Source organism: Phyllobates terribilis, unplaced genomic scaffold, assembly GCF_046119375.1.
Source record: "Phyllobates terribilis strain yellow unplaced genomic scaffold, ASM4611937v1 Scaffold_10__3_contigs__length_209671492, whole genome shotgun sequence".
NCBI lineage: Eukaryota > Metazoa > Chordata > Amphibia > Anura > Dendrobatidae > Phyllobates > Phyllobates terribilis.
Window position 1 is genome coordinate 44305684 of NW_027362770.1, and position 72089 is coordinate 44377772.

Genomic DNA, 72089 nt, shown 5'->3' on the forward strand with positions numbered 1-72089 from the left:
GAGGTCAGTATAGATGGACTAATAGAGAAAGTCCCACACACTGCTAGAAGGCCAAATATTTTTTCAGAGCTAGATGCAGAAAAAAATTATATTCAGTTTGCAACCTGATGGAGGTCAGTCTAGATGGACTAATAGAACAAGTCCCACACACAGCTAGAAGCCCAAATATTTTTTCAGAGGTAGATGCAGATAAAAATTATTTTTAATTTGCAACCTGATGGAGTTCAGTATAGATGGACTAATAGAGAAAGTCCCACACACTGCTAGAAGGCCAAATATTTTTTCAGATCTAGATGCAGATAAAAATTATTTTTAATTTGCAACCTGATGGAGGTCAGTATAGATGGACTAATAGAGAAAGTCCCACACACTGCTAGAAGGCCAAATATTTTTTCAGAGCTAGATGCAGAAAAAAATTATATTCAGTTTGCAACCTGATGGAGGTCAGTATAGATGGACTAATAGAACAAGTCCCACACACTGCTAGAAGCCCAAATATTTTTTCAGAGCTAGATGCAGAAAAAAATTATATTCAATTTGCAACCTGATGGAGGTCAGTATAGATGGACTAATAGAATGATGCTATGCCCAAAAGATTTTACTTCACTAGGTGCAGTAAAGAAATTGGTATTCTATACACAGGTGGTATATCTTGCAACACATATAGGCTACTCCACTGACTAACACACTCTGCAATAGGCCATAAAAGATTAGCTTTGCTAGATTCAGCCAAATGCTGTGAAAAAAACTTGCACAGCACTGGCACAGACCTGCCTGGCAAAAACTGATAGGAACTGATGTAACCTAGTCCTGAAAAGGACTGCAATTACAATTAGTCTTTACTCCCACAATCTATCTATTTAAGAGCACAGACCTGCCTGATAAAAGTCGTAGGAAATGCTGTAACCTAGTCCTTAAAAGGACTGCAATCACAACTATTCCCTACTCCCAAGCTATCTGTAGATTTGTGCGAAAATTGGCTTGAAATTAACAAGGTATAGCGCACACAGCAACAGCGGTGCCGTCTAACACGCAGCTGCAGCAGTGAGAAAATGGTGGCGACGGGGAAAATGGCTTGGTCTTATAGGGCAAGGACATGTGACATACACTGCCAATGACACATGCCCTTGCTTATGTGAAAAACAGCAGTTCGCTCCGTGTGTGCGCTGCTGATAGGCTGACAGACTGCACCTCCCCACTGCAAATGCGGGAAAGAGAAAAAAAAATGGAGATCTTCATTATTCCTGCAGAGATCCATCCCCTGCCCCTCCCCCCACCCCGCTGTACACTCAAACTGCGTATTACCATTAATTTTCATCATTACTGAGAAAAAATCCAGTTATAATTTTGGTGCACGAACAGTTATCGAACATAACCTCGAACAGCCGAATTTTTCTCAAATCGTTCGTGTTCGCCGAACGGCTCGAACACCGCCCAAAACAGCTCGAATTTGAGATTGGCGAACAGTTCGAGTAGAACAAAGCTCATCTCTACTCTTAACAGTTGTTGAAGAGATGTGTCTGCTGCTAGAACTCTGTGTGGCATTGACCTGGTCTCTAATCTGAGCTGCTGTTAACCTGCGATTTCTGAGGCTGGTGACTCGGATAAACTTATCCTCAGAAGCAGAGGTGGCTCTTGGTCTTCCTTTCCTGGGGCGGGCCTCATGTGAGACAGTTTCTTTGTAGCTCTTGATGGTTTTTGCAACTGCACTTGGGGACACTTTCAAAGTTTGCCCAATTTTTCGCACTGACTGACCTTCATTTCTTAAAGTAATGATGGCCACTTGTTTTTCTTTACTTAGCTGCTTTTTTCTTGTCATAATACAAATTCTAACAGCCTATTCAGTAGGACTATCAGCTGTGTATCCACCAGACTTCTGCACAACACAGCTGATGGTCCCAACCCCATTTATAAGGCAAGAAATCCCACTTATTTAACCTGACAGGGCACACCTGTGAAGTGAAAACCATTTCCGGTGACTACCTCTTGAAGCTCATCAAGAGAATGCCAAGAGTGTGCAAAGCAGTCATCAAAGCAAAAGGTGGCTACTTTGAAGAACCTAGAATATAAGACATATTTTCAGTTGTTCCACACTTTTTTGTTAAGTATATAATTCCACATGTGTTAATTCATAGTTTTGATGCCTTCAGTGTGAATGTACAATTTTCACAGTCATGAAAATACAGAAAAATCTTTAAATGAGAAGGTGTGCCCAAACTTTTGGTCTGTACTGTATATATATATATATATATATAAATATATATATGTATATACATATATATATATATATACATATATATATATATACATACACTGTGCTAGGGTGAGTGGTTGCAGCGGATGAGCGGGGCACAGGAGGCAGCAGCCACCTGCTGCAGCCTACACTGTCCCCGCTGATAAAGAAAATGAAAATTCACTGCTCCTCACGCCCATAGGCGTGCGTAGTACTGAATATTCATGCTCCTTAGTAGCCGGCACACAGTGTATCAGCAGCGCGGCTCCTGCTGCTGCCGGGCGATCGCGTGTGCTCGCTATTAAAGGTCATGAATATTCACCCCCTCTCCACGCCCATGGGCATTGGGAGGTGTGAATATTCATGCCCTTTAACAACGGGCACACACAATTGCCCGGCAGCAGCAGGAGCCGCGATGCAGCCACCCTGTGTGCCAGCTACTAAGGAGCAAGAAGTCACTGCTCCCCGTGCACACAATCCCGGCGTTGGGAGCTGATCTCTCCTTGTGAGCCTCGCATGGCAGTGACATCATGCGCGGCTCACATGTAGAGATCAGTGCAGGCAGACAGGATGCTGCCCTGGAGGAGAGAGAAGAAAGGTGAGTAGGAGTGTTTATTTTTTTATGTGCAGCCTGATGGGGATTAGGGGTGCCATGCATACCAGGATAAGGATGAGGGGTGCCATGCATACCAGGATAAGGATGAGGGGTGCCATGCATATAAGGATGAGAACAGGGGCATACATAGGATTTATGGGGTCCCATAGCAGAAGTTCAAATTGCCCCCCCTCCCAAAAAAAAAAAATATTAATAATTGTCAGGGTCACAGAAGAGCAGATCACACAACCTTCAAACTTTTACCTAGTAATTTTCCTCCTGCTGATATCCTGGGCCCCTCTTTCATTGTCCCATAAAGTATGATACCAACAAGTGTCCCCCAAACACAGTATGATACCCCCATGGTGAATTCCTCCACATGCGCAGTATAATGACCATACTGTACCTCACCTCAACTCCCAGGGCAAAGTTTGCTGACTCCAACACAGTATGATCCCCCAATTGTGAGCCCTAGAGCTAGAGAGGATGGTAGGTAATAAGGGAGGGTGTTATACATAATAAAAGATGAAACTATATAACTAAGGAAGGCGCTGTACATAATAAGCGAGTACACTATATACTAAGGGCGTATGCTATACATAATAAGTGAGTACACTATGTACTAATGGACTGTGCTATACATAATACGGCTACATTCCTGCATCTGTGTGCAGTGTCAATGTGCTGCCCTGTTTTTCAGACACATTGAGCAAGTCCTATTGTAATCCTCAAAATCGCATCAGAACAGGACATTCTCTGACCCTCACAGATCTCATTCTCAGATCTGTGATTTTCATGGATGTGTGAATCTATATATATAATCGTCTTATCCCGTCTGTGTGTCCGTGTGTCTGTGTGTCTGTGAAATCCCGCGTCGCTCATTGGTCCGGCAGCGGCCAATCAGCGCCGGGGGATTTCTAAAAAAAGATGGCGGCCGTTAGCGGCTCATCTGCGGGACGGAGCTGAGCGGCGATGCAGCCGAGAGATGACCGGCGCGAGGCTCTCATCTCCCGGCCGGCAACAGCAGAAGGAACCCGACCGCCGGACCCATCTGCGGGACGGAGATGCAGCCGGGAGATGAGCGGCGCGAGGCGCTGATCTCCCGGCCGGTAGCAGCGGAAGGACCGCCGGCGCCGCTGACCTCCATGCGGAAGGGAGGACCGGGGAGCGGCGCTGCGGGTCGGGATACTTCTGCTGCGAGCGCCCGCTATGTCCCGGGTTCTCGCAACGGAAGTATCCGCACAGGCAGCGCGGCTCCCCGGTCCTCAACAAGACTATTCGATGATTGGTTGCGGTCTTCGGACCCGACCAATCTCTGATCTGAGCGCAAAACTTAAACACTATTGTGCTGATTTGTTGCCGACGCTGCCCGCGACCAATCACCGATTTGGGCGCCAAATTTAAATATCGGCCGCGACCAATCACCACAGCGGTGTTTAAATGTGGAGCCAAGATTGGTGATTGGTCGCGGCCGATATTTAAATTTGGCGCCCAAATCGGTGATTGGTCTCGGCCGATATTTAAATTTGGCACCCAAATCGGTGATTGGTCGCGGTCAGCGTCCACGACCAATCAGCACAATAGTGTTTAACTTTGGCGCCAAGATCAGTCATTGGTCGCGGGCCAAGACAGCGACCAATCACCGATTTGTGCGGCAATTTTAAATAGCGCCCGTGACCAATTGGATGTCAGCGCCGCTGCCTGTCCGGATACTTCCGCTGCAAGAACCAGGGACATGAGCGGGCGCTCGCAGCAGAAATATCCCGACCCGCAGCGCCGCTCCCCGGTCCTCCCTTCACACCCTAGCCACTGATGTCCCCACAGTATCCGCATGGTGTTACAAAGGTCCGGAAATTTGTGTTAAAAATCGCTGACTGGTCGCTGGCGCTGCCTGCGACCAATCACCTATTTGGGCGCCAAATTTAAATATCGGCCGCGACCAATCAGCACAGCGGTGTTTAAATGTGGAGCCAAGATCGATGATTGGTCGCGGCCGATATTTAAATTTGGCGCCCAAATCGGTGATTGGTCACGGGCAGCGTCCGCGACCAATCAGCACAGAAGTGTTTAACTTTGGCCGCAAGATCAGTGATTGGTCGCGGGCCAAGTCAGCGACCAATCAACGATTTGTGCGGCACATTTAAATAGCGGCCGCGACCAATTGGACCCGCAGCGCCGCTCCCCGGTCCTCCCTTCACGCCCTAGCCGCATGGATGTCAGCGGCGCTGCCTGTGCGGATACTTCCGCTCCGAGAACCCGGGACATGAGCGGGCGCTGGGAGCAGAAGTGTCCGGACCCGCAGCGCCGCTCCCCTGTCCTCCCTTCACACCCTAGCCGCTGATGTCCCCACAGTATCTGCATGGTGTTACAAAGGTCCGGACATTTGTGTTAAAAAACGCTGATTGGTCGCTGGCGCTGCCCGCGACCAATCACCGATTTCGGCGCCAAATTTAAATATCGGCCGCGACCAATCACCTATCTTGGCTCCACATTTAAACACCGCTGTACTGATTGGTCGCGGACGCTATTTAAATGTGCTGCCCAAATCGGTGATTGGTCGCGCACAGCGTCGGCGACCAATCAGCAGAGTGGTGTTTAACTTTAGGGCCAAGATCAATGATTGGTCTCGTGCGGAGAGCGCGACCAATCAGCGAATCGTATTGGTGAGCGGGGAGCGGAATCGTATTAGTGAGGACCGGGGAGCGCCGCTGCCTGTGCGGATACTTCCACTCCGAGAAGCCGGGAGATGAGCGACTGCTCGCAGCAGAAGTATCCGGATTCACAGCGCCGCTCCCCGGTCCTCCCTTCACACCCTAGCCGCTGATGTCCCCACAGTATCCGCATGGTGTTACTAAGGTCCGGACATTTGTGTTAAAAATCGCTGATTGGTCGCTGGTGCTGCCCGCGACCAATCACCGATTTGGACGCCAAATTCAAATATCGGCCGCGACCAATCAGCACAGCGGTGTTTAAATGTGGAGCCAAGATCGGTGATTGGTCGCGGCCGATATTTAAATTTGGCGCCCAAATCGGTGATTGGTCGCGGGCAGCGCCAGCGACCAATCAGCGATTTTTCACACAAATGTCCGGACCTTTGTAACACTATGCGGATACTGTGGAGACATCAGCGGCTAGGGTGTGAAGGGAGGACCGGGGAGCGGCGCTGCGGGTCGGGATACTTCTGCTGCGAGCAGTCGCTCATCTCCCGGCTTCTCGGAGTGGAAGTATCCGCACAGGCAGCGGCGCTCCCCGTTCCTCACTAATACGATTCCGCTCCCCTCTCCTCACCAATACGATTCGTTGATTGGTCGCGCTCTCCGCACGAGACCAATCAGTGATCTTGGCGCTAAAGTTAAACACCACTCTGCTGATTGGTCGCGGCCGCTGCTCGCGACCAATCACCGATTTGGGCGCCACATTTAAATAGCGGCCGCGACCAATCACAGATCTTAGCGCCACATTTAAACACTGCTGTGCTGATTGGTCACGGACGCTGACCGTGACCAATCACCGATTTGGGCGCCACATTTAAATAGCGGCTGCGACCAATCACCGATCTTGCCGCGACATTTAAACACTGCTGTGCTAATTGGTCGCGGACGCCAGCCGCGACCAATCAGCGAGATTGGCGCCAAATTTAAACAACGCTCTGCTCATTGGTCGCTGTCGCTGGCCGAGATCAATCAGCAGTATTGGCGCAAAATTTAAACCCCACTCTGCTGATTGGTCGCGGTCGCCGGCCGCGACCAATCAGCAGTATTGGCGCCAAATTTAAACCTCACTCTGCTGATTGGTCGCAGCCGCGACTAATCAGCGATTTTGGTGCCAAATTTAAACACGCTCTCCATTCCTCACTAACACGGTTCGCTGATTGGTCGCGGCTGCTGCCCGTGACCAATCGGCGATTTTGGCGCCAAATTTAAACACCGCTCTGCTGATTGGTTGCCGGCCGCGACTAATCAGCGATTTTGGTGCCAAATTTAAACACGCTCTCCATTCCTCACTAACACGGTTTACTGATTGGTCGCGGCCGCCGCCTGTGACCAATCGGCGATTTTGGCGCCAAATTTAAACACCGCTCTGCTGATTGGTCGCGGTCGCCGGCCTCGACCAATCAGCAGAGCGGGGTTTAAATTTGGCCCCAAAGTCGCTGATTAGTCGCGGCTGACGGCCGCGACCAATCAGCAGAGCGTTGTTTAAATTTTGCGCCAAAATCGCTGATTGGTCGCGGCCGGCGGCCTCGACCAATCAGCAGTATTGGCGCCAAATTTAAACACCGCTCTGCTGATTGGTCGTGACTAATCAGCGATTTTGGTGCCAAATAATATAAATTATTCAGTCTCTGTGACTCTCCCCAATTAACTGTACGGATATGTGCACACGGAAAATATACAAGCACCCCCATCATTGCTCTGTCCCAGCACCTACATCATTGCTCTCTCCCAACACCCCCGTCATTGCTATGTCCCAACACCTCCCGTCATTGCTCTCTACCAGCACCCCCAACATTGCTCTGTCCCAGAACCCCTGTCATTGCTCTCCCAGCTCCCTCGTCATTCCTCTCTTCCAGCACCTCTGTCATTCCTCTCTTCCAGCACCCCCGTCATTGCTCTCTCCCTGCATCCCATCATTGTTGTCTCCCAGCACCCCCACCATTGCTCTGTCCCAACACCCCCATCATTGCTCTCTCCCAGCACCCCTGTCATTGCTCTCTCCCATAACCCCCATCATTGTTCTCTCCCAGCAACCCACGTCATTACTCTCCCAGCACTTCCATCATTGCTCTCTCCCAGCAACCCGTTATTGCTCACCCCATCCCCGTCATTGGTCTACTAATCCCCATCATTGCTCTCCCTGCCCCATCAGCCCCATCACTGCTCTTCCCAGCCCCACCATAGCTCTCCTCAGCCCCATCAGCCCCACGATTGCTCTCCCCAGCCCCATCAGCCCCACGATTGCTTTCCCCAGCCCCATCAGCCCCACGATTGCTCTCCCCAGCCCCACCAGCCCCACAATTGCTCTCCCTGCGCCCTGTTGGCCGCATACCTATTCTAGAATACCCGATGCATTAGAATCGGGCCACCATCTAGTGGATCTATAAAACTCTACAAGTCCGTGGACCATCCGATAAAAAAATCTGACATTTCATACAAATGTGAGAATGTGGCCTAAGGGATTTTACAGATAACATTATCACTCCAAGTCACACAGTGCAGATACAGAATAATATTTACATCCAGGCACTTACCGCTGACGTCTCGTCTGATCAGAGTTGTTTTCTGCTGCTTCTTCTCCATCTGGTCAGACCTTCAGGTCGACTTCTCCCAGTCACGATTCGTCTTGACATGATGATCTCCAGCCTAGATAATAACAAGGTCACATATATTGTATATATACATGTGTCTCCCCCACACTGCGCCCCTGAATACAGTTCTGTAACCCCCCCATTAATATACTATTAGCCACTTAGTAATCAAAATATAAGTGATAAGCAGCACTGTGCCCCCATTAACTATAATCTCCACCTGCCAATAATATAAATTATTCAGTCTCTGTGACTCTCTCCAATTAACTGTAAGGATATGTGCACACGGAAAATATACAAGCACCCCCATCATTGCTCTGTCCCAGCACCTACATCATTGCTCTCTCCCAACACCCCCGTCATTGCTATGTCCCAGCACCTCCCGTCATTGCTCTCTACCAGCACCCCCAACATTGCTCTGTCCCAGAACCCCTGTCATTGCTCTCCCAGCTCCCTCGTCATTCCTCTCTTCCAGCACCTCTGTCATTCCTCTCTTCCAGCACCCCCGTCATTGCTCTCTTCCTGCATCCCATCATTGTTGTCTCCCAGCACCCCCACCATTGCTCTGTCCCAACACCCCCATCATTGCTCTCTCCCAGCACCCCCATCATTGCTCTCTCCCAGCACCCCTGTCATTGCTCTCTCCCATAACCCCCATCATTGCTCTCTCCCTGCACCCCTGTCATTGCTCTCTCCGAGCACCCCCATCATTGTTCTCTCCCAGAAACCCACGTCATTACTCTCCCAGCACCTCCATCATTGCTCTCTCCCAGCAACCCATTATTGCTCACCCCATCCCCGTCATTGGTCTACTAATCCCCATCATTGCTCTCCCTGCCCCATCAGCCCCATCACTGCTCTTCCCAGCCCCACCAAAGCTCTCCTCAGCCCCATCAGACCCATGATTGCTCTCCCCAGCCCCATCAGCCCCACGATTGCTTTCCCCAGCCCCATCAGCCCCATGATTGCTCTCCCCAGCCCCACCAGCCCCACAATTGCTCTCCCCAGCCCCACAGCCCCATTATTGCGCCGCTCTCCAGCCCCATCAGCCCCATTATTGCTCTCCCCAGTGTTTCAGTAAAAATTAAAAAAAAAAAAACACTTACCTCTCTGCCCGTTCCCCCACAGGCTGCAGCATCCTTGTTGTCTGCAATTTCCTCCCTCACACAGGCCCGCGCAGCATGATGACGTCATCAAGCAGCACGTGCCTGTGTGAGGGAGGAAGCGGCGGGCAGGAAGCAGAGGACGGATCTCTGCTGCTCCGCTGCCATTCTGTACTGTCAGCAGCGGAGCTGAAGGGATCGCTCCCTGCCTGCCACGAGCAGGGAGACTCTGCACCGGCGGGCCCCCCGGCGCAGCTGCACCAGCTGTGGTATGTCCGCCCCTGGACTGCTATGGGCCCCCCCAGCTCACGGGCCCCATAGCAGTCGCCTTACTGAGTACTACATTTTTAATCTTGACTTCTTTTAGTGTTTCTTAATACTCTAAAGATGCCATTTGAAATGACTTTAGTTTTGTGCCATGTCTGTGATCTGCTTTTTTTCAACAACATTAAACAACTGAATGAACATCCTCGGAGCCCGTTGATTCCATAATTTTTGCCAGGTGTTGTATTATTCCACCTACTACATAATGGCTTAGGATCTTGGAGATGGGAATACCCATTTAATGTACAGTTTAAATAATTGTATATTTTCATAGATCAGACATTTATGGACACAGCAATACCAAATATGGTTATTTTTTTTATTTACGGTAATCACCATTTAAATGCAAACCAATCTGCAGGCACCATGTTACAGAACAGGAGGAGCTGAGCAGAATGATATATAGTTTTGTGAGAAAAGATTCAGTATAACCTGTGGTTAATCATTTAAATCTCTGCACTTTCAGGTATTTTCGGTCCAGTGGGCGGGCCTATCTGTGACTGACAGCTTTATTTATATGTGTGCATACAGAGTTGTCAGTCACTGATAGAACCACCCACTCGACCAAAAATCACAATGTGCAGAGGTTTAAATGATGGAAACACAGGCTATCCTGAATCTTTTCTCACAAAACTATAAATGAATCTACTCCACTCCTCCTGTTTTATAACATGGTGCCTGCAGATTGGACATCAATTTCATGATGACAGGATCTCTTTAGGAATTTTTATCATGTATAACTTTGTAATGTGGGTTTCCTGAAATGGTCAAAATTGCCCATTGTGAATGTAACTTTGGTACTAGCTAGTTTTCTTAGCATAACAGTAGCTTTGCTTTTATAGAAGTGCAGGATATAAGGTTAAAGGGGTTGTCCCATCTGGAACATTTTGATAATTTATAGCATATCAAAAAGATATGCCATAAATGTCTGATGGATATGGGTTTTTAAAAGTAGGAACTTCATCTATAAATTTGCTATGTCGCCTGCTGTCAGAAATAAACTGGTGGCTGCACACACACACACACACACACACACACACACACACACACACACACACACACACACACACACACACACACACACACACACACACACACACACACACACACACTACTGTATCTATTTCTATGCAAACTGTGAAAATTGTCAAACATGTCATAAAAATCCCTGATTGGACAATCTCTTTATCTGTAGTAACTTGAGTGAAGTCACGAGGGTCTCACATGGGCATAATACTACTAAGATAACACAGGGTGAGGGTAAAAAAGTGTGGCAATACTTTATTGAACCACCAAACAGACAATAAACATATAGAACAGTCCCAGCAAATACCCAAGATGGTACAAAATTAGATAGTCTCACCCTTCTGCTGGCCCACCGGGAATAGAGCAGCTGCGACTTTGAGATATCCAGTGCCAACTACCTCAACCAGTGGCACCCCGCTTTGGGCAGACACCCACAGAGAGGACATAGCGGCAAGTTAGGAAGCTGACAGTCAATTGAGGTTAGTGGCCAGGAGACCTGAAGATCCCAATCTGGCTTCTTTGAACATATCCATGGAACCAGATGACTGGTGGGTCCCAACCTGGCTCTGTCCGAGCGTATCCATGAGTTCCAGGTGACCGGTAGGTCCCAACCTGGCTACCCCAAACATCTCCATGGGACCAGGTGACCTGATTGTCCCAACCTGGTTTCCCCAAATGTATTCATGGATTCTGTGATAGTCAATGGAGCAGATCTGTATTCCTCCAGCCAGGGCCGTGGTCCCTTAGGCTGACATTCTGTAGAATCCAAATCTGTGTCCCTCTGTATGGAGCCATGTGTCCTAGCTGCTGCTCTGGCAATTAACTCTGAATCTAAGAGGCTCTCTTGGCTGTGATTTTGTAAAGGTCCTTCTCATCATTCACAGGGCAGGGGGGAAGGTGGCAGGGGCCCATGTCTCATTGTTTGAAAATTTAATCAATTTGCATAGTTTGTCTTCCATTGCTCTGCAGATCAATAAACTAGCTGGCCTGGTTAAATATGAAATCAGCATATTAGCAAACATCATTGTTCCATGACCCTCAGTCCCTGTCCTCCAGAGATAACAGACAATAGGTTGTGATAAATATCAAGTGTCAACATTCAGGCTTATACAAATAGTAGTCTGTCCTTCTTGACCAACCAAAGAAAAACACATAAATTCAAAAGTCAACATAAAGATAATAGTGTATTTCTCTTGGCCTACTGAATTTAGATGTCTGGATAGTTAAGATTAAAAGCTGTGTCGTCACACTTTGCAATTAGAAGTACCGCATAGAGACAACACTGGTCCTGCTAGTTACAGCCAGTAGCATAGCCGAATGATACATTGCTAACTCTGCTAATTGCTAGAGACAGACATTTCCCTGACAGCTAGAGTAGATACCTTTATATATTTAATTAATTGTCTGTTTTTTCTTGTGTTCCTGCCAGGTCTCAAGCTTAAAACCTACTATATGAGAGGCATAATCTCTGAGAGGAGAGTATTTTCTCTGTCTAAAAATTACAATAGCATTCTTCTTTACAGTCATAATTTACAGACTAATGTAGATATATCCCTATATGCCTGAACATTATAGATAAAAAAAACTGAAAAATAGTTAAAAATGTATTCAGTAAAACTACTCAAATATAGTGACCCAATAACAATTATAGTAAATACATAAAAAAACATTTATTTGGTAAATATTTTTAAATAAAAATGTTGCAATAGCTTTTTACTGCATTTAACCCAAAATAAAAAAGTCGATATGAAAGCTTATTAATGTGTATAACAGAATAAGTTCCATAAAATATTTGGGTGATCTTGTAAAAAGCAGGGCGTCTTATAGCTGTGGCTCTGTTGAAGGTATGTTCACACATGCTGATTTTTTTTTGTTTTCTTTGGTAAAAATTATATTATATTATAAAAATGTACAAAACACCACATTAACAACAATTACCTCTAAGGGCCAATGAAAACATCTATCCAACTCTGGGGAATTTGTACTTTAAGGCCACGGCCCCACTATCAGTATTTGGTCAGTATTCGGTCAGTATTTTTTCTCAGGAGTGGAAGCCAAAACCAGGTGAGGAACAATCAGGGAAAAGGTATAATAGAAACAAGTGCACCAATTCTGCATTTATCACCCACTCCTGGTTTTGGCTCCCACTCCTGAGAAAAAATACTGACCGAATACTGACCAAATACTGATAGTGGGGCCATGGCCATGGACTAAGCCAAAGAGTCTTCCTTTTGCTCTGCCTATGTATAAATACTAGCACTGTATGCCTCTGCCCCGAAAAATTGATAATTCTTGAACCGTTTTCAATTTGAATAGTCTAAAAAGTCTGATACTGCAGTGTGTTGTTTAAAAGGCTGTTAGATACGACTGGTTACCATCCATTTTCTTCTAGCCAGATAGCTTAAGTCACTTGGACAAGGCTATTTTTGTTTTAAAAAGCTCAAATGGGGTTCAATGCAGAGCTATGAAACCTCAGAGAGTTGTACACGTCATTTTCAGGCAATTTGGGAGAATTCAGAGAAGCTGGAAAATTCACATTTCAAAAGATTCTGTCATCTATATTGGCAGCCAGAAGAGAAGGGTGCCGAGCCCAAATCTGGATTCGAGACAGTTGCATAACAATAACACTATTTCTGCCCATTATATGACTTATTACCTGAATTATTTACCATTTTCTCCTCCACATGCTCTCTCTCTAATTTGCAATTGTCTCTGAGCTGGTGGGAGAAGACTAGCTGATATGATGTCTTCTATACCCTAAAAACACAGAAAGTGGGTTTAATGCTCATTTTCCCTTTTGATAACATAAGGACTCTCTATGCTTCTCACCCTGCTCCTCTCTATTACCCCATTCCCTCCTTGTAGACTTCAGTATGTACTGGAACCTGGCACCTCCCTGTGCTCCCACTCTGTCTTGTTTGAACATGCCAGACTTGAGCTATTACTCAAATTAAACATGGAGGCAGAGGGGAGAAAAAGAAGTGGTTCCTAAATGGGGAAAGAATCAGAATTCTCTGTTAAGATGTATTATAATGTTTCTTATATTCCTGTGTGATATTGGAGTATGCAAAGTTTGTGAAAACTAAAGTTCTTATGTAAAATGTTCATTGTTTACTAAAGCGCTTTTTCATTTTTTTTTTTATAAGTAGTGTTGATCGAGCACTAAAATGCTCGGGTGCTCGAAGCTCGGGCCGAGCTCACCGTGATACTCGGGTACTCGACCCGAGCAACGAGCCAATGTTAGTCTATGGGAGACCCGAGCATTTTTGCGGCGGCACCCCCGGCAGTCAGTAGAAAGCCTAAAAAGTGCCCAAAACGATAGTGACAATGCTCAAATGACATGGAGACAGCACGGGGATCACCCCAGGAAGCATTTCTGACCCCCAGGTCACTGTTGTCAACAACGTGGTCAGAGGTATTAAGCCACTTTTACGGGCTCAAAACAAAACATAAAAAAACGAAACTGAAACTGTTTTCCTGTGAAATATGTTAAGTAAAATCCTTTCCAGGGGAAAGACTTGTGTATAAGGTAAAATAAATAACCAAAAACAAAAATACTCCTCCACACCTTGGGCTATGTTCACAAGTAGAATTTTTTATGCGTTTTTGCACTTTTGTATTGCTTTCAACCGTGACAAATGCATTCACCGGGAAATGTCACTTTAACATTTTACAACCTTATCTGGCCATGTGCTGTGTGACACATGCATACAGTGCTGAAAAGACATGGGAACAGCATGGGGAAGACCCCAGGAAGCATCTCTGACACCCAGGTCACTGCCTAAAAGTGTGCACATCAGAAGTGATTCTTGCCCCATCAGAAGATGCAGACTTGCAACTATCCCCGTGCAAGTACTTGTCCCAGGGCAGGGTTCAATTGTACCTCCCCCATTGTTGCAATGCAAGTGCAAGTATGCAGCCTGCCACCCACCCACCCCCAGGCTGCAATACCATACTGCTTGCTTGCTTGCACTTGAAATTGGGCCTTTTAGGCATGTGGAGGTGGAATCTGGCCACCACGTCATGGCTGCATCAGCGGCCTGGTATCCATACTCAGTCCTCAGCCGCCCGGCGGCCGGGTGTCCACAATTGGTCCCCAGCTGCCAGGGGGCGGACGGGTGTCCATACTCGGTCCCCAGCTGCCACGCGGCCGGGTGCCCACACATGGTCCCCAGCCGCCTGGGGGCGGCTGGGTGTCCATAAACGATCCCCAGGCACCCCTATTTGTCCTGGTGCACCTTATACACAAGCACCCATACCAAAACATTTCCTGTGCCCTCCCCAGTGCATTTAGTGGGAAGGACAGCCTAACCACAAACACGTGGACAAGAGAATATGGCCAGGGATGGTCCATCTCACTGACGCCTTCACACTGGGTTAATATTGTGGAAGCCAGGACACAGTTGGACACTGGGATGCAACACGTCCTCCAGACATAGAGGATTGCGGGTCCTGGGTCAATCAGGCTTCAACACAAAGTTAAGAAGGTAGACAGCAGCAGTGGTCGGCCTCCTACACAACGAGTAAATTTTTCATGATCATGAGGCCATCCATCTCCTTAGCTTTCTGTTCCTTGGAATGCAAACGCATGTATGTAGTAGCGGCTAGGCCTGAGGTGGTCAGCGTTTTGGTGCATATCCTACCTCCTCCGAGGATTGCTGGATGTTTTCCTGCTATTATCCCAGTTCTATGACTCACGTTAAAACAAAGCTTCAGGTGATGAATGATGGATGAGGTGGTGGCAAAGGAGAAAGAGCAGGAGGAACAGGGACCATTCACCTCAATATCAGGACAGTCAACTACACATGTCTTGTAGGATATGTTTCTGTACCAAAAGGAGAGGTTCAGCTACACAGTTATAGGGCATACAGTGAGTGCAATGCCTGCCAAAAATTTCGAGGCACTCCAATGCCCCTTGAAAGTGACATGGATGTCAGAGGGCCTTTACTAAACCATTTTTTCCATTTATAGCAACTGGGTCTCCTGTACACTGTTGGCCTAAGCAGTGAATAAAAGGCTTTCCAAAAATTATGAGGAACTGCAAAAAACCTTCTACCCATTATTGGGGAGTGGGTCTCCCTTAGTGTTCACCTATGCATTGAAAATCAAAAGCTAACTAAAATTAGGAGGAAATGCGATGCCCTGTGGAAGAGTCGTAGAGGTTAGAGGTAATTAAAAACAACATTTAAATGCCCCTTGGAAGAGCTGTGGAGTTCAGAGTGGTTTAACAAGACCGTTTTAATGCCCCTTGGAAGAGACGTGGAGGTCACAGTAGCTTAACAAGATGGTTTTAATGCCCCTTGGAAGAGACGTAGAGTTCAGAGTGGTTTAACAAGACGGTTTTAATGCCCCTTGAAAGAGACATGGAGCTCACAGTGGAATAAAAAGACAATATCAATGCCCCTTGGAAGACTGGTGGAGGTTACAGTGGAATAAAAAGACAATATCAATGACCCTTGGAAGAGACGTGGAGGTCACAGTAGCTTAACAAGACGATTTCAATGCCCCTTGGAAGAGACGTGTAGTGCAGAGTGGTTTAACAATACGGTTTTAATGCCCCTTGGAAGAGACAAGGAGGTCCCAGTGGAATAAAAAGACAATATCAATGCCCCTTGGAAGAGTGGTGGAGGTTACAGTGGAATAAAAATACAAAATCAATGACCCTTGGAGGAGACGTGGAGGTCACAGTAGCTTAACAAGACAATTTTAATGCCCCTTGGAAGAGACGTGGGGTTCAGAGTTGTTTAACAAGATGGTTTTAATGCCCCTTGGGAGAGAAGTGGGGGTCACAGTAGCTTAACAAGATGGTTTTAATGCCCCTTGGAAGAGACGTGGAGTTCAGAGTGGTTTAACAAGACGGTATTAATGCTCCTTGGAACAGACATGGAGGTCACAGTAGCTTTACAAGACAGTTTTAATGCCCCTTGGAAGAGACGTGGAGTTCAGAGTGGTTTAACAAGACTGTTTTAATGCCCCTTGGAAGAGACGTGGAGGTCACAGTAGCTTAACAAGACGGTTTTAATGCCCCTTGGAAGAGACGTGGAGTTCAGAGTGGTTTAACAAGACGGTTTTAATGCCCCTTGGAAGGGACGTGGAGGTCACAGTGGAATAAAATGACATTATCAATGCACCTTGGAAGAGGTGGAGATCCCAGTGGAAAAGAAAGACAATAACAATGCCCCTTGGAAGAGTGGTGGAGGTTACAGTGGAATAAAAAAGACAATATCAATGCCCCTTGGAAGAATGGTGGAGGTTCCAGTGGAATAAAAAGACAATATCAATGCCCCTTGGAAGAGTGATGGAGGTAACAGTGGAATAAAAAGACAATATCAATGCCCCTTGGAAGAGACGTGGAGGTCACAGCAGCTGAACAGGATGATTTTAATGCCCCTTGGAAGAGACGTGGAGTTCAGAGTGGTTTAACAAGACGGTTTTAATGCTCCTTGGAAGAGTGGTGAAGGTCCCAGTGGAATAAAAAGACAAAATCAATGCCCCTTGGAAGAGTGGTGGAGAACGCAGTGGAATAAAAAGACAATATCAATGCCCCTTGGAAGAGATGTGGAGGTCACAGTAGCTTAACGAAACAATTTTAATGCCCCTTGTAAGAGACGAGGAGTGCAGAGTAGTTTAACAAGATGGTTTTAATACCCCTTGGAAGAGACGGGGAGTTCAGAGTGCTTTAACAAGACGGTTTTAATGCCCCTTGGAAGAGACGTGGAGTTCAGAGTGGTTTAACAAGACGGTTTTAATGCCCCTTGGAAGAGACTTGGAGGTCACAGTAGCATAACAAGACGGTTTTAATGCCCCTTGGAAGAGACGTAGAGTTCAGAGTGGTTTAACAAGACGGTTTTAATGCCCCTTGGGAGAGACATGGAGGGCACAGCAGCTTAACAAGACGGTTTCAATGCCCCTTGGAAGAGACGTGGAAGTCACAGTGGATTAAAAAGACAATATCAATGCCCCTTGGAAGAGTGGTGGAGGTCCCAGTGGAATAAAAAGACAATATCAATGCCCCTTGGAAGAGTGGTGGAGGTTACAGTGGAATAAAAAGACAATATCAATGACCCTTGGAAGAGACGTGGAGTTCACAGTAGATTAGCAAGACGATTTTAATACCCCTTGGAAGAGACGTGGAGTTCAGAGTGGTTTAACAAGATGGTTTTAATGCCCCTTGGAAGAGACGTGGAGTTCAAAGTGGTTTAACAAGACGGTTTTAATGCCCCTTGGAAGAGACGTGTAGGTCACAGTAGCATAACAAGACAGTTTTAATGCCCCTTGGAAGAGACGTGGAGTTCACAGTGGTTTAACAAGATGTTTTTAATGCCCCTTTTAAGAGACGTGGAGGTCACAGTGGAATAAAAAGACAATATCAATGCCCCTTGGAAGAGTGGTGGAGGTTACAGTGCAATAAAAAGACAATATCAATTCCCCTTGGAAGAGACGTGGAGGTCACAATAGCTTAACAAGACAAATTTAATGCCCCTTGGAAGAAAAGTCGAGTTCAGTGTGGTTTAACAACACGGTTTTAATGCCCCTTGGAAGAGACGTGGAGGTCACAATAGCTTAACAAGATGGTTTTAATGCCCCTTGGAAGAGACATGGAGTTCAGATTGTTTTAGCAAGATGGTTTTAATGCCCCTTGGAAGAGACGTGGAGGTCCCAGTGGATTAAAAAGACAATATCAATGACCCTTGGAAGAGACGTGGAGGTCAAAGTAGCTTACCAAGACGATTTTAATGCCCCTTACAGCATATTAAAAACATTATTCCCATTATTGGGGAGTGGGTCTCCCATAGTCTTTGCCTATGCCTTCCAAGCAAAAGATGCCAAAAATTAGGATGGAGGAACTTGCAATGCCCCTTACAAGAGCCATGCAGTACAGCATATTAAAAACATTATTCCCATTTTTGGGGAGTGGCTTTTCCATAGTCTTTGCCTATGCCTTCCAAGCAAAAGCTGCAAAAAATTATGATGGAGGAACTTGCAATGGCCCTTACAAGAGCCATGCAGTACAGCATATTAAAAACATTATTCCCATTATTGGGGAGTGGCTCTCCCATAGCCTTTGCCTATGCCTTTCAAACAAAAGCTGCCAAAAATTAGGACGGAGGAACTTGCAACGCTGGCAACACGGACCACGGTCACCCTGGTGGTATAGTGGTGGTGGAGACTGAGGATAAGTAGAAGAGCAAAAAACAGCCGAAATGAGTTAGCGTATACCCATGTGTGGGTGTGAAGCTGTGCATGGGAATACACCTCCCGAAATAATACAGTGGATTTGACTTTATGCTACTCTGTTGTCATTTGGTAGTGATGAGAAGTCTGGCCCAATCCAGCCCTTGTTCATTTTGATAAGGGTCAGCTTGTCAGCATTGTCAGTTGACAGGCGAGTGTGCTCATCAGTTATGATTCCCCCAGAGGCACTAAAAACACGGTCCGATAACACGATAGTAGCAGGGCAGGCCAGGACCTCCAAGGCGTACAGAGCAAGTTCATTCCAAGTGTCCAGCTTGGATACCCAATAATTAAAAGGCAGAGAGGAATCACCGAGGACGCTGGTACGGTCGGCAAGGTATTCCCTCACCATCTTTTGAAACTTTAAACTCCTTGTGAGAGTACCCCATGCCTCAGGGCCTGTAGGCTGGGCGAGTCTCAGAAAACTGTCCCAGAACTTGAGAATGACCCCTGCCTCTGCTGGACTGGAGTTGCATCTCTCTCGCCTGTACGCCTTGGTTAGGTAATGAACTGTGACCTCTGCCGCTTGTGTGTTTAGATGGGTATTTTTTTAACAGTTCTGCAGCAAGGGCCTTCTGGTACTGCCCCATTTAGGTAGACCTCTCCACCTCAGGAATAAGAGAGTGAAAGTTATCCTTGTAGTGGGGGTCTAAAAGTGTCACCAACCAATAATGACTGTCACCCAATATTTTGACAACGCGAGGGTCACAGTTAAGGCAGCGTAACATAAAGTCAGCCATGCGTGCCAGACTGGTAATGGGCAAGACTTCGGTGTCCTCACCAAGATGATGACTAACCATGCTCTCCTCCTCCTCCTCCTCCTCCCCCCTGTCCTCAGGCCACCCACACTGAACCGACGGTATGACAGTTGTACAGGTACTACCGTCTACAGCGCATGATACCAGCTCCTGTTCTTCCTCCTCCTCCTCCTCCTCTCCCTCATTGTCCCCCAATGCACGTTGGGATGAGATGCGGCTGGGTTGTGTGTAATCGCCCATTACAGCTTCTTGATCCATCTCATCATACTCTGGCTGCAATGCCTCCTCTTTAATTCTCTGCAGAGAGCGTTGCAAAAGACAGACAAGTGGGATGCTGATGCTAATGATGGCGTCATCGCCACTCACCATCTTGTTGGACTCCTCAAAGTTTGTCAGGATTGTACATATGTCAGACATCCAGGTCCACTCCTGAGGTCTTATGTGTGGAGTCTGACCAGAATATCGATGGCCTTGTTGCAGCTGGTGCTCCACAACTGCTCTCTTCTGCTCACAAATCCTTTGCAACATGTGGAGGGTAGAGTTCCAACGTGTGGGGACATCACACACCTGTCGGTGTGCCGGAAGCTGCAAACGCTGCTGCAACACAGCAAGGGCGGCGGAAGCTGTTGCCGACTTCTGAAAATTAGCTGACAGGTGGCGTACTTTGACAAGCAGATCTGGCAACTCAGGGTACGATTTAAGAAACTGCTGAACCACGAGGTTAAGCACATGAGCCAGGCATGGTACATGTGTGATCTCACCTCACCTTAGAGCCACCACCAGGTTGCGGCCATTGTCATACACGACCATGCCTGGATGTAGGTTCAGCGGTCTCAGCCACAGATCTGCCTGCTCTTTCACAGCTGTCCACAACTCACAAGCAGTGTGAGGTTTATCACCTAAGCTAATGAGTTTCAGCACAGCCTGTTGCCGCTTGGCTGAGGCAGTACTGCAGTGCTTCCAGCTTGTAACTGATGTGTTGATATCTGAGATGGAGGCTGAAGATGAGGAGGAGGAGGAGGATGATGCGCAGGAGCTGTACACTGTGGGGGCAACTCTGACTGACATAGGGCCCGCAATCCCCGGTGTGGGGAGGATGTGTTCCATCCCAAGGTCCGACTGGGTCCCGGCTTCCACTATGCTTACCCAGTGTGCCGTCAGGGAGATGTACCATCCCTGGCCTCAAGCACTTGTCCACGTGTCCGTTGTCAGGTGGACTCTCCCAGTAACTGCATTGTTGAGGGCACGGCAGATGTTTTGGGACACGCGCTTGTGTAGTGCGGGGATGGCACACCGGGCAAAATAGTGTCGGCTGGGGACCGAGTACCGAGGGACGGCCACCGCCATAAGGTTGGGGAAGGATTCTGTATCCACTAGCCTAAAAGGCAGCATTTCCAACGCAAGCAGTCGTTGGCTGCGAATTTGTGCTTTCGTTCAAAAGTCTGGGATAAGGACAATTGAACGCTGCGTTGGGACGTGGACGTTGATGCTGTTTCTTGAGAAACTGCCATAACAAGTGAAGACTGAGAGGAGGGGGCATCTTTGCATGCAGTATGGACAGGGGATTGCCTTGCACGCACAACAGGGGGTTCTATTACACGCACAACAACGGAAGAAGCAGTGGTGACACCAGCTGACACTGGTCGTGGACCCTGGGGTTCGCCCCACAAAGTCGGGTGCTTTGCTGACATGTGCTTGATCATGCTGTTGGTGGTCAGGCTGGTAGTTTTGTCACCCCTGCTGATGCTGTCCTGGCAGATGGTACAAATGGCCTTTTTGGGGTTATCAGCAGAGTCTTTAAAAAAATTGCAGACTCTGGAAGACCTACCGGTTGTACTGGCAACGTCCCTCGTGTTGGTGTTACGGGGAAACAGTTGCCCGCCTTCTGTCTGCGGCCACCACACTGCTTCTTCCTGCCTGTTGGGGTACTCTGCCTCCCTCCCCCTGTGTGCTGCTGGCCTCGCTCTGCGTGTCCTCCTGTCACGTTGGGTCAGTTACTAGATTATCCACCACCACCTCCTCTTCCACTTCCGCACCACGGTCCTCCTCCTCACTTCGTGGCAATTGTGTCTCGTCATCATCCATCTCTTGTGACAAATTTCCAGCGTCACCTTCCTGTGGCCGTGGCTGTTCAAATATTTGGCCATCACTACATGGGATCTCCTTTTCCACCACTTCAAGTGGAGAAGGCCCAAATATGGAAATGGACCAGTGAACAGCTCTTCAGATTGTCCAGCTGTGGGATCAGTTGCTGTCTGATGACACTCGGCATGGTGGAAGGAAGGAGCATCAGGGTGAGTAGGAGTATGCAGTCGAGACTCACTGCTACTAACACTTGACCTTTGAAAGACAGACCGGAGGTGGTGGTGCCCAGGTGACTGGAAGTATTATCTGCTATCCAATTAATAACCTGTTCACACTGATCAGTTCGCATTAGTGGTTCTGTTGTGTGCTTCCCTAGTAATTCGGTCAAGAACTGGGAATGAGAAGATGTGGATGTTAGTTGTGGCACATTTTCACCTTGGCCACGGCCCCGTCCTATGCACGCACCATCACCAGAATGTCCAGTCCCACGTCCCTTGCCATGCGCCTCGCCCATTGTAAATGAAGTAAAATAGCTTACACTCGCACTATCAATGGCAAAAGGGTAATAAAAAGGAGATTTGAACCGTGGAAGAGGAAAACCACAGTTCTAGTTCTCTGGCCTACACCAGAATCTTTTAAACAGATATATTTGTGTCTGAACAGTCAGCGAGACACTGAAACTGTTTTTTCTTATGCAAAATGGTGGATTACACCCAGATTTGAACTGTGGAAGAGGAAAACCACAGTTCTAGTTCTCTGGCCTACACCAGAATCTTTTAAACAGATATATTTGTGTCTGAACAGTCAGCGAGACACTGAAACTGTTTTTTTTTTATGCAAATAGGTGGATTACACCCAGATTTGAACCGTGGAAAAGGAAAACCACAGTACTAGTTATCTGGCCTACACCAGAGTCTTTTAAACAGATATATTTGTGTCTAAACAGTTAGAGAGACACTGAAACTGTTTTTTTTTATGCAAAAACGTGGGTTACACCCAGATTTGAACCGTGGAAGAAGAAAACCATTCAAACTGTTTTTTTTATGGAAAAAAAGGCAAAAAAAGTGGATAATACAGAGATTTGAACCGTGGAACTGCAAAATCACAGTTCTAGTTATCTGGCCTAGACCAGACTCTTTTAAATAGATATATTTGTGTCTGAACACTCACAGACATACTCGATTTTTTTTTGAGGGGGGGCGGAAAATACCAGAAGGTTAATAAGACGGGTATTTGTACAGTCTGACTGAGGAAAAAAAAAGGATTTTTCCTGGCCCCTGAGACCTGGGGCTAAGTCTAGCAATTTGAAAAGCAGCACACAGGACTGTAATGCAGTTTTTGTTGGTATAACCACTACGTCTCCTATTCAGCCTGCCAGCCTACCTGCCTGATATCTGGGATGGATATTAGTCCTGAGAGGGACTGTTTGTTTGATTTTGCATTCTTTAGAAACCCTACACTACCTATTTCACAGTATAAATCTCTCCCTAGCTCAGCAGCACTCTCCCTACACCGTCTGATCCAGAGCGACTGTGTCCAAGATGGCAGCGCCCGGTTTTAAATACTTGAGGTGACCCTGTGCGGCCAGCCAATCACTGCAATGCCCACAACCAACAAGGCTGCAGCATTACAGTGACTGGCTGGCAATCCCTGCATGTTCATTGGCTCTGTAAAGAGCGCCAAACATGCAGGGCGGAGACCCGAGCTCCCGCCCGAGTAACCCGGAAATGCTCGGTGCTCGCCGAACATCCCGAGTAGTGAGATGCTCGGGCGAGTACCGAGCAGTGTCGAGCATGTTCGCTCAACACTAGTTATAAGTTATCTTTTCTTTCTTCATTTCCTGTAAATAGTGCCATGTTCAGTGACTAAATTGCAGCAGCAATTTAATAGTACTAGCAAGCTAGTTTTGACCTTTTCTTAAAATGTGTTTTTTTTATTGAAAACGTTAAACATCTTATAAAATATTCAAATCCCCAAACCCCGACTACCAATGCAAGAAAAAAAAACCTGCAGACAGTCCAGCATGAGGCAAAAAAAAGGAATTGTGTAATTCATACTGGAGAAACAGGGGAAGGCGTAATAGGACAAATGATACATCTGTAGCAGAATCATTTCATCTCCCGCCTCGCTACCCAAGAATACATAAAATATTTAACAAACTCATAAAGGGACAAAGAGGACAGGTATTCTTTCTTACATCTTTCTCTCCATGAATTGGAAGTCTAGAAGTGCTATGAATGTACCACATATTTTTCTCCATCAGCTACAACATATCCAGACAGAACCTAATTAACTCTCTGGAACCCATTGCGAATGTATCAATCCATAACTCCCGCAATTTCTCACATTTTATGTATGTTTAGTATACACTCCCTTCTCCAGAGTTAGTAGCTAATCTTATCAATAAATACTCTTACAGGTGTACTTTTTTCATTTATCTAGTGTTGTTCTAATTACTTCCTTGCCATATAAAGCATTCATGCCACTGAAGTCTTTCCCGGCTCGTCAGTCTTGAGGTCTTCGACATAGCGCCGAATACACTCCAAAGGCATGATGGAAGCATTTCTAGAATAGACATTATTAACTATGTCTGTTACTCCCTTCATTCTACATACCTGATGAAGAACAGATGTGACAATCTATGTGCCTCTCCCTGTGAAAGGCAGGGAACCCTGTCCAAGATCTCTCTCCATTGTCCCTCTTCAGTGGGCTCTTTGTCCCCTTTTTTTTCTTTACTTTTTTCTGGATGCTTCATAACACTAAATCTAGCAATGACCGGTATTGCATGGATATAACTCCCACAGACCTGACCCTGCTGGAAATGCTGTGTATTACACTATTCAAGGGCAATCATCTCTATCATCTCCACCTAATAAGCATATCACAGCTGCAAGGAGATCAAGAGGTCTGTGTGGAGTAATTCAAATTCCTCTTGTAGCTGAGAAAAGGACTTAACAACATCTCTGGTCAGGATATGTGATACTCTTCTTATTCTTTTTTTCTTCCACCAATCAAAGCCCTCTAAGTGGCATAGGTTTAAAAGCCATAAGCAGGCTGGCAGGTAAATTTATTCTCGGGGAAAGCGTATAGTGAATAGTGGCCCATCCCTAATTGCCGTTATACACTTTGGACCAGTGTTAGCTGAACCTGCCAGTATGGGTGGGTTCAGCCATCTGTCTAATGGGTATGGTTGATTCCCTATTCTCCTATGATACATTACAGTGGTGGCCAAATGGATTGGCACCCCTGCATTTCTGTCAGATAATACTCAGTTTCTTCCTGAAAATGATTGCAATCACAAATTCTTTGGTATTATTATCTTCATTTAATTTGTCTTCAATGAAAAAACACAAAAAGAATTGTCCTAAAGCCAAATTGGATATAAGTTCACAACAAACTTAAAAAGGGGGGTGGACAAAAGTATTGGCACTGTTTGAAAAATCATGTGATGCTTCTCTAATTCGTGTAATTAATTAATTAATTAACAGCACTTACCTGTGGCACCTAACAGGTGTTGGCAGTAACCAAATCACACTGGCAGCCAGTTAACATGGATTAAAGTTGACTCAACCTCTGTCCTGTGTCCTTGTGTGTACCACATTGAGCATGGAGAAAAGAAAGAAGACCAAAGAACTGTCTGAGGACTTGAGAAACCAAATTGTGAGGAAGCATGAGCAATCTCAAGGCTACAAGTCCATCTCCAAAGACCTGAATGTTCCTGTGTCTTCCGTGCGCAGTGTCATCAAGAAGTTTAAAGCCCATGGCACTCTGGCTAACCTCCCTAGATGTGGACGGAAAAGAAAAATTGACGAGAGATTTCAACGCAAGATTGTGCGCATGGTGGATAAAGAACCTCGACTAACATGCAAACAAGTTCAAGCTGCCCTGCAGTCCAAGGGTACAACAGTGTCAACCCGTACTATCCGTCAGTGTCTGAATGAAAAGGGACTGTATGGTAGGATACCCAGGAAGACCCCACTTCTTACCCCGAGACATAAAAAAGCCAGGCTGGAGTTTGCCAAAACTTACCTGAGGAAGCCTAAAACATTTTGGAAGAATGTTCTCTGGTCAGATGAGACAAAAGTAGAGCTTTTTGGGAAAAAGCATCAACATAGAGTGTACAGGAAAAAAAAAGAGGCATTCAAAGAAAAGAACAGGGTCCCTACAGTCAAACATGGCGGAGGTTCCCTGATGTTTTGGGGTTGCTTTGCTGCCTCTGGCTGACCGTGTGCATGGCATTATGAAGTCTGAAGACTACCAACAAATTTTGCAACATAATCTAGGGCCCAGTGTGAGAAAGCTGGGTCTCCCTCAGAGGTCATGGGTCTTCCAGCCGGACAATGACCCAAAACACACTTCCAAAAGCACTATAAAATGGTTTGAGAGAAAGCACTCGAGACTTCTAAGGTGGCCAGCAATGAGTCCAGACCTGAATCCCATGAGTGTGCAAAGCAGTCATCAAAGCAAAAGGTGGCTACTTTGAAGAACCTAGAATATAAGACATATTTTTAGTTGTTTCACACTTTTTTGTTAAGTATATAATTCCACATGTGTTAATTCATAGTTTTGATGCCTTCAGTGTGAATGTACAATTTTCATAGTCATGAAAATACAGAAAAATCTTTAAATGAGAAGGTGTGTCCAAACTTTTGGTCTGTACTGTACATACACGTTTTTATAGACAGAGTTATGTACAAGTACATGCATATATGTAGTGCCGGCGTCCCTGCCCTCTGCTAGGCAGGGACGCTGTTCCCCTCACCGCTCTGCTCCGAGCCCGGCGTCCCTCTCCCGCTCTGCTGGCAGCGCGCGCTCCTTTCCGGCCACTGTGCTTAGGGCGCGCGCGCGCGCCCTCCCTCCCTCTTAAAGGGGCCGCGCGCGCCGTCCTAAGGAGTCCCCGGCCAATGGCCGGAGGACTTTACCGTATATAAGGCACCTCCTCCAAAATGGAGGTGCCCGAGCAATGTTGTTTGCACCTGTGTCTCACCTGTGCTTCAGCCCTCAGGTCCCGTTGCCAGTTACCTGCCAGTTACCTGCCAGATTCCTGCCTGATTACTTGCTACCTGCCTGCTAGTCTGAGGTTCGACGGTCTGCCTTACTAATCCTGTCAGTCTGTCTAAGGACCAGCCTGCCCGCTCACCTGGGAGCGCACATCAGATACCTGCCAGCTTGTCTGAGGTCCGACGGTCTGCCTTACTAATCCTGTCAGTCTGTCTAAGGACCAGCCTGCCCGCTCACCTGGGAGCGCACATCAGCTACCTGCCTGCCTGCCTGAGGTCCGACGGTCTGCCTTCCAACTCCTGTCAGTCTGTCTATGGACCAGCTTGCCCGCTCACCTGGGAGCGCACATCTGCTATCTGCCTGCTAGCCTACCTGGAGGCTCCGCCGTCACGTGCTGTGACCACCTGCCTGTCCTGTGACTCCTGCCCGCTCACCTGGGAGCGCTCTTCTGCTACCTGTCTGTTTGCCTACCTGGAGGCTCTGCCGTCACGTGCTGTGACCACCCGCCTGTCCAGAGACTTCTGCCCGCTCACCTGGGAGCGCTCATCTGTCGCCTGTCCGCTGGTCTTCCTGGAGGCTCCGCCGTCACATGTTGTGACCACCCGTTCATCCAGAGACTCTCGCCTGCTCACCTGGGAGCTCACGTCTATCTTCAGCCGCCACAGGTCGTACCAACCCTATACCTAGAGACTGCCCCGGTCACTTGCCGTGATCTCCAGCCCGTTCACTCAGAGACTGTCCCGTTCACTCAGAGACTGTCCCGTTCACTCAGAGACTGTCCCGTTCACCTGCTGAGACTTCCAGCCCGTCTTCCCTGGTCGCCACCCGCTCCCTTACAAGGACCGCTCCCTTGTATAGTAGCCCAGAGGTTCCGCCTCCCAGACCCGTTACAGTTTGCTCGGGCCATGGAACCCGGTGGCACCCAAGCTCCCTCGCTCTCGGACCTGTGTCATGAACTGTCCCGTCAAAGGTCCCAACAGGAGTCCATCCTGGGTCACCTGCGGAATGTCAATACTCGCCTGGACACTCTGACTGCTCCACCAGCAACCTCCGCCAGTGCCATGTCTCGCAATCCGGCAGCTCCGCTGCCCACTAATACCATGGTATCCTACCCTGGACCCCGGCTTTCTGCACCTCCTCGCTTCGGAGGCGACTCCGCCCAGGCTCGGGGCTTCATAAATCAGTGCACCCTGCATTTTGAACTTTTGTCCCACCAGTTTAACTCCGACCGAGCCAAAATTGCATTCATCATGTCCCATCTCACCGGGGAGGCCCTGGCCTGGCTAAATCCTCTATGGGAGAGAGGAGACCCCCTGGTGTCCAACTTGCCTGCTTTTCTCACGGCTTTCCGGAAAGTCTTCGACGAACCCGGACGGAAGACCTCATCCGCATCATCGTTGCTACGCCTCCGTCAGGAGAGTCTCACCGTGGGCCAATATGCCATACGGTTCCGTACCCTTGCCTCGGAGCTGGCCTGGGATAACGACGCTCTGGTTTCCGTCTTCTGGGAGGGTCTGTCCGGCCGTATTAAAGATGAACTTGCCGGTCGGGACATTCCTACCACTCTCGATGACTTAATAACTCTTGCCACCCGGATTGACCTACGGTTCCAGGAGCGTGCCAGAGAGGTCACCCGCGAGAGGAGGTTACCACGTCTAGCTCCTACTTTTCAGAAACCCGTCACTCCTTCTGTCTCTAACCAGGTACACCCTCCTGAGCCTATGCAGGTCGACCAGACCAAGATGGTCAAGACCCGTCAGGACTTACGTCGTGCCGAGGGGACCTGCTTCTACTGTGGCAGTAAGGAGCACCGGATCCGTGCCTGCCCGGAGAGATCGGGAAACGCCTGTGTCTAGGTTCGCTCAGAGAGGTCCACCTAGACAAGAATAAATCCTCTCCATCCCTGCTGTTGTCAGTTTCAATCGTCTACGGGGAGAACCGTTATTTCGAAATAGCCCAACTGGACTCTGGAGCAGCCGGGAATCTTATTTCACAGTCCCTGGTAGAGAAATACCGCATCCCCACCAAACCTCTGGCTGTACCCTTGTCTGTTGCTGCCGTGGATGGGGGGCTCTTACCACGCCCCATCCAACTCATCACCGAATCCATTACTCTGCAGGTGGGAATGCTGCATTCTGAAAGTATCTCCTTCCATGTTCTGCCTGGACTCTCTCACGCCCTCTTGCTAGGCCTACCTTGGCTCCAGAGACATGCACCCGTTCTTGACTGGCAGACCGGAGAAGTCCTTCGCTGGGGACAGGGCTGCCATAAGACCTGTCTGGTTCCCGTTCATCCCGTCCGTCCTTCTCCTACCCCAGCTAATCTACCTGGACTTCCGATTCCTTATTGGTCTTATGCTGATGTCTTTAATAAAAAGGAGGCAGAGACACTACCCCCTCATAGACCATACGACTGTCCTATCGACCTGTTACCTGGTACTTCTCCTCCCCGTGGGCGTATTTATCCATTATCCGCTGCTGAGACCCGGTCGATGTCCGAATATATTGAGGAAAATCTGGCCAGGGGATTCATTCGGAAATCTACCTCCCCGGCGGGAGCAGGCTTCTTTTTCGTCAAAAAGAAGGACGGCTCTCTCCGTCCCTGTATAGACTATAGAGGCCTTAACCAGATCACGGTGAAGAATAAGTACCCCCTTCCGCTCATTCCGGAATTATTTGATCGTCTGAGGGGGGCTAGAATCTTCACCAAACTGGACCTCCGTGGGGCGTACAACCTGGTTCGTATCCGTCAGGGGGATGAATGGAAGACGGCATTCAACACCCGGGACGGCCACTATGAATATCTGGTAATGCCCTTTGGTCTCTGTAACGCTCCTGCCGTCTTTCAAGAGTTGGTCAATGACATCTTCCGGGACCTTCTCTACTCCTGCGTAGTGGTGTACCTGGACGACATCTTGGTCTTCTCTCCGGATCTCCAGACTCACCGGAGGGACGTTCGTCAGGTCCTGCTCAGGCTCAGGCAGAACCATCTCTACGCTAAATATGAGAAGTGCCTCTTTGAGCAGACCTCGCTTCCGTTTCTGGGCTACATTATCTCTCAGACCGGCTTACAAATGGATCCTGAGAAACTGTCTGCCATCGAGAAGTGGCCCCGACCAGAGAGGTTGAAGGCTGTTCAACGGTTCCTGGGCTTCGCCAACTATTACCGCCTCTTCATCCCGCACTTCTCTTCACGGACTGCCCCAATTTCCGCACTCACCCGTAAGGGTACTAATCCCAAAGAGTGGCCGCCCGAAGCAGAGGAGGCCTTTCTTTCCCTAAAACAGGCCTTCTCTTCCGCCCCGGTGCTGCATCGCCCGGACGGCAACAAGCAGTTCTTCCTGGAAGTTGACGCCTCCTCCTCTGGAGCCGGAGCGGTACTTACTCAAAAATCATCTTCCGGGAGAATGGTAACTTGTGGCTTCTTCTCCAAACTCTTCTCCTCTTCTGAGCGCAACTATTCCATAGGAGACCGAGAGTTATTGGCCATCAAACTGGCGTTGGAGGAGTGGCGTTACCTACTCGAGGGGGCTCTTCATCCGGTAATAATTTACACTGACCACAAGAACTTGGCTTACCTCCAGCATGCCCAGAGACTTAACCCGCGCCAAGCCCGGTGGTCCTTGTTTTTTGCTCGTTTTGATTTTGTTCTTCATTTTCGCCCGGCTGACAAAAACGTCAAAGCAGACGCCTTGTCCCGATCCTTTCTGGTGTCCGATCTCGAGGAAGAACCTAAACATATCATCGATCCCGCCAGAGTAATGCAGGTGGCTCCCGTGAGTCTAAATCGTCTCCCTCCCGGTAAGACGTTTGTTTCAGTACCTGATCGGGAGAAGATCCTACACTGGGGCCATTCGTCTAAACTAGCTGGCCACGCCGGTCAGAAAAAGACCCTCCAGCTTATTGCCCGGCACTATTGGTGGCCTACCCTGCACAAGGACATAATAGACTTTGTTTCTGCCTGTGTGTCCTGCGCTCGCAACAAAGTCCCGAGACATCTGCCAGCCGGACGCCTCCTTCCGCTTCCTGTACCTGCTGCCCCCTGGCAGCATATAGCAATGGACTTTATAACTGATCTCCCCGTCTCTGCCGGTTGTACGGTCATTTGGGTGGTCGCTGACCGCTTTTCCAAGATGGCTCACTTTATTCCCCTGCCAGGCCTTCCGTCTGCACCCGAGCTGGCTAAAGACTTTATCCGCCACATCTTCCGTCTTCATGGCCTGCCCCTCCACATCGTGTCGGATCGTGGGGTACAGTTCACCTCACGTTTCTGGAGAGCCACTTGTAAACTACTAGACGTCTCCCTGGACTTCTCTTCCGCTTACCACCCACAGTCCAATGGTCAAGTGGAGCGGATCAATCAGAACCTGACCAGTTACCTCCGGCACTTCGTTAATGCCCACCATTCTGACTGGGTGGATCTCCTACCATGGGCCGAGTTCTCTTATAATAATCACGAGAGCGAATCCTCCTCCAAATCCCCGTTTTTTGTAGTCTTTGGTCAGCATCCTCGGATTCCTTTTCCTGTCTCCACCTCTGTGGACAACCCGGCTGCGGAATCTCTCGTTAGCAAATTTTCCTCCATATGGGAGAGTACCCGGTCCGCACTCCTTCTGTCATCCGAGCGTATGAAAAGACACGCTGACAAAAAACGCCTGGATCCTCCACAATTTCGTCCAGGTGATAAAGTCTGGCTCTCATCTAAATATGTTCGACTCAAGATACCTTCTTACAAGTTAGGGCCTCGGTTCATCGGCCCTCTGGAGGTCATCAGTCAGATCAACCCGGTGGCCTATAAATTGAAACTCCCGGCCAACTTACGGATCCCTAACTCCTTCCATGTATCTCTCCTCAAACCTGTGGTACTTAACTCTTTTTCCAAGTCTACAGGTATGCCTCCTGCTCCGGTTTCTGCTGAGGACGAGTTTGAGGTAGAGAACATTCTTGCCACCAAAAGGGTAAGAGGAAAGACCTTTTTTCTGGTAGATTGGAAGGGGTTTGGTCCTGAGGAGAGAACGTGGGAGCCCCGGGAGAACATCCATGCCCCTCTCATCCTAGCTAAATTTCTATCTGGCCTAAAAAAGGGAGGGCCTAAAGGGGGGGGTACTGTAGTGCCGGCGTCCCTGCCCTCTGCTAGGCAGGGACGCTGTTCCCCTCACCGCTCTGCTCCGAGCCCGGCGTCCCTCTCCCGCTCTGCTGGCAGCGCGCGCTCCTTCCCGGCCACTGTGCTTAGGGCGCGCGCGCGCGCCCTCCCTCCCTCTTAAAGGGGCCGCGCGCGCCGTCCTAAGGAGTCCCCGGCCAATGGCCGGAGGACTTTACCGTATATAAGGCACCTCCTCCAAAATGGAGGTGCCCGAGCAATGTTGTTCGCACCTGTGTCTCACCTGTGCTTCAGCCCTCAGGTCCCGTTGCCAGTTACCTGCCAGTTACCTGCCAGATTCCTGCCTGATTACTTGCTACCTGCCTGCTAGTCTGAGGTCCGACGATCTGCCTTACTAATCCTGTCAGTCTGTCTAAGGACCAGCCTGCCCGCTCACCTGGGAGCGCACATCAGATACCTGCCAGCTTGTCTGAGGTCCGACGGTCTGCCTTACTAATCCTGTCAGTCTGTCTAAGGACCAGCCTGCCCGCTCACCTGGGAGCGCACATCAGCTACCTGCCTGCCTGCCTGAGGTCCGACGGTCTGCCTTCCAACTCCTGTCAGTCTGTCTATGGACCAGCTTGCCCGCTCACCTGGGAGCGCACATCTGCTATCTGCCTGCTAGCCTACCTGGAGGCTCCGCCGTCACGTGCTGTGACCACCTGCCTGTCCTGTGACTCCTGCCCGCTCACCTGGGAGCGCTCTTCTGCTACCTGTCTGTTTGCCTACCTGGAGGCTCTGCCGTCACGTGCTGTGACCACCCGCCTGTCCAGAGACTTCTGCCCGCTCACCTGGGAGCGCTCATCTGTCGCCTGTCCGCTGGTCTTCCTGGAGGCTCCGCCGTCACATGCTGTGACCACCCGTTCATCCAGAGACTCTCGCCTGCTCACCTGGGAGCTCACGTCTATCTTCAGCCGCCACAGGTCGTACCAACCCTATACCTAGAGACTGCCCCGGTCACTTGCCGTGATCTCCAGCCCGTTCACTCAGAGACTGTCCCGTTCACTCAGAGACTGTCCCGTTCACTCAGAGACTGTCCCGTTCACTCAGAGACTGTCCCGTTCACCTGCTGAGACTTCCAGCCCGTCTTCCCTGGTCGCCACCCGCTCCCTTACAAGGACCGCTCCCTTGTATAGTAGCCCAGAGGTTCCGCCTCCCAGACCCGTTACAATATACACAAAACCAAATAGTATACATGCCTTCAAGCAAGCTGAGCCTGAACAAACAGTGGAGAGATTTGATGAACGGCTTCTGGAAACTAACATGATGGGATTCCCAGCCCACATGGCTACTAAAAGTGAGTGCGGCCTGTCACCACTGTAGGCCCCTCTAATTTACATCTAATTTATGGAGCAGTTGGGTGGCCCAAGCAGTGCAGTGTTAGTGTAGAGTCAGTCATTGCCAATACTTGAATGCTGGCACCAGGCAGATACTGACCGCTGCGCGCTTCTTTCTTGCCTTTCAATTATCTGAGGCATACAGTACAGACAAAAAGAGTAATTAGGCCTTGGGGGGTCACTGTGTGTCATAAAATTGTGACATCGTGACATTATAGCATATACAATGACCTTACAATACGCAATGTTCAGGCTGGGAGTCCTGGCCTATAGTGAAGAGGACGGGGATGCGGCACTTGATGGCAGAAAGAAGACCAGATGGCAGGCTGCAAGCAACGATCAGCAGCAGGTTGGCCACAGAGATGAGCATTTAGGAAAGTAGGAGCTTTTTCTTTTTTTTACAACTTACATTAATTATGCTTTGGGATCTGTAATGGCCACAGAGTATAATAAGGAACAATCAATTCACTGAAAATGTATTTTCCACAAACTGAATTTTTGAGGATCATTCGACAAATTTGAATCACAAATAGTGATGAGCGAGCATGCTCGCTACTGCCTGGTGCTCACCCGAGCATCTCACTGCTCGAGATGCTCGGCGGTCGCCGATTATTTCGGGGATTGCTCGGGTTCCCTCCCTGCATGTTTGGCACTCTTTAGAGCACCAATCAACATGCAGGGATTGCCTGTCACACACTGCAATGCCGCAGCCATGTTGGTAGTGGCATTACAGTGATTGGCTGGCCGCACAGCGTCATCAGGTCTATGTCAGACCTGGCACCGCCATGCTCGTCACAGTCACTCTGGAATCAGACAGTGTAGGGAGAGCTGCTGCTGAGCTAGGGAGAGATTTGCTTGCTTCTAGTTAGTGTAGATATACAGACTATATTAGAGACACATAACCATCTCAACTAACAGTCTTTCTGAGGACTAATCCAGCTGCAGAGTTATCAGTGCTAGACAGGCAGGCAGGATATATAGCAGACTGCAGTGCACATAGCAAGAGGGTCCATTCCAGTTCTGTCTGCTGGTGCTTTTACAGACATTTGTAGAAATAGGCCCAGGTATCAGGGGCCAGGAGTAATTTTTTTTTATGTTAGTCCTGATTATTTGCTTAAAAAGCAATCCAGAGAACACCGTTTATATGTGCCATTTGCTTGTGGTTTGTCCATCACACGGATCACATATAATTGCGCTGAAAATATTGCCATTTCTGGCCTTCATTGAAATTGTGTTGCAGTGTGTCAGTGAAGCTATTGACATTAGTTTGCTGTTCAAAATAGTTATCTACAGGCCAGCTATTTAAAACTGTGGTTTGTCCGTCACACGGATCACATAAAAGTTCGCTCAAAATTAAGCCATTTGTAGTGAGCGTGAAAGATATTGTCTTCCATTTAAAATGGAAATGGGCAAGACACGTGGCAAGGGACGGGGAACTGGATGTGATGGTGATGATGCATGCAGAGGCCGAGGTGGTGGGCAAGCTGAAATTGTGCCACAACAAACACCCACATCTTCTCGCTCGAACTTCCTGTCCCAATTAATAGGGGACTGCAGAACACCACTATTGAACACAGAGCAGTGTGAAAAGGTTTTTGGTTGAATAGCAGATAATGCTTCCAGTCACATAGCCACCAGGACCACCACCCTGTCTTCCACATGGTCAAGTCTCAGTAGCCATGAGTCTAGACTGCATATTCTTCACCCTGATCCTCCTTCCTCCCACCATGCCAAGTGCCCAGAGACAACTGATCCCACACTTGGACACTCCAAAGAGCTGTTCACTTTTCCATTTAAAGATTCGGGCCTCTCGCCTGGTCCACTTGAAGCGGGGCAAGAGGAGATCGCATGTAGCGATGCCCAAATATTTGAGCCACAGTCATACGAAGGAGATGATGGGAAAGAGTCACAAGAGGTAGACGATGATGAAACACAATTGCCAGAAAGTCAAGAGGAGGACCAGAGTGCGGAAGTGGAAGACGAGGTGGTGGATGATATAGTAACTGACCCAACCTGGCAGGGGGACATGCAGAGCGAGGACAGTAGCACACAGGGGGAGGGAGGCAGAGCACCCTAACAGGCAGGAAGAAGCAGTGTTGTGGCTGCAGACAGAAGGCGGGCAACCATTCCCCATAACACTAACATGACGGAAGTTACCAGTACAACTGTTAGGTCTTCTCAAGCCAGGTTTATTTTTAAAGACTCTGCCGATAACCCCAAAAAGGCCATTTGCACCACCTGCCATGCCAGCATCAGCAGGGGTAGCAAAACTACCAGCCTAACCACCACCAGCATGATCAGGCACATGGCAGCAAAGCACCCGACTTTGTGGGCCGAACCCCAGGGTCCAGGAACAGTGCCTGCGGGTGACACCACTGCTTCTTCCGCTGTTGTGCGTGCAAGCCAATCCCCTGTCCATAGTGCATGCGAATATGCCTCCTGCCCTGCACCTGTCATTGCACACTCTCAACTAGCACCATTAGCAAGCATGTCCTTGTCCCAGTGCAGCGTTCAGTTGTCCATACCCCAGTCCTTGAAACGCAAGCGCAAATATGCAGCCAATGCCCCACAGGCCACACTACTAAATTCCCACATTTCGAGACTGCTTGCGCTCAAAATGTTGCCTTTTAGGCTCATGGAGATGGAAGCTTTCCGCAACCTGATGTCGGCGGCTGTCCCTCGGTATTCGGTCCCCAGCCACCACTATTTCTCCCAGTGTGCCGTCTCTGCCATGAACAAGCACGTGTGCCACAACATTAGCCGTGCCCTCAACAAAACAGTTACAGGGAGAGTCCACCTAACCACGGACACGTGGACAAGTGCTTGTGGGAAGGGACGGTACATCTCGCTGATGGCACACTGTGTTAACATAGTGGAAGTTGGGACCCAGTCGGCCCTTGGGAGGCAACACATCCTCCCGACTCTGAGGATTGCGGGCCCTAGGTCAATCAGGGTTGTCCCCACAGTCTAAAGCTCCTGCATCTCATCCTTCTCCACCTCTTCAGCCTCCATCTCCGAAATGACCACATCTGTCACAAGCTGGAAGCACTGCAGCACTGCCTCAGCCAAGCAGCAACAGGCTGTGCTGAATCTAATATGTTTAGGTGACAAACCGCACAATGCTGAAGAGTTGTGGAAGGCTCTGAAAGAGCAGGCAGATCTTTGACTGACAAAGCTGAACCTACAGCCAAGCATGGTCATGTGTGACAGTGGCCGGAACCTGATGGCAGTTCTGAGGCGAGGCGAGCTCACACATGTACCATGCCTGGCCCATGTGCTTAACCTCGTGGTTCAGCAGTTTCTCAAATCCTACCCGGAGCTGCTGGATCAGCTAGTCAAAGTACGCCACCTGTGTACCCATTTTAGAAAGTCAGCTACAGCTTCTGCCGCCCTTGCCGTGCTTCAGCAGCGTTTGCAGCTTCTGGCTCACAGACTGGTGTGTGATGTCCCCACGTGTTGGAACTCTACACTGCAGATGTTGGGAAGGATTTGTGAGCAGAAGAGGGCAGTTGTTGACTACCAGCATCAACAAGGCCGTCGGTATTCAGTTCAGACTACACACATAAAACCCCAGGAGTGGACATGGATGTCAGACATTTGTACCATCCTCCAAAACTTTGAGGACTCCACCAAGATGGTGAGTGGCGATGACACCATAATAAGTGTCACCATCCCACTTCTCTGTCTTCTGAAACGCTCTCTGCTCACAATCAAAGAGGATGCATTGCAGGCAGAGCATGATGAGATGGAGCAAGGAACCATACAGGGTAATTACACACAGCCCAGCCTCATCTCATCCCAACGTGGATTGGGTGACAATGAGGAAGAGGAGGAGGAAGAACAGGAGTTAGTTTCATGCGCTGTAGATGGTACTACCAGCACAACTGTCATACTGTCTGTTCAGCCTGGATGGCTTGAGGACAGGGAGGAAGAGGAGGAGGAAGAGAGCATGGTCAGTCATCATCTTGGAGAGGACACGGAAGTCTTGCCTGTTTGCAGTCTGTCATGCATTACTAAGTTTATGTTATGCTGCCTTTATCGTGACCCTTGCATTCTCAAAATTTTGGGTGACAGTCATTACTGGTTGGTGACACTTCTAGACCCACGCTACAAGGAGAACTTTATATCTCTTATTCCTGAGGCGGTCAGGTCTACAAAAATGGGGGAGTACCAGAAGGCCCTTGTTGCGGAAGAATTAAAAAAATCATTAAACGCTGGCGGCAGAGGTCACAGTTCGTTGGACAACCAAAGAGTACAGCCAAGAGAGACACAACTCCAATCCAGCAGAGGCAGGGGAACACTGTCAAAGTTCTGAGTTTTCTTAGCCCCTCCCATCGCACAGGCCCTGAGGCGCGGGGTACTCTCATAAGGAGTGCAAAGTTTGGGAAGATGCTGAGGGAGTACCTTGCCGACCTTACTAACGTCCTCTGTGATTCCTCTGTGCCTTATAATTATTGGGTATCCAAGCTGGACTCGTGGAATGAATTGGCTGTCTACGCCTTAGAGGTCCTGGCCTGCCCTGCCGCTAGCATTTTATCAGAGCAGGTTTATAGTACCACTGGTGGAATTATAACTGATAAGTGCATCCACCTGTGAACTGAAAATGTTGACAGGCTGACTCTTATAAAAATCAACAAGGGCTGGATTGGGCCAGACTTCTCAACACCACCGAATTCTAGCAGCGTAACATAAACTCAAATCCAAGGTGAAAGACTCTGTGATCCTCAACCTCGACCTTTGCTCTTGGTATTGCAATTTAATCCAAGAGATAAACTGAGGTCCCAATTTGAACCTCTTCAACATTGACTAGAGTTACTCCAAAATATTACTATGCTTTGCTTACTTAGCACCATCATATTCCACAGCACTTTTAAATTCACAATTTAAATTCCCTATCGGTAAGTGTTTACAGTGTGGAAGGAAACCCAGGCAAACATAGGGAGAACATACAAACTCCTTATAGATGTTCTTCATGGTGGGATTTGAACCCAGGATTACAGCAACAATGCTAACCACTGAGCCACCGTACTGTCCTTGCTTTATGCTATAAAATTCTTTCGTTTCAACCAGATTGGTTGGAGTGAATTATGGTACCCTGATGGCGCAGTGGTCAGCACTTTCGCTTTGCAGCACTAGTGTCGTGGATTGTATTTCCACCAAAACAATATCTGCAAGGAGTTTATATGTTCTCCCCGTGTTTGAGTGAGCTTCCTTTAGGTACTCCAGTTTTCTCCCACACTCCAAAGATATGATAGGGAATTTAGATTGTGAGCATCAATTGAGATAGCGATGCTGATGACTGTAAAGTGCAGTGGAATTAATGGTGCTATATAAAAGAGTAAAATAAATAAAATAACTTTATTCAACTAAAAAGACAGCACCTAAAGTTATGGGTCTATTAAAATCCAAAATAGATGGGTCCATTCCTTGCTTCAATAGTAGTACAATAACAGCTTAATGCATTGAGCTTGGTAAGTGTCAACAGCTTACTGGAAAGGTTGTAGTAATATGGGAAATAGAATATCACCAAAATGTTTAAAAATCTTTATCTCGAATCCTCAGAACTGGAGCTTTATTATTAGCTATAGCAGCAACGACCTCCTCTAATTCCCCTAGCTGAATTGGGTTGCTTAAATATTCCCAAACCTTATCTAATAGGTCAGGAAGGAGAAACCCCTCCAAATATCTTTTAATTTACTCTCTAATAAATTCTAATTTAGACTCATATAAAGACTGATTAAAATGCTAAAAAGTTTGGAGAATAGAACCAGACTATATACTGTTCTCCTATACTTATTGTTCATGGCTGTGATATATGTGAAACCCTCTGTGCTTTTGAAATTAGAGCAAACTCGTGCCCTTCTTTCCTCTAAACTCTTTTGAGTAAACATCTGTGAAGACACGTGGTCTTCCGTGGGCAGAATTCTACTCAGACAACAAAGGGTGCTGGTAAACAGTGTGGCAATAATTTATTGAACCACCAGCAATCACTAACATATAGAACAATCCCAGCAAATACACGAGATGGTGCAAGCAACAAAGTCTCACCTTTCCGTCGGACTGCCAGGATTAGAGTCATGAATAGAGATGAGCGTTGTTCTACTCGAACTGTTCGCCAATCTCAAATTCGAGCTGTTTTGGGCGGTGTTCGAGCCGTTCGGCGAACACGAACAATTTGAGAAAAATTCGGCTGTTCGAGGTTATGTTCGATAACTGTTCGTGCACCAAAATCATAACTGGATTTTTTCTCAGTAATGATGAAAATTAATGTTAATACGCAGTTTGAGTGTACAGCGGGGTGGGGGGAGGGGCAGGGGATGGATCTCTGCAGGAACAATGAAGATCTCCATTTTTTTTTCTCTTTCCCGCATTTACAGTGGGGAGGTGCAATCTGTCAGCCTATCAGCAGCGCACACACGGAGCGAAGTGCTTTTTTTCACACAAGCAAGGGCATGTGTCATTGGCAGTGTATGTCACATGTCCTTGCCCTATAAGACCAAGCCATTTTCCCCGTCGCCACCATTTTCTCACTGCTGCAGCTGCGTGTTAGACGGCACCGCTGTTGCTGTGTGCGCTATACCTTGTTAATTTCAAGCCAATTTTCGCACAAATATACAGATAGCTTGGGAGTAGGGAATAGTTGTGATTGCAGTCCTTTTAAGGACTAGGTTACAGCATTTCCTACGACTTTTATCAGGGAGGTCTGTGCTCTTAAATAGATAGATTGTGGGAGTAAAGACTAATTGTAATTGGAGTCCTTTTCAGGACTAGGTTACATGAGTTCCTATCAGTTTTTGCCAGGCAGGTCTGTGCCAGTGCTGTGCAAGTTTTTTTCACAGCATTTGGCTGAATCTAGCAAAGCTAATCCTTTTTGGCCTATTGCAGAGTGTGTTAGTCAGTGGAGTAGCCTATCTGTGTTGCAAGATATACCACCTGTGTATAGAATACCAATTTTTTTACTGCACCTAGTGAAGTAAAATCTTTTGGGCATAGCATCATTCTATTAGTCCATCTATACTGACCTCCATCAGGTTGCAAATTAAAACTAATTTTTATCTGCATCTACAGTACCTCTGAAAAAATATTTGGGCTTCTAGCAGTGTGTGGGACTTGTTCTATTAGTCCATCTATACTGACCTCCATCAGGTTGCAAACTGAATATATTTTTTTCTGCATCTACCTCTGAAAAAATATTGGGCTTCTAGCTGTGTGTGGGTCTTGTTCTATTAATCCATCTATACTGACCTCCATCAGGTTGCAAACTGAATATAATTTTTTTCTGCATCTAGCTCTGAAAAAATATTTGGCCTTCTAGTAGTGTGTCGGACTTTCTCTATTAGTCCATCTATACTGACCTCCATCAGGTTGCAAATTAAAACTAATTTTTATCTGCATCTACAGTACCTCTGAAAAAATATTTGGGCTTCTAGCTGTGTGTGGGACTTGTTGTATTAGTCCATCTATACTGACCTCCATCAGGTTGCAAACTGAATATATTTTTTTCTGCATCTACCTCTGAAAAAATATTTGGCCTTCTAGTAGTGTGTCGGACTTTCTCTATTAGTCCATCTATACTGACCTCCATCAGGTTGCAAATTAAAACTAATTTTTATCTGCATCTACAGTACCTCTGAAAAAATATTTGGGCTTCTAGCTGTGTGTGGGACTTGTTGTATTAGTCCATCTATACTGACCTCCATCAGGTTGCAAACTGAATATATTTTTTTCTGCATCTACCTCTGAAAAAATATTTGGCCTTCTAGTAGTGTGTCGGACTTTCTCTATTAGTCCATCTATACTGACCTCCATCTGGTTGCAAATTAAAACTAATTTTTATCTGCATCTACAGTACCTCTGAAAAAATATTTGGGCTTCTAGCTGTGTGCGGGACTTGTTGTATTAGTCCATCTATACTGACCTCCATCAGGTTGCAAACTGAATATATTTTTTTCTGCATCTACCTCTGAAAAAATATTTGGCCTTCTAGTAGTGTGTCGGACTTTCTCTATTAGTCCATCTATACTGACCTCCATCAGGTTGCAAATTAAAACTAATTTTTATCTGCATCTAGAGTACCTCTGAAAAAATATTTGGGCTTCTAGCAGTGTGTGGGACTTGTTCTATTAGTCCATCTATACTGACCTCCATCAGGTTGCAAACTGAATATATTTTTTTCTGCATCTACCTCTGAAAAAATATTTGGCCTTCTAGTAGTGTGTCGGACTTTCTCTATTAGTCCATCTATACTGACCTCCATCAGGTTGCAAATTAAAACTAATTTTTATCTGCATCTACAGTACCTCTGAAAAAATATTTGGGCTTCTAGCAGTGTGTGGGACTTGTTCTATTAGTCCATCTATACTGACCTCCATCAGGTTGCAAACTGAATATATTTTTTTCTACATCTACCTCTGAAAAAATATTGGGCTTCTAGCTGTGTGTGGGTCTTGTTCTATTAATCCATCTATACTGACCTCCATCAGGTTGCAAACTGAATATATTTTTTTCTGCATCTACCTCTGAAAAAATATTTGGCCTTCTAGTAGTGTGTCGGACTTTCTCTATTAGTCCATCTATACTGACCTCCATCAGGTTGCAAATTAAAAATAATTTTTATCTGCATCTACAGTACCTCTGAAAAAATATTTGGGCTTCTAGCAGTGTGTGGGACTTGTTCTATTAGTCCATCTATACTGACCTCCATCAGGTTGCAAACTGAATATAGTTTTTTCTGCATCTACCTCTGAAAAAATATTGGGCTTCTAGCTGTGTGTGGGTCTTGTTCTATTAATCCATCTATACTGACCTCCATCAGGTTGCAAACTGAATATATTTTTTTCTGCATCTACCTCTGAAAAAATATTTGGCCTTCTAGTAGTGTGTCGGACTTTCTCTATTAGTCCATCTATACTGACCTCCATCAGGTTGCAAATTAAAACTAATTTTTATTTGCATCTACAGTACCTCTGAAAAAATATTTGTGCTTCTAGCAGTGTGTGGGACTTGTTCTATTAGTCCATCTATACTGACCTCCATCAGGTTGCAAACTGAATATATTTTTTTCTGCATCTACCTCTGAAAAATATTTGGCCTTCTAGTAGTGTGTCGGACTTTCTCTATTAGTCCATCTATACTGACCTCCATCAGGTTGCAAATTAAAACTAATTTTTATCTGCATCTACAGTACCTCTGAAAAAATATTTGGGCTTCTAGCAGTGTGTGGGACTTGTTCTATTAGTCCATCTATACTGACCTCCATCAGGTTGCAAACTGAATATAGTTTTTTCTGCATCTACCTCTGAAAAAATATTGGGCTTCTAGCTGTGTGTGGGTCTTGTTCTATTAATCCATCTATACTGACCTCCATCAGGTTGCAAACTGAATATATTTTTTTCTGCATCTACCTCTGAAAAAATATTTGGCCTTCTAGTAGTGTGTCGGACTTTCTCTATTAGTCCATCTATACTGACCTCCATCAGGTTGCAAATTAAAACTAATTTTTATCTGCATCTAGCTCTGAAAAAATATTTGGCCTTCTAGTAGTGTGTCGGACTTTCTCTATTAGTCCATCTATACTGACCTCCATCAGGTTGCAAATTTAAATTAATTTTTATCTGCATCTAGCTCTGAAAAAATATTTGGCCTTCTAGTAGTGTGTCGGACTTTCTCTATTAGTCCATCTATACTGACCTCCATCAGGTTGCAAATTAAAACTAATTTTTATCTGCATCTACAGTACCTCTGAAAAAATATTTGGGCTTCTAGCAGTGTGTGGGACTTGTTCTATTAGTCCATCTATACTGACCTCCATCAGGTTGCAAACTGAATATATTTTTTCTGCATCTACCTCTGAAAAAATATTGGGCTTCTAGCTGTGTGTGGGTCTTCTTCTATTAATCCATCTATACTGACCTCCATCAGGTTGCAAACTGAATATAATTTTTTTCTGCATCTAGCTCTGAAAAAATATTTGGCCTTCTAGTATTGTGTCGGACTTTCTCTATTAGTCCATCTATACTGACCTCCATCAGGTTGCAAATTAAAATTAATTTTTATCTGCATCTACAGTACCTCTGAAAAAATATTTGGGCTTCTAGCTGTGTGTGGGACTTGTTGTATTAGTCCATCTATACTGACCTCCATCAGGTTGCAAACTGAATATATTTTTTTCTGCATCTACCTCTGAAAAAATATTTGGCCTTCTAGTAGTGTGTCGGACTTTCTCTATTAGTCCATCTATACTGACCTCCATCAGGTTGCAAACTGAATATATTTTTTTCTGCATCTACCTCTGAAAAATATTTGGCCTTCTAGTAGTGTGTCGGACTTTCTCTATTAGTCCATCTATACTGACCTCCATCAGGTTGCAAATTAAAAATAATTTTTATCTGCATCTACAGTACCTCTGAAAAAATATTTGGGCTTCTAGCTGTGTGCGGGACTTGTTGTATTAGTCCATCTATACTGACCTCCATCAGGTTGCAAACTGAATATATTTTTTTCTGCATCTACCTCTGAAAAAATATTTGGCCTTCTAGTAGTGTGTCGGACTTTCTCTATTAGTCCATCTATACTGACCTCCATCAGGTTGCAAATTCAAAATAATTTTTTTCTGCATCTAACCCAGCCAATAGTTTTGGCCTAATACCAAAGTTTGGCCACTCAGCTCTACTCGGTTACCATCCATTGTTTTTTTGTGCAAACAACTCCAGAGTTGTGAATTAGTTAACCACCAAAATGAGTGGAAAAAGGCCTGCTGCTGGTTGAAAGGGGAATAGGCGTGTTGGGAAGGGGAAAAAAGGTTGTGTCCGTGGGGTAGGTGTTAAAGCAACAGTAACATCTGCAGAAGAAAGACCATCTTCCAGCCAAACTAAAATGTCTACTTCTTTTAGCGGACAATGTGATAAGATCCCTTTCTTACGGCCACGCCAATCGCTACAAATTCCAGATGAGGCACAAAAACAGCAGGTGCTTCAACGGATATCAAGTGCTCCTTTAAGTGGGCTCTCCTCCACATCAACTTCAACATCACAAATACTCCAGTCCTCAAAGGTGTCACCCAAATCGCACTTGCTTCCTCACAGCTCCCAAATCTCCAGCTGCCCGTCTGAGTATGAGGTAGAACAGATGGTTGAGTCTGCAGAGCTGTTTACTCATACTATAGCCTGGGAATTAGAGGTCGACTCCAGCGCTTCTGTGAATCCAGACGAGGAAATGATCTGCACTGATGCCCAGAATCTTTATGAGTCGGATCCAGGACCAGACGCAGAAGGTTCTGACCATAATGTAGACCCTCATTCCCAAACTGTAACTCCTGTTGGTGGAGACAATGAGGAAGACGATGATAAGACTCAAATACCTGATTGGAGCGACAACTTTAGTTTTTTGTCAGGGCAGGAACAGGTTGGCTCTGAGGACGACGGGTGTGATAACGCACAGGGTGATGATGATGAGGTCGGAGATCCCACTTACTGTCAACCCACAGTCAGCCAAGAGATGAGGTCAGCAGAGGAGGTGGAGGAAGATGCTAGTGACGACGAGGTCAGGTTGCGCCTTCCTGGACAGAGACGTAGTACTGGAAGCACGTCAACAACTGCATCCTCAAACACAACTCTGCCTCTCACCACAAGTCGTGGTGGCTCTTCAGGTCGCATGGGTGCTAAGCCTTGCATAGCCTGGGCATTTTTTCAGATCGATAAAGATGACCCAACTCATGTTATCTGTAACATTTGTCAGCAAAAGCTAAGTAGAGGCCAAAAAATACATAGTTTGAGTACTTCATGCATGAACCGGCACATGGACATGAAGCATAAGTTGCAGTGGGAAGCTCAGTGTGCTACAATGCGGCCTAGCCGGCCGGGCCAACCACCGTCTGCCATATCTTGTGCATCCGCGGCCTCTTCATCCTCTGTGACTGGGGGGACAGCAGTCACACCTGTTTTGGGGCGCAGACCTGCCACCTCTTTACCCGCAACAGCCAGCGTGATTGGCAGGTCATCATTTTCTTTGGAGGTGGTAACACCAGCTGGTGTTGAGCGCTGTCCGACATCGATAGCACCACCTTTGGATGAAGGCAACCTAACATGTCCGCCTGCATCTTCCTCACAGACCGGCAGTTTGCCGGGGACACCCTTATCAACCCCGTCTAAGCACAATAGCCAGCCCTCGGTCCCTCAGATGTGGACAAGTAAAAGACCATTTCCTCCTAGCCATGAGAAAGCTAAGAGGTTGAATTTCACCATCTGCAAGCTCTTGGCTACAAAAATGCTGCCTTTCCGCCTGGTGGACACAGAGGATTTTCGAGACCTTATGTCCGTCGCAGTGCCCCAGTACCAGATGGCCAGTCGGCACTACTTCTCAAAGAAAGGTGTGCCTGCGCTCCACCAGCATGTCGCACACAACATCACCGCTTCTTTGAGAAACTCTGTGTGTGACAGGGTGCATTTCACCACAGACACTTGGACGAGTAGGCATGGACAGGGGCGTTACATGTCGCTGACTGGGCACTGGGTAACTATGGTGACAGCAGGACAAGGGGCTGCTGTCCAAGTCTTGCCGTCCCCACGAGTTGTGCGTCAATCCTCTTTATGTCAAAGTTCCTCCACTGCTTCTGCCTCCTCAACCTCCTCTCGGTCTTCCACCTGCACCCAAAGCCTGTCTGGTCATGCCACAAGCTTTCTAACTGCGCAGAAGGGATCCTGCACACCTCCTTACTATGCTGGCAGTAGGGCTCAACGTCATCAGGCGGTTTTTACATTGAAATGTCTGGGAAATGTGAGTCACACAGGTGAGGAGTTGTGGTCAGCTCTGGAGAACCAATTTCATGAATGGTTGTCTCCACTGGACCTGAAACCAGGGAAGGCCGTGTGCGACAATCCTGCAAACCTGGGTGCGGCCCTTCGCCGGGGCAATGTCACACACGTGCCTTGTATGGCCCACGTGTTGAACCTGGTTGTCCAGCAATTTTTAGCCCACTATCCCAGACTAGATGGCCTTCTGCAGAGGGCACGGTCACTGTGTGCTCACTTCCGCCGTTCGCATCCCGCAGCTCAGCGACTTACATCTCTACAGAAGTCGTTGAACCTGCCACTTCACCGGCTAAAATGCGATGTGCCTACCCGGTGGAATTCAACTCTGCACATGTTGCAGCGACTGTGGCAGCACCGACAAGCCCTGGTGCAATACGTTCTGACGTATAGCCTGGGCCAACGAGATTCAGAGGTGGGGCAAATCACGCTGGAGGAGTGGTCTCAGATCAGGGACCTATGCACCCTTCTGCACAGTTTTGAAATGGCGACGAAGATGTTTAGTGCTGACGATGCCATTATCAGCATGACTATTCCGGTGATTTACATGCTGGAGCACATGTTAAACAGAATTCGGAGTCAGGTGGTGGCACAAGAGGAGGTGGAGGAAGTAGAGGAGGAGGAGTTGTATGCGGAAGGGCTAACATCTGCAAGGTCCAGAAGGTCGGCAGCACCAAGGCGGCAGGCATGTGAGGGTGGGGGAGATGGTTTTACCAGGGCGCATGGTAGCAGCCAAACTAGTGAGGAAGGTGCAGGAGCCCAGGAAGAAGTGGAGGACGAACTGATGGAAGACTCATCAGATGAGGGAGACCTTGATCACATTTCTGTTGTGCGAGGTTGGGGGGAGAGGACAGAGGAAGGAAGCATGATTGTTACCTCGCCACCAACACAACAGGGACTTGGTGCTCCTGGATGCGCAACACACATGAGTGCCTTCTTGCTGCACTACCTGCAACATGACCCTCGAATTGTGAGAATTAGAAATAATCCTGACTACTGGGTTGCCACACTGTTAGATCCCCGGTACAAAAGTAAATTTGCAGAAATTATTCCTGCCATAGAAAGGGATGCACGCATGCAGGAGTATCAGCAGAGACTGTTGCAGAATCTTACATGTGCTTTTCCACAAAATACCAGTGGTGCACGTAGTGAATCTCACAGTTCCAACTTGCCAACCGTGGGACCGTCAAGTGTTCAGCACTCAAACCGTAACAGAACCACAGTATCTGCTGGTAACATCAATTTTGCGGAATCATTTCACCACTTTTTTAGCCCATCCATTGCAAGGCCACAGGAGACAAGAAGTCTGACACATAGTCAACGCCTAGAGACGATGGTACAGGAGTATCTCCAAGTAAACATTGAAGCCACGACTGTGTCACTGGACCCTTGCTCTTTTTGGGCTTCCAATCTGGATAAATGGCCGGAGCTAGCCACTTACACCTTGGAGATCTTGTCATGCCCCGCAGCCAGCGTTCTGTCTGAACGTGTGTTCAGCGCTGCTGGTGGTGTGCTGACAGATAAGCGCACGCGGCTCTCCACTGATAATGTAGACAGACTCACGTTCATAAAGATGAACAAATCATGGATCCGAAACGACTTTTCTACCCCTGTGTCATCCTGGGGAGAGTAAAAGCTTGATGATTGGTTAAAATCACCCTACCAAACGTTTTAAGCTTTCAAATTACTAATCATGTTTATCTGTATCTTGACTGGAAAATAATTTGGGCTTTGTAGCAGTGTGCAGCACTGATCCTATAAGGCCATCTATAATAAGCTCCACCAGATTTAAAATTAAAAATAATTTTTAGCTGCATCTAGCCCGGAAAATAATTTTGGGGCTCCGAGATGCGCAAGACACATAAGTGCCTTCTTGCTGCACTACCTGCAGCATGACCCTCATATTGTCAGAATTCGAAGTAATCATGACTACTGGGTTGCCACACTCTTAGATCCCCCAAACTTTTCGATCAACCTTTTCATTTTAATAAAGACCAAAAAAATGGTCATTTTTGAAATTATAAGCATTAGCAGGTTGTTAGAAACTGAAATCAAACAGTTTTCAACTCAAAACTTTATTCTAGGTGATGTTACATTTTCACATAGGACCCCTTGTTCGAAAGGAGCTTCTGAACTCTCTCGTCCATTGAATTTGTCAGGTTTTGGATGGTTTCTGCTTCAATTGTTTTGCATGAGGACAGAATACCCTCCCAGAGCTGTTGCTTAGATGTGAACTGCCTCCCGCCATCATAGACACTCCTTTTGATGATGCTCCAAAGGTTCTGAATGGGGTAGAGGTCAGGGGAGCATGGGGGTCACACCATAAGTTTGTCCCCTTTTATGCCCATATCAGCCAGAGATGCAGATGTTTTATGTGCAGCATGAGATGGTGCATTATCATGCAGAAAAATGATCTTGCTGTGAAATACACGGTTCTTCTTCTTGAACCATGGCAGGAAGTGCTGTTTGAGAAAATCCACATACATTATGGAGTTCATCTTTAGCGCCTTCAGGGATCCTAAAGGGGCCGACAATCTCTCTCCCCATGATTCCAGCCCAAAACATTACTCCACCTCCTCCTTGTTGGAGCTGTAGCTGTGTTTGCGTGGGGTGTCCATCAACCAGCCATCCTCCACTCCATCCATCTGGACCATCGAGCGCTGCACGGCACTCATCCGTGAACAAAACAGTTTTGAAATCAGTCTTCATGTAATGTTTGGCCCACTGGAGCCGTTTCTGCTTGTGTGAAGTGGATAGAGGAGGTCGACAGGATGGCGTATGCACAGCTGCAAACCTCTGAAGGACCCTGCATCTTGTTGTTCGGGGGACGTTGGAGGCACAAGCAGCTTCAAAAACTTGTCTGCTGCTATGACAAGGCTTTTTTGCCGCTGCTCTTTCAACCTGACGTAATTGCCTGTAGGAAAGAGTCCTCAATTTGCCCTTATCAGCACGCACACGTGTGTACTGTGAATCAGCTACATACTTCTTGATTGTCAAGACACTTCATCCTGATCATCGCACAATATTGATTGTAGTCATGCCTTGACCTAAACACTCCACAATTTGTTGCTTCTCAGCAGCCGACACATCCTTTTTCTTTCCCATTTTGGCAGAAAATGTAGGCTGCTTAATAATGTGAGAGAGCCTTCTTAAGTAGTCTTGCCTTTCATTGGACACACCTGCCAAACTAATTAGCACAGGTGTCTGCAATTGCTTACAGTGATATAAAGAGCCCTGACACACATCACCATCAATGAGTTTAACTGACAAACAAACAAATTCTTCCCTTATCACTCCTAAACACTTTTTGCATAATAATTTGGAACGCGGTGTACATGTGCTTTTCCACAAAACACCAGCGGTTCACGTAGTGAATCTTACAGTTCTAACTTGCCAACCGTGGTCTGTATGGAATTGTTCAATAAAGGGCCCAAAATTAAGATAACATAGATGGGAGAGGTCTCTATGAATAGGAATTCCTAAGTATTTGATACCCTGTGAGGGCCAGGCAAAGGGAAAGTTGGACTGGATGGAATCCTATATGGATTTGGGGAGGGAGACATCGAGGGCCTCAGACTTCGCTGCATTGATTTTAAAATTTTACCATGTAACAAAGTGATCTATTTCAGCCATAACAGCATGGATGGATATATGTGATTGAGTGATATATACTAGGACATCATCAGCAAATAGAGAGCACTTGTACTCGGTGCCTCCCACCTCAATCCACCTAATATTGGGGTTATGGCGAATTGATGAGAGCAGGTGCTCCGTCATTAGGATGTATAAGAGAGGGGACAGAGGACATCCCTGCCTTGTCCCATTGGTGATTGTGAAAGGTGATGAAAATGTTCTGACGCACCCCCTGGGCCTTGGGACACCCGGAGCCGGACCCTTTTTGGTGGATGCTGGTGGTTGTAGTCTTCGTGGCGGTGACCCGGTTCCGTGGCTCAGGGCGGTCAAACCAGTGGCGGAACTATTTATGTGGTTTTGATGTTTAAATGTCCGACTACGCCACCCGTGGATTGCGGTCATAGTGAACCGCCGCTACAGGGCAGACCGCTGAGGCTGGTGTTGTGGGTGCAGCAGAGCGTAGCATAACTCCCCACGGGAGGAGTATAGCCTCAGGGCAGTGTATGCGGAGGATGGGGGTGATGGTGCAGGGCAGCAGCAGTAGCGACACGGAGTCAGTGATGCAGTCCAGGGCCTTTACTCACAGTTCTTATTATCCAGACCACGTCTGCAGGTAACGGCTGCCCACGTCGTACTGTGCTCACCAGGTGAGGGGCTCAGACAACTCCCAGATAACTTTGGAGCACTTCACAGGACCCCCTTTGTGTGTCCTTTGTCTGGCCTTTCTTACCAACACTTCTGTCCGGCTGCCTCGGGCCTCCTCTTGGTAAACTTGGCGCCAGTTTCCCTGACCCTATGTGGTGCCTTCCTAGCGGGTGTAGCGAGGGGCTGCGCCACATAAAATGTCAGAGCTTCCGGTTTCTAGCTGAGGGTCGTTTCCTGCCTCCACTAGTTCGGGGACCGGTCTCCCCCTTTGGCCTGACCCCTCCACGCAGGTGGATTCGGGCGTGCGGTGGCGACTCGCCCGTCCGCACCCCTGGGATCCCTTCATTCCTCGTTCCTGGAGCCTTCTCCGCTCCTCTTCCTTCCTTCTCCCTCTTCCAGGCCTGGGCCTCTGTTACTAGGCCCGCCTCCGGAGCAGAGCTCATGCAGAGCCCCTGCTCCCTGCCACTTCTGCTCAGACTTCTCTGCACTGAACTAAGATGGTGCCCACCTTTTATACTCCCTTCTCAATGCACCCAGGAACTGCTTCCTCCCTGCTCCTGCACTACAGGGTTCCCCTTCCTCAGTGTTCCCTCCCCCCACTCCAGCCAGGGACAGGGACTGTCGTGCCCATCTCAGGGGCATATTGGTCGCCCTGCCCCACGGCAATGTGGTGTAATGCATGCAGGTGTCGGGTCCTGATCCACACTCCATCCTTACCTGAGAGTGAGATATCACACCTCTGGGTGAGGTGCAATACGTCTGTAGCAACCGAGCCCTCAGGGTGCTACAGTTCCATTTATCTTCAGCCTAGGTGACGTATTGCGATACAGGGCCGTGATTTTGGCTATAAAAGGGTCCCCTAGACCCCTACCCCAAGCTTTTTAAGAGAATCATATATGGCGTGCCAGGAGACTCTATGGAATGCTTTCTCAGCATCCAACGAGAGTATCTAATTACAAATTTTTAACTGCATCTAGCCCAGGAAATACTTTGTGCCTAGTAGCAGTGTCTGCTAGTCAGCGGATTATCCCGGCTGTTAAGCAAGCTACACCACCTGTAGTTTAGACACTTAATTTTTTCAAAGGAAATGCTTCGGGACCATGGGATACTCAGTGAAGAGCATCAGGAGGCACCCCAAGGCATAGGGGCTGGGACTGGCAGTAGGATGCCTTGCGGTGGACAGCCGAGCTCGATCCTTATAAAAGCTTTTTAACTGCAGCAGCTTTAGTGGACGCTACTGGAGCTGGAATTACGCGGCTGCTGGCATGAAACTTGCCCTCCAATAGATCCTTGTAAATGGATTTAAAGTGTATTCATTCAAATTAGAGAGTCAATTTAATTTAAAAAGCTTAGAGCTGACTCCACCACAGGGGGGCTCGCTCGACCCACCAGCGGACAGGCACCAGTATTGGGAGAGGGGGGCTGGCCATCAGGGTTCACCGCGGCTCTGGCACAAACCCGGCGACACGGAGGTGGCACGGGCAGGAGCGGACTGGCCGTGTCGGCTTCTCACTTTTTGGATTTTAGAAGGGCATGACATGCCTATATCTGTGTCTCCCCCTCCTTTTACTCCTCCACCTCTTTTATTTTCGCATGACTATATGTACTTGTCACTTTTCCATGTGTTAGTTGTGTCTTCTGAGCAGTTTGTCAGCTTTTGGACACCTTTGAAGGTGTTTTCTATGTGTTTCTATGTGTTTTTGTTTGCCTGCCATTGGTTTTAACGGTGTTCGAAGGTGTTCGACGAACAGTTCGACGAACAGTTCGGCGAACACACGGGTGTTCGACGAACCGAACCGAACTCGAACACTACGGGGGTGGCTCAACACTAGTCATGAGATATGTGTCCAGGTGACCTGATTGTCCCAACCTGGATTCTTCACGTTGTCTCTGAGAGTTCAGCAATGGTCAATAGAGCAGTTCTGTCTTTTTCCAGCCAGGGCTGTGGTCCCTTAACCACTTTCCGACAGCTCACTGTATATAAATTTCGGCGCTGCCTGGGCTCTGTGCAGTGCCAACGTTTATAAACGGTCGGTGGTCCCGCAGCGCTCAGGACCCCCAGGGTCTTGCAAGTGCTGCGTGTGCAGTGCTGAGCGATAGCTCTGACAGGGGACATAATCAGGACCTGTTTGGATCAGGCCCCAATGATGTTAACCCTTTGCTATCTTCTAGATCGCAGCATTTAGAAGATAGTGAGAGAAGAGGGGGTGGTCAACTTACCTCTCCGACGGCCCCCCTGATGTCTGAGAGGACCTGGCTTTGTCATGGCAGCTGGAGGTCACATGACCGCCTCCGGGTCTGCCATGTCTGCCTGCAGCTGAGTCTAGCAGGAGATAATGACAGTCTTACATGTCTATTGCATTGCATGAGAACAGTGATTAGAGAAATAAAAATGAATGCCCCATACAGGGACTAAGTAAAAATGTAAAAAAAAAAGTCTAAAAAATGTTTTCAAACTGTTATAAAAAAAAAAAAAAATAAATAAAAATAAATAAATAAAATATTAAACCAATAAATCAATATATTTATGCAAAAACAAAAAAAGTACACACATTTGGTATTGCAGCGACCGAAACAACCTGATCTATAAAACTGTCACACTAATTAACTTCTTCTGTGTACACCGTAAAAAAAATAAATAAACAATGGAGCAAAAAACGTTGCTTTTTCATCACATCGCCAAACAAAAAGTGGAATAAAATGCAATCAAAAAGCCAAATGGAAATAAAAATCGTGCCGCTGAAAACATCATCTAGTTCCGCAAAAAAAAGCCACCATACAGCTCCATCAGCCGAAAAATAAAAAAGTTATAGCTCTCAGAAAAAAGCGATGCAAAAAATTATTTTTTCTATAAAATAGTTTTATTGTGTTAAAGCGCCAAAACATAAAAAAAAATAAGTGTAGTATCGCTGTAAACGTACTGACCTGAAGAATAACGCTGCCTTATCACTTTTACCACACGCAGAATGGCATAAAAAAACTCAAAAAACAATTCCTGAATTGTTGGTTTTTGTTAATTTTACCTCCCAAAAAACAGAATAGAAAGCGATAAAAAAATGTCATGCACCCAAAAATGGTACCAATAAAAATGTCAACTCATCCCGCAAAAAACAAGCCATCACAAGACTCTGTCGGCCGAAATATGGAAAAATTATAGCTCTCAAAATATGGCAATGCAAAAACTAGATTTTGCAAAAAAAAGCGTTTTTTAGTGTGTGACAGCTGTCAATCATAAAAACCCGATATAAATCTGGTATAGCTTTAATCGCACCGACCCGAAGAATAAAGTAATCTAATCACTTATACCACATGAGGAACGGCGTAAAAAATAAATAAAACCAATTCTTCACCAGCTGCTGATTTGTTTATTATGTCTCCCAAAGATCGCAGTAAGGCTCTGCTCACATTTATCCTGTGCTCTGCGCTGAGCACTTACACTGGGGTTTCCTTGTAAATCTCTGAAATACGTGAATCAGATGGAACCCATGACGGAAGATTCCCTGTAATGAGGCAGATATAGGCAGTGTGGATGCCGTCTGGCCTGTGATCCCACGGTGTCAGTTTTTTTAGGCGTGCATAAAAGTGCAGTTGGCCACAATTTTGTGCACTTCTGAAAAAAAGGACACCGCTAAACAGAGGCCAGACGGAGTCCAGAGTAACTCTGCTGCCTCATTATAGTGAATGGATCCCGCAGGGGTTTCATCTGAATTACATCACTTGGAAATTTATATGGAAACCCCGATGTAAGTGCTCAGCCTAGAGCGCTGGAAAATGTTATGTAAAATGTTCCCAATAAAAGCTTCAACTCAGTCCTCAGAAAAAGCTAGTCCCCACTCAGGTCCATTATTTGTTAATAATATAAGGGACTTCCAAGGTACTGGTAGCAGAAAGGCTCTGGAAAAGCGAAATGGCCCTTGCCCTCTAAAAGAAATTCAGAAAATTTTGTGCTTCCAAATCCAAATGTCTCCCTCCTTTCTGAGCCCCACAATGTGCCTAAACTACATTTAGGGTCCACATGTTTGTCATTCCTGTAGCGATGAGAGCTTGCCTAGTTTACAGGTGCTTCTCTTCAGAAGCACGATCTGGGCACAACGTTCTGGTCACTACAGTTTACTGGTCCCTTCAACAGCAGTTTGAAATTTTCACTCAGTAACATCCACTGCTGCTTGTTTCTGGAAAAGACCCATGGAGTCAAAATCGTCACTACACCTGTAGGTAAATTCCCAAAGGGGTATCATTTCCAAAATGGGGTCACTTGAGGGGGGATTCTGCTCTTCTAGCACTTAGGGGCTGTGTATATGGAGTTCACAAACTAGTCTACAATAATTTGTTCTCCAAGAGTCAAATAGCGCTCAGTCCCTCCTGGATCTCACCATATGGCTAAGCAGTACGGTACAGCCACATATGTGGTATTGCCACTTTTAGAAGAAATTGTGTGACATATTTAGGCACCATTTTTACTCATTGCCCTGTGTGAAAATGTAAAATCTGAGGGTAAAACATTTTTTTGTGGTAAAAATATTTTTTTCACATATAATAATAATAATGTTTTCTTCACTGTCCAAAGGTATAAATTTAAAAATTAAAAAATACTCACTGCTTCCCTAGATGAATTCCTTGAGAGGTGTAGTTTACAAAATGGGGTCACTTGTGGGGGTTTCTCCTGTTTCGGGAAGGACCGACTCTTCAAATGTGACATGGTGTCTGCAACCTATCCCAGCCAACATAGCACTCCTTTCCTTCCGAACCCTACCGTACACCAAAGCAGTGGTTTCCCCCCACATATGGGGTATCGGCGTACTCAGGAGAAATTGCACAACAAATTTTATGGTGTAATTTCTCCTGTTATCCTTATGATAATGCAAAATTAGGAGATAAAAAACATTTTTGTTGGAAAAATGTGAAAATTTTATTTTTACGGCTCAAAATTTTAAACTTCTGTGAAGCACCTGGGGGTGCAAGGTGCTCACCACACTTCTAGATAAGTTCGCTAAGGGGTCTAGTTTCCAAAATGGTGTCAATTGTGAGGGGTTTCCACTATTTAGGCACATCAGGGGCTCCCCAAATGCGACATGGCGTCTGCTAATTATTCAAGCAAATTTTACATTCAAAAAGTCAAATGGCTCTTCTTACCTTCCGAACCCTGCAGTGTGCCCAAACAGTGTTTTTCTCCCACATATTTTGTATTAGCGTGCTCAGGAGGAAGTGCACAACAAATTTCATGGTGAAATTTCTCCTGTTACCCTTATCATAATGCAAAATTAAGGGATGAAAAACATTTTTGTGGGAAAAATGTTAAAATTTTATTTTTACGGCTCAATATTATAAACTTCTGTGAAGCACCTGGGGTTCAAGATGCTCACCACACATCTAGATAAGTTCCCTAAGGGGGTCTAGTTTCCAAAAATGGTATCACTTGAGGGGGGTTTCCACTGTTTAGGCACATCAGGAGCTCCCCAAATGCGACATGGCGTCCGCTAATTATTCAAACAAATTTTACATTCAAAAAGTCTAATGGCGCTCATTCCCTTCTGAAGCCTGCAATGCACCAAACAGTGGTTTTCCCTCACATATGGGATATCAGCGTGCTTAGCAGAAATTGCACTACAAATTGTGTAGTCCATTTTTTCCTGAACACCCTTGTGAAAATAAAAGAATTGGGTCTAAAGTAACATTTTTGTGAAAAAAAAGTTAAATGTTCATTGTTTTCTTCCACATTCCAAAAATTCCCGTGAAGCACCTGAACGGTTAATAAACTTCTTGAATGTGGTTTGGAGCACCTTGAGGGGTGCAGTTTTTAGAATGGTGTCACTTATTGGTGTTTTCTGTCATAAAGGCCCCTCAAAGTCACTTCAAATAAGATGTGGTCCCTAAAAAAATGTTTTTGTAATTTTTGTTGGAAAAATGAGAAATCGCTGGTCAACTTTTAACCCTTATAGCTTCCTAACAAAAAAAAAGTTGTTTACAAAATTGTACTGATGTAAAGTAGACATGTGGGAAATGTTATTTATTAACTATTTTGCATGACATACTGTATCTCTCTGATTTAAGGGCATGAAAATTCAAAGTTTGAAAATTGCAAAATTTTCGCCAAATTTCAGATTTTTTCACAAATAAACGCAAGTGATATCGAAGAAATTTTACCACTATCATGAAGTACAAGATATCCCAAAAAAACAGTCTCAGAATCAGGGGGATCCATTGAATCGTTCCAGAGCTATTTCCTCATAAAGTGGCAGTGGTCAGAATTGAAAAAATTGGCCTGGTCACGAAGGCAAAAACAGGCTCTGGCGTGAAATGGTTAAGCTGTCAGCCTGTGTGTCTTCTTGAACAGACGCAGAGACCCCATTTTTATAGTTCACATTTGTCCTTTAAAGCCATCATTCACAGGTCAAGGATCAGGGATCATGATATTAATTTGCAATGCTCGAATATCCACAGCTCATCCCTCCCACCCAGTGTTGCTGGCAAACACCATACAATGGTATTTAACATATATAAGCAAATATCCATTTGAGTGCCACAAGAAAAATAATCACTTTTTATGGAAATTAGTGTTGAGTGAGCACTAAAATGCTCGGGTGCTCGAAGCTCGGGCCAAGATCACCATGATACTCGGGTGCTCGACCCGAGCAACGAGCCCAATGTTAGTCTATGGGAGACCCGAGCATTTTTGCGGCAGCACCCCCGGCAGTCAGTAGAAAGCCTAAAAAGTGCACAAAACGATAGTGACAGTGCTCAAATGACATAAGGGCAGCATAGGGATCTCCCCAGGAAGCATTTCTGACTCCCAGGTCACTGCTGTCAACAACGTGGTCAGAGATATTAAGCCACTTTTACGGGCTCACAATAAAACGTTCAAAAACGAAACTGAAACTGTTTTCCTGTGAAATATGTTAGGAAACATCCTTTCCAGGGTAAAAACTTGTGTATAACGTAAAATAAATAACCCAAAAAAAAAAGACTCCTCCACACCTTGGGCTATGTTCACAAGTAGCATTTTTTATGCGTTTTTGCACTTTTCTATTACTTTCAACCGTGACAAATGCATTCAACGGGAAATGTGATTTTAACATTTTCCAACCTTATCTGGCCATGTGCTGTGTGACACATGCATACAGTGCTGAAAAGACATGGGAACAGCATGGGTAAGACCCCTGGAAGCATCTCTGACACCCAGGTCACTGCCTAAAAGTGTGCACATCAGAAGTCATCCTTGCCGCATCAGAAGATGCAGACTTGCAACTATCCCCGTGCAAGTCCTTGTCCCAGGGCAGTGTTAAATTGTACCTCCCCCATTCCTTGCAATGCAAGCGCAAATATGCAGCCAACCACTCACCCGCAGGCTGCTATACTATACTGCTAGCTTGCACTTGAAATGGGGCCTTTTAGTATGGAGGAGGCCGAAGCTGGCCACTACCTCATGGCTGCGTCGGCGGCGAGGTTTCCATACTCAGTCCCCAGCCACCACTATTTGTCCTGGGAACGTTCCCCACACTTTTCTTAGCCTGGCCTGCTTTAGGGCAGCATTGAACGAGCCCACCAAACAACCAGAGACTCCTCCAGTGGGCCCTGGCTTCTCCATCAGGGGAGTTGAGAGTGCCAAGGTGAGGAGCATGATGATGATGATAGAAGTTAGCATCTGCTTTGTTTTCTTGGAATGCAAGCGTAAGTGTGAAGGCTGCCACCCACCCACCCCCAGGCTGAAATACCATACTGCTAGCTTGCACTTGAACTGGGGCCTTTTAGTTTGGAGGAGGCCGAAGCTGGCCACTACCTCATGGCTTCTTTGGCAGCGAGGTCTCCATACTCAGTCCCCAGCCGCCACTATTTGTCCCGGTAACCTTCCCCACAATTTTCATAGCCTGGCCTGCTTTAGGGCAGCATTGGACGAGCCCACCAGACAACCAGACTCCTCCGGTGGGCCCTGGCTTCTCCGTCAGGGGAGTTGAGAGTGCCAAGTTGAGGAGCATGATGATGATGATAGAAGTTAGCATGTGCTTTGTTTTCTTGGAATGCAAGCATAAGTGTGCAGCCTGCCACCCACCCACCCCCAGGCTGCAATACCATACTGCTAGCTTGCTTGCACTTGAAATGAGGCCTTTTTGGCTTGTGGAGGCAGACGCCGGCCACCATGTCATGGCTGCGTCGGTGGCCTGGTATCCATACTCAGTCCCCAGCCGCCTGGCGGCCAGGTGTCCAAACTCGGTACCCAGCCACCAGGGGGCAGCCGGGTGTCCATACTCAGTCCCCAGCCGCCCCTATTTGTCCCGGTGCGCCTTATACATAGGCGCGCATATCAAAACATTACCTGTGCCCTCCCCAGTGCATTTAGTGGGAAGGACAGCCTATTCTGCTGTAGTGTGGGCACACCAACCCCCTGTTCATGGCACATGCGAAGATGCCTCCCGCCCTGCACCTGTCATGGCAGACTTGCAACTATCCCCGTTCAAGTCCTTGTACCAGGGCAGTGTTCAGTTGAACCTCCCCCATTCCGTGCAATGCAAGCGCAAATATGCAGCCTGCCACCCACCCACCCCCAGGCTGCAATAGCATACTGCTTGCTTGCTTGCACTTGAAATTGGGCCTTTTAGGCATGTGGAGGCGGAATCTGGCCACCACGTCATGGCTGCGTCGGCGGCCTTGTATCCATACTCAGTCCCCAGCTGCCCAGCGGCCGGGTGTCCACGCTTGGTCCCAAGCCTCCAGGGGGCGGCCGGGTGTCCATATTCGGTCCCCAGCCGCCCCACGGCCGGGTGCCTACACACGGTCCCCAGCCGCCCCAATTTGTCCCGGTGCGCCTTATACACAAGCGTGCATGCCAAAACATTATCTTTGCCCTCCCCAGTGCATTTAGTGGGAAGGACAGCCTAACCACAAACACATGGGCAAGTGAATGTGGCCAGGGATGGTCCATCTCACTGACGCCTTCACACTGGGTTAATATTGTGGAAGCCAGGACACAGTTGGACACTGGGATGCAACACGTCCTCCAGACATAGAGGATTGCGGGTCCTGGGTAAATCAGGCTTCAACACAAAGTTCAGAAGGTAGACAGCCGCAGTGGTCGGCCTCCTACACAACGAGTAAATTATTCATGATCATGAGGCCATCCATCTCCTTAGTTTTCTGTTCCTTGCAATGCAAGCGCATGTATGTAGTAGCAGCTAGGCCTGAGGTGGTCAGCGTTTTGGAGCATATCCTACCTCCTCTGAGGATTGCTGTATGTTTTCCTGCTACTATCCCAGTTCAATGACTCCCGTTAAAACAAAGTTTCAGGTGATGATTGATGGATGAGGTGGTGGCAAAGGAGAAAGAGCAGGAGGAACAGGGACAATTCACATAAATATCAGGCCAATGCCCCTTGAAACAGACGTGGATTACAGCGTACGAAAAACCTTCTACCCATTATTGGGAAGTGGGTCTCCCTTAGTGTTCGCTTATGCATTGAAAAGCAAAAGCTGACTAAAATTAGGAGGAAATGCAATGTCTGTTGGAAGAGTCGTGGAGGTCAGAGGTAATTAAAAACAGCTAGTGTTGAGCGAGCATGCTCGACACTGCTCGGTACTCGCCCGAGCATCACGCTACTCGGGATGTTCGGCAAGCACCGAGCATTTCCGGGTTCCTCGGGCGGGAGCTCGGGTCTCCGCCCTGCATGTTTGGCGCTCTTTACAGAGCCAATGAACATGCAGGGATTGCCAGCTAGTCACTGTAATGCCGCAGCCATGTTGTTTGTGGGCATTACAGTAATTGGCTGGCAGCACAGCGTCACCTCAAGTATTTAAAAACGGGCGCCGCCATCTTGGACACAGTCGCTCTGGATCAGACAGTGTAGGGACAGCGCTGCTGATTTAGGGAGAGATATATCCTGCGAAATAGTTAGTGTAGGGTCTGTAAAGGCTGCCAGATCAAACAAACAGTCCTTCTCAGGACTAATATGCATCCCAGATGTCAGGCAGGCAGGCAGGCTGTATAGGAGACGCAGTGGTTATACCAGCAAACGCTGCTTTACAGTCCTGTGTGCTCTTGTTGCTGAAATTGCTGGACTTAGCTTCAGGTTTCGGGGGCCAGGAAAAATCCTTTTTTCATGTAAATCCTCTTTTTTTTTCCTCCTTCACACTGTACAAATATCCATCTTATTAACCTTTTGGTGTCCCCCCCCCTCCAAAAAAAAAAAGTGTGTCTCTGATTTTTCAGACACAAATATATCTGTTGAAAATAGTCTGGTGTAGGCCAGAGAAATAGAAGTGTGGTTTTGCAGTTCCATGGGCCATTTGTATCTAAAAAAAACAGTTTGAGTGTGTCGCTCACTGTTCAGCCGCAAATATATATATTTAAAAAAGTCTGGTATACACCAGTAAATTATAACTGTGGTTTTGCTGTTACATGGTAAAACATCTCTATTATCCTGTTTTTGGCATTTTTTGCCGTAAAAAAAAAAATAATAGTGTCTCCTTGATTTTTCAGGCCCAAATATATCTGTTGAAAATAGTCAGGTGTAGGCCAGAGAGACAGAAGTGTGGTTTTGCTGTTCCACAGGTCAAATCTCTGTATTATCCTGCTTTTCGCAATTTTTGGCCGTAAAAAATAAATAATAGTGTCTCCTGATTGTTCAGACACAAATATATCTGTTGAAAATTGTCTGGTGTAGGCCCAAGAAATACAAGTGTGGTTTTGCAGTTCCACGGTTCAAACCTCTGTATAATCCACTTTTGGGCCATTTGTATCTGAAAAAACCTGTTTGAGTGTGTCGCTCACTGTTCAGCAGCAAATATATATATATTTAAAAAAGTCTGGTATACACCAGTAAACTATAACTGTGGTTTTGCTGTTCCACGGTAAAAAATCTCTATTATCCTGCTTTTGGCATTTTTTGCCGTAAAAAATAAATAGTGTCTCCTGATTGTTCAGACACAAATATATCTGTTGAAAATAGTCTGGTGTAGGCCCGAGAATTACAAGTGTGGTTTTGCAGTTCCACGGGTCAAATCTCTGTATTATCCTGCTTTTTGCAATTTTTGGCCTTAAAAAATAAATAATAGTGTCTCCTGATTGTTCAGACACAAATATATCTGTTGAAAATAGTCTGGTGTAGGCCCGAGAAATAAAAGTGTGGTTTTGCAGTTCCACGGTTCAATCCTCTGTATTATCCACTTTTGGGCCATTTGTATCTAAAAAAAACAGTTTGAGTGTGTTGCTCACTGTTCAGCCGCAAATATATATATATATTTCAAAAAGTCTGGTATACACCAGTAAATTATAACTGTGGTTTTGCTGTTCCACGGTAAAAAATCTCTATTATTTAGCTTTTGGTATTTTTTCCGTAAAGAAAAACAATGATATTTTCTCCCTGATTGTTCAGATTGTTTAAAAGAGTCGGATGTAGGCCAGAGAAATAGAACTGTGGTTTTCCTCTTCCACAGTTCTAATCTACTTTTTATTACCCTTTTTACATTGATAGTGTGAGTGTAAGCTATTTTACTTACTTTACAATGGGCAAGGCGTGTGGCAAGGGACGCGGAAGTGGACGTTCTGGTGATGGTGCGTGCAGAGGACGGGGCCGTGGCCAAGGTGAAAATGTGCTGCAACCAACAGCCACATCTTCTCGCTCCCACTTCTTGACCGAATTACTAGGGAAGCACAGAACAACACCAGTATTGCGAACTGATCAGTGTGAACAGGTTATTAATTGGATAGCAGATAATACTTCCAGTTACCTGGGCACCACCACCTCCGGCCTGTCTTCCACACGGTCGACTCTTAGTAGCCATGAGTCTCGACCGCATACTCCTCCTCACCCTGATGCTCCTTCCTCCCACCATGCCGAGTGTCGTCAGACAGCAACTGATCCCACACTTGGACACTCTGAAGAGCTGTTCACTGGTCCATTTCCAGATTTGTGCCCCTCGCCTGCTTCGCTTGAAGTGGTGGAAGAGGAGATCCCATGTAGCGATTCCCAAATATTTGAACAGCCACGGCCACAGGAAGTCGACGCTGGCAATTTGTCACTAGAGTTGGACGATGACGAGACACACTTGCCAGGAAGTGAGGAGGAGGATTGTGGTGCGCAAATGGAAGAGGAGGAGGTGGTGGATGATCTAGTAACTGACCCAACGTGGCAGGAGGACATGCAGAGTGAGGCCAGCAGCACACAGGGGGAGGGAGGCAGAGTGCCTCAACAGGCATGAAGAAGCAGTGTGGTAGCCGCAGACAGAAGGAGCTGGGCAACCATTCCATGTAACACCAACACGAGGGACGTTGCCAGTACAACCGGTAGGTCTTCCAGAGTCTGGAACTTTTTTAAAGTCTCTTCTGATAACCCCAAAAAGGTCATTTGTACCACCTGCCATGCCAGCATCAGCAGGGGTAACAAAACTACCAGCCTTACACCACCAGCATGATCAGGCACATGGTAGCAAAGCACCCGACTTTGTGGGGTGAACCCTAGGGTCCACGACCAGTGTCAGCGGGTGTCACCACTGCTTCTTCCACTGTTGTGCGTGCAATAGAACCCCCTGTTGTGTGTGTAAGGCAATCGCCTGTCCATACTGCATGAAAAGATGCCCCCTTCTCTCAGTCTTCACTTGTTATGGCAGTTTCTCAAGAAACAGCATCAACGTCCACGTCCACGTCCCACTGCAGCGTTCAATTATCCATATCCCAGACCTTTGAATGAAAGCGGAAATTCGCAGCTAACGCCCCACAGACCACAGTCCTAAATTTGCACATTTCACGACTGCTTGCATTGGAAATGCTGCATTTTAGGTTGGTGGAGAGGGAATCCTTCCGCAACCTTATGGCGGTGGCCGTCCCTCGGTACTCGGTCCCCAGCCGATACTATTTTGCCTGGTGTGCCATCGCTGCACTACACAAGCAGGTGTCCCAAAACATCTGCCGTGCCCTCAACAATGCAGTTACTGGGAGAGTCCACCTGACAACGGACACGTGGACAAGTGCTTGTGGCCAGGGACGGTACATCTCCCTGACGGCACACTGGGTAAACATAGTGGAAGCCGGGACCCAGTCGGACCATGGGACGGAACACATCCTCCCCACACCGAGGATTGTGGGCCGTATGTCAGTCAGAGTTGCCCCCACAGTGTACAGCTCCTGCGCATCATCCTCCTCCTCCTCCTCATGTTCAGCCTCCATCCAGATATCACCACATCAGTTACAAGCTGGAAGCACTGCAGTACTGCCTCCGCCAAGTGTCAACAGGCTGTGCTGAAACTCCTAAGCTTAGGTGAGAAACCTCACACTGCTTGTGAGTTGTGGACAGCTGTGAAAGAGCAGGCAGATCTGTGGCTGAGACCGCTGAACCTACATCCAGGCATGGTCGTGTGTGACAATGGCTGTAACCTGGTGGCGGCTCTGAGGCGAGGCGAGATCATACACTGGCTCATGTGCTTAACCTTATGGTTCAGCGGTGCCTTAAATCGTACCCCGAGTTGCCAGATCTGCTCGTCAAAGTACGCCGCCTGTCAGCTCATTTTCGCAAGTCGGCTACAGCTTCCGCCGCCCTTGCTGTGTTGCAGCAGCTTTTGCAGCTTCCGTCACACCGACTGGTGTGTGATGTTCCCACACGTTGGAACTCTACCCTCCACATGTTGCAAAGGATTTGTGAGCAGAAGAGAGCAGTTGTGGCGTACCAGCTGCAACAAGGCCGTCGATATTCAGGTCAGACTCCACACATAAGACCTCAGGAGTGGAACTGGATGTCTGACATCTGTACAATCTTGACAAACTTTGAGGAGTCCACCCAGATTGTGAGTGGCGATGACGCCATCATTAGCGTCAGCATTCCACTTGTCTGTCTTCTGCAACGCTCTCTGCAGAGAATTAAAGAGGAGGCATTGCAGCAAGAGTATGATAAGATGGATCAAGAAGCCGTAACGGTCGATTACACACAGCCCAGCCTCATCTCATCCCAACGTGCATTGGGGGACAATGAGGGAGAGGAGGAGGAGGAGGAATAACAGGAGCTTGTATCATGCGCTGTAGACAGTAGTACCTGTACAACTGTCATACCATCAGTTCAGCGTGGGTGGCCTGAGGACAGGGGGGAGAAGGAGGAGGAGGAGTGCATGGTCAGTAGTCATCTTGGCGAGGACACGGAAGTCTTGCCCGTTACCAGTCTGGCATGCATGGCTGACTTTATGCTACGCTGCCTTAACCATGACCCTCACATTGTCAAAATGTTGGGTGACAGTCATTACTGGTTGGTGACACTTTTAGACCCCCGCTACAAGGAGAACTTTCACTCTCTTATTCCTGAGTTGGAGAGGTCTACAAAAATGGGGCAGCACCAGAAGGCCCTTGCTGCAGAACTGTTAAAAAAGTTCCCATCTGAACTCGCTAGCAGCAGAGGTCACAGTTCGTTGACCAACCAAGGCGTACAAGCAAGAGAGAGGCAACTCCAATACAGCAGAGGCAGGGGAACACTGTCAACTTTCTGGGACAGTTTTCTGAGACCCACCCAGCTTACAAGCCCTGAGGCGCGGGGTGCTTTCACAAGGAGTGGAAAGTTTCAAAAGATGGTGAGGGAGTACCTTGCCGACAGTACCAGCATCCTCCGTGATTCCTCTGTGCCTTTTAATTATTGGTTATCCAAGCTGGACACTTGGAATGAACTCGCTCTGTACGCCTTGGAGGTCCTGGCCTGCCCTGCCACTAGCGTGTTATCGGAGCGTGTTTTTAGTGCCGCTGGTGGAATTATAACTGATAAGTGCACTCGCCTGTCAACTGACAATGCTGACAAGCTGACCCTTATCAAAATGATCATGGGCTGGATTGGGCCAGACTTCTCATCACCACCAAATGACAGCAGAGTAACATAAAGTCAAATCCACTGTGTTTTTTCGGGAGGTGTATTCCCATGCACCGCTTCACACCCACACATGGGTATACGCTTCCTCATTTCGGCTGTTTTATGTTCTTCTCCTTATCCTCAGCCTCCACCACCACTATACCACCAGGGTGACCATGGTCCGTGTTGTCATTATTGAAAGTTCCTCCGTCCTTATTTTTGTCAGCTTTTGCTTGGAATGCATTAGAAAAGACTGTGGGAGACCCACTCCCCAATAATGGGAATAATATTTTAAAGATGCTGTACTGTATGGCTCTTGTAAGGGGCATTGCAAGTTCCTCCGTCCTAATTTTTGGCAGCTTTTGCTTGGAAGGCATAAGTAAAGACTATGGGAGACCCACTCCCCAATCATAGGAATAATGTTTGTAATATGCTGTACTGTATGGCTCTTGTAAGGGGCATTAAAAGCGTCTTGTTAAGCTACTGTGACCTCCACCACTTTTCCGAGGGGCATTAAAAGTGTCTTGTTAAGCCACTACGACCTCCACCACTTTTCCGAGGGGCATTAAAAGCGTCTTGTTAAGCTACTGTGACCTCCACCACCTTTCCGAGGGGCATTAAAAGCATCTTGTTAAGCTACTGGGACCTCCACGTCTCTTCCAAGGGGCATTCAAACCGTCTTGTTAAGCTACTGGGACCTCCACGTCTTTTCCGAGGGGCATTAAATCCGTCTTGTTAAGCTACTGTGACCTCCACATCTCTTCAAAGGGGCATTCTTAAGCCACTCTGAACTCCACAGCTCTTCCAAGGGGCATTGAAATGTTGTTTTTAATTACCTCTTCCAACGGGCATTGCATTTTCTCCTAATTTAAGTTAGCTTTTGCTTTTCAATGAAAAGGCAAAAACTAAGGGAGACCCACTCCCCAATAGTGGGTAGAAGGTTTTTAGTATGCAGTAATCCACGTCTGTTTCAAGGGGCATTGCAGTTCCTCATAATTTTTGAAAAGCCTTCCATTCACTGCTTAGGCCAACAGTGTACAGGAGACCCAGTTGCTATAAATGGAAAAAACGGTTTAGTTAAGGCCCTCTGACCTCCATGTAATTTCCAAGGGGCATTGGAGTGCCTCAAAATTTTTGGTAGGCATTGCACTCACTGTATGCCCTATAACTGTGTAGCTGAACTGCTAATTTTGTTACAGAAACATATCCTACAAGACATATGTGGTTGACTGGCCTGATATTGATGGGAATGGTCCCTGTTCCTCCTGCTCTTTCTCCTTTGCCTCCACCACATCCATCATTCATCACCTGAAGCTTTGTTTTAACGGGAGTCATAGAACTGGGATAGTAGCAGGAAAACATCCAGCAATCCTCGGAGGAGGTAGGATATGCGCCAAAATGCTGACCACCTCAGGCCTAGCCGCTACTACATTCATGTGCTTGCATTACAAGAAAACAAAGCAGATGCTCACTTCTATCATCATCATCATGCTCCTCACCTTGGCACTCTCAACTCCCCTGATGGAGAAGTCAGGGCCCACCGGAGGAGTCTGGTTCTCTGGTGGGCTCATCCAATGCTGCCCTAAAGCAGGCCGGGCTAAGAAAAGTGTGTGGGGGGAAGTTCCAAGGAGAAATAGGGGTGGCTGGGGACGGTTTATGGACATCCGGCTGCCACCAGGCGGCTGGGGACCGTGTGTGGACACCCGGCCGCGGGGCGGCTGGGGACCGAGTATGGACACCCGGCCGCCCCCTGGCGGCTGGGGACCGAGTGTGGACACTCGGCCGCCGGGCGGCTAGGAACAGAGTATGGATTCCAGGCCGCCAACGCAGCCATGACGTGGTGGCCAGATTCCGCCTAAACATGCCTAAAAGGCCCAATTTCAAGTGCAAGCAAGCAAGCAGTATGGTATTGCAGCCTGGGGGTGGGTGGGTGGCAGGCTGCACACTTACACTCGCATTCCAAGAAAACAAAGCAGATGCTAATTTGCATCATCATCATCATGCTTCTCACCTTGGCACTCTCAACTCCCCTGATGGAGAAGCCAGGGCCCACCGGAGGAGTCCGGTTCTCTGGTGGGCTCATCCAATGCTGCCCTAAAGCAGGCCGGGCTAAGAAAAGTGTGTGGGGGGATGTTCCAAGGAGAAATAGGGGCGGCTGGGGACCGTTTATGGACACCCCGCTGCCCCCAGGCGGCTGTGGACCGTGTGTGGACTAGTGTTGAGCCACCCCCGTAGTGTTCGAGTTCGGTTCGGTTCGTCGAACACCCGTTTGTTCGCCGAACTGTTCGTCGAACTGTTCGTCGAACACCTTCGAACACCGTTAAAACCAATGGCAGGCAAACAAAAACACATAGAAACACATAGAAAACACCTTCAAAGGTGTCCAAAAGCTGACAAACTGCTCAGAAGACACAACTAACACATGGAAAAGTGACAAGTACATATAGTCATGCGAAAAGAAAAGAGGTGGAGGAGTAAAAGGAGGGGGAGACACAGATATAGGCATGTCATGCCCTTCTAAAATCCAAAAAGTGAGAAGCCGACACGGCCAGTCCGTTCCTGCCTGTGCCACCTCTTTGTCGCCGGGTTTGTGCCAGAGCCGCGGTGGACCCTGACGGCCAGCCCCCCTATCCCAATACTGGTGCCTGTCCGACGGTGGGTCGAGGCCCCCCACGGTGGGGGGGGGAGTAACATCTGCAGAAGAAAGACCATCTTCCAGCCAAACTAAGATGTCGACTTCTTTTCGTGGACAATGTGATACGATCCCATTCTTACGGACACGCCCATCGCTACAAATTCTAGATGAGGCACAAAAACAGCAGGTGCTTCAACGGATATCAAGTGCTCCTTCAAGTGGGCTCTCCATCACCTCAATTTCAACATCACAAATACTCCAGTCCTCAGAGGTGTCACCCCAATCGCACTTGCTTCCTCACAGCTCCCAAGTCTCCAGCTGCCCGTCTGAGTATGGGGTAACACAGATGGCTGAGTCTGCCCAGCTGTTTACTCATACTATAGCCTGGGAAACGGAGGTCTGCTCCAGAGCTTCTGTTAATCCAGATGAGGAAATGATCTGATCCGATGCCCAGAATCTTTATAAGTTTGATCCAGGACCAGATGAAGAAGGTTCTGAGCATAATGTAGACCCTTGTTCCCAAACTGTAACTCCTGTTGGTGGAGACAATGATGAAGACGATGATGAGACTCAAATACCTGATTGGAGCGACAACTTGACTTTTCGGTCAGGGCAGGAAGAGGTTGGCTCTGAGGGCGACGGGTGTGATAACACACAGGGTGATGATGACGAGGTTGGAGATCCCACTTACTGTCAACCCACAGTCAGACAGTCGATGAGGTCAGCAGAGGAGGTGGAGGAGGATGTGACTAGCCCTGGGGATGGGGATGACTCGGTACCCAGGCATTTGCCTGGCCTTGGGGATGTCGCGGTGGTCGGCTCCCTGGCCCGTACCCTGGGGTCTCTCTTTAAAAGGGTGGATAATTGTTAATTTTATAAGAGTTCATGACGCCACCTGTGGTATCTGGTGACAAGCACCAGCGCTGCAGCAGTCCACTGAGGCCAGTGATAAGGCAGCTCCATGGTATAGCTCCCCACAGGTGGAGCTAGGTCTCAGGGCAGCGTATGCAGGGGGAATGCAGGACAGGCGAGACCCAGCTGGGTCAGAGCAAGAACGGGAACGGACACGGTAGTCACTTCAGTACCTTTTACTGGTGGAAATTCAGGCACATCCCGGAGCACTGTAGGGTGAAGGGTGCATATCAGGATCCTCCCCAATGAGCGGGTGTAGGGCCTCCTGTTTCTTGCCTCTGCGTAGTAAGTTACTGACCTGCCTGGAGCTAGGCCTAACTTTGTCTCTGTCCTGCGCTGGCTGACCTTGTGGTAGGGCCTTCTCTTGGAGTTCACGCTCCCAGTATGCGGGGCCTAAGCGTCTCCTGGCTCTGTTACATATCAGCACCTTAGCGATTATGGGACTTGTAGTTCTCCAGGGATTCCGGTTATGCCTTACTGGGTCATAGAGATACCGGTAAGCTTGGATCCTTTGTCCGGTAAATGCTTCGGGGTGAGCTGGTTAAGCTCCTCTGCCCCTTATGTACTAACTCGCCACTCGCCTTCGGCCTACTCGGGCCCTCACTAGGCTATACACACTAACGGCAGCTTGCCGCGCTTCACTGATCTTACGGCACCGGCACACCTTAAGCTCTATCTGGGCTCACTGAATCTAGCAAGCAGGAGCCTCGTGCTCCACTGCTGAACTATTAACTGCGTTCTCTAGACTAGACTGAGCTCCACTGCAGACTGACCTCTCTTAGGCTTCTCTACTGCAGGAACTCTTCAGAGGAACTGAACTGCCTAGCTCTACCTTCCCTATTTATATCCCTAACGGGCTCCCTCTGCTGGTCTGAGGTGGAAGGTGGAGATGTGTGAATGTTTATGGGGGCCTCTTGTTGAGGATTCCATCAATGCACTCTTGTAGGATCTGTGATACCAAGCGCAGCGGGGCATCACAGATGCTATTGACGACGAGGTTAGGTTGCGCCTTCCTGAACAGAGACGGAGTACTGGAAGCACGTCAACAACTGCATCCTCAACCACAACTCTGCCTCTGACCACAAGTCGTAGTGGCTCTTCAGGTCACATGGGTTCTAAGCCTTGCATAGCCTGGGCATTTATTCAGATCGATAAGGATGACCGAACTCGTGATATCTGTATTATTTGTCAGCAAAAGCTAAGTAGAGGCCAAAAAATACATAGTTTGAGTACTTCATGCATGTACCGTCACATGGATATGAAGCATAAGTTGCAGTGGGAAGCTCACTGTGCTACAATGCGGCCTAGCCGGCTGGGCCAACCACCGTCTGCCCCATCTTGTGCATCCGCAGCCTCTTCATCCTCTGTGACTGGGGGGACAGCAGTCACACATGTTTTTGGACGCAGACCTGCCACCTCTTTACCCGCAACAGCCAGTGTGATTGGCAGGTCGTCAGTTCATTGGGAAGTGGAAACACCTGCTAGTGTTGAGCGCTCTCCGACATCGATAGCACCACCTTTGGATCAAGGCAACCTAACATGTCCGCCTGCATCTTCCTCACAGACCGGCAGTTGCCGGGGACACCCTACTCAACATCGTCTAAGCACAGCAGCCAGCCCTCGGTCCCTCAGATGTGGAAAAGTAAAAGACCATTTCCTCCTAGCCATGAGAAAGCTAGGAGGTTGAATTTCACCATCTGCAAGCTGTTGGCTACAGAAATGCTGCCTTTCCACGTGGAGGACACAGAGGATTTTCAAGACCTTATGTCCGTCGCAGTGCCCCAGTACCAGATGCCCAGTCGGCACTACTTCTCAAAGAAAGGTGTGCCTGCGCTCCACTAGCATGTAGCACACAACATCACCGCTTCTTTGAGAAACTCTGTGTGTGACAGGGTGCACTTCACCACAGACACTTGGACGAGAAGGCATGGACAGGGGCGTTACATGTCGCTGACTGGGCACTGGGTAACTATGGTGACAGCAGGACAAGGGGCTGCTGTCCAAGTCTTACCGTCCCCACGAGTTGTGTGTTAATCCTCTTTATCTCGAACTTCCTCCACTGCTTCTGCCTCCTCAACCTCCTCTCGGTCCTCCACCTGCACACAAAGCCTGTCTGGTAATGCCACCTGCTTTGTAACTGCGCAGAAGGAATCCTGCACACCTCCTTACTATGCTGGCAGCAGGGCTCAACGCATCAGTGTTTACTTTGAAATGTCTGGGAAATGAGAGTCACACAGCTGAGGAGTTTTGGTCAGCTCTGGAGACCCAGTTTCATGAAAGGTTGTCTCCATTGGACCTGCAACCAGGGAAGGCCATGTGCGACAATGCTGCAAACCTGGGTGCGGCACTTCGCCGGGGCAATGTCACACACGTGCCTTGTATGGCTCACGTGTTGAACCTGGTTGTCCAGCAATTTTTAGCCCACTATCCCGGACTAGATGGCCTTCTGCAGAGTGCACGGTCGCTGTGTGCTCACTTCCGCCGTTCGCATCCCACAGTTCAACGACTTACATCTCTACAGAAGTCATTGGGCCTGTCAGTTCACCGGCTGAAATGCGATGTACCGACACGGTGGAATTCAACTCTGCACATGTTGCAGCGACTGTGGCAGCACCGACAAGCCCTGGTGCAATACGTTCTGACGTATAGCCTGGGCCAACGCGATCCAGAGGTGGGGCAAATCACGCTGGAGGAGTGGTCTCAGATCAGGGACCTATGCACCCTTCTGCACAGTCTTGAAATGGCGACGAAGATGTTTATTGCTGACGATGCCATTATCAGCATGACTATTACGGTGATTTACATGCTGGAGCACATGTTAAACAGAATTCGGAGTCAGGTGGTGGGACAAGAGGAGGTGGAGGAAGTAGAGGAGGATTCGTATGCGGAAGGGATAACATCTCCAAGGTCCAGACGGTTGGCAGCACCAAGGCGGCAGGCATGGGAGGGTGGGGGAGAGGGATTAACCATTGCGCATGGTAGCAGCCAAACTGTTGAGGAAGGTGCAGGAGCCGAGGAAGAAGTGGAGGATGAACTGGCAATGGGCATGGAAGACTCATCAGATGAGGGAGACCTTGATCACATTTCTGTTGTGCGAGGTTGGAGGGAGAGGGCAGAGGAAGGAATCATGATTCTTACCTCGCTACCAACACAACAAGGACTTGGTCCTTCTGGATGCGCAAGACACATGAGTGCCTTCTTGCTGCACTACCTGCAACATGACCCCCGGATTGTCAGAATTCGAAGTAATCCCGACTACTGGGTTGCCACACTCTTAGATCCCCAGTACAAAAGTATATTTGCCGAAATAATTCCTGCCATAAAAAGGTATTGACGAATGCAGGAGTATCTGTTGCAGAATCTTACATGTGCTTTTCCACAAAACACCAGTGGTGCACGTAGTGAATCTCACAGTTCTAACTTGCCAACGGTGGGACTGTCGAGTCTTCATCACTCAAACAGTAACAGTAACACAGTATCTGCTGGTAACAGCAATTTTGTGGAATCGTTT